This window comes from Scyliorhinus canicula, chromosome 3 (assembly GCF_902713615.1).
Source record: "Scyliorhinus canicula chromosome 3, sScyCan1.1, whole genome shotgun sequence".
Taxonomy (NCBI): domain Eukaryota; kingdom Metazoa; phylum Chordata; class Chondrichthyes; order Carcharhiniformes; family Scyliorhinidae; genus Scyliorhinus; species Scyliorhinus canicula.
Genome location: NC_052148.1, coordinates 5,817,428 through 5,889,516, shown reverse-complemented (window position 1 = coordinate 5,889,516; position 72,089 = coordinate 5,817,428).

The following is a 72,089-nucleotide window of genomic DNA, read 5'->3' as shown; positions in this document are numbered from 1 at the left end:
TCCATGGTCGATTTTCCCTCTTTCTCCCATCCTTCCTTTTTGTTGGTATAAACCTTTACTGAGCAAATGAAAAATCGCTTGGCAGGTTCATCAATGGTTTCACCATCAAGTCTTTGCTCCCAGTTTACTTTAGTTCGCTCGTCTCTCATCCCATTGTACTCTGCTTTGTTTGAGCACAAAACAAGGGTGATCATGGCTCGGCACAACATTGAGGGCCGAAGGGCCTGTTCTGTGCTGTACTGTTCTATGTTCTATGTTAAAACACGAGTCTTTGATTTCACCTTCTCACCCTCCATCTGTATTTTAAATTCAACCATATTGTGATCGCTCCTTCCGAGATGATCCCCAACTCTCAGATCATTAGTCAATCCTGTCTCATTACACAGGACCAGATCTAGGACCACTTGTTCCCTTGTAGGTTCCATTACATACTGTTCTTGGAAACTATCACGGACACATTCTGTTATCTCCTCCACCAGGCTGCCTTGACTGACCTGGTTACACCAATCGACATGTAGATTAAAGTCCCCCATGATAACTACTGTACTTTTTCTACATGTATCAGTTATTTATTTGTTTGTTGCCTGCCCCACCATGTTGTTACTATTTGGTGGCCTAAAGACTGCTCCTATCAGTGACTTTTTTGCCTTATTATTCCTAATTTCCACCCAAATGGATTCAACCTTATTCTCCCTAGCACTGATGTCATCCCTTACTATTGCCTGGATGTTATCCTTAAATAACAGAGCTACACCACCCTTACCATCCACTCAGTCCTTCCGAATAGTTTGATATTTATCAAGGACTACTATAAAAGTCCCAAAGGCCTTGTTCACCCCCTCCAATTCCCCAACTCAGTTCCAATCCCCATCAAACACTTTCCCTATTTCCCTCCCTGCCTCCCTTTGTCTGAGCTGCTGTGCAAGCATCCTCCTGGCCTTTCCCCCGTGCTCGTACACCGCTCCCTTCACCTTCCTGAGCTGCTCCACTGCCCGACCTGCAGTTAACGAACTAGATTCCGCCTGCAGCCTCCGGCGTTCCCTCAATAGCCCTGACTCTGGAGCCTCCGCATACCTCCTATCCACTCGTAGGATCTCTGTTACCAGTCGGTCCATCTCTGCCCTGTCCGTCCTGTCCCTGTGAGCCCAGATCTAGATCAGCTCCCCTGTCCGCCTTCAGCGCTTCCCAGACCACCGCTGCTGAGACCTCCCCCGTATCATTTACCTGCAGGTAGTTCAGCATCCACTTCCTCAATCTCTCGCAGACCACTTCGTCCGCCAACAGCCCCACATCCAATCTCCACTGTGGGTGCTGCTTGCTATCCATACTGACCTGCAGGTCCACCCAGTACGGAGCATGGTCCAATATCGTAATTGCCGAATACCCCGTATCCACCACCCTCACCAACAGGGCCCTGCCCACAACAAAGAAATCTATCCGGGATACAGCTTGTGAACGTGGGGGAAGGAAGAAAATTCCCTGGCTCTCGGCTGCCTAAATCTCCACGGATCCACCCACCCCCGCCCCCATCTGTTCCATGAGCCCTTTCAGCTCCTTTGCCATTGCTGGCACCTTGCCCGTACTCGAACATGACCGGTCCACGCCTTGATCAACAAGCATGTTGAAATCCCCACCCATAATCAGCCTGTGCGATTATCCCAGGTTTAGGGTCCCACTGAACTATGGAAAGGTTGACAGGGTTTATTGCTGATGTTGCACGGTATGGAAATTCAACAAAACATTTCTACCCCACAAAAGCCAGGGTAAAAGTGATGTAAAAACAAAAAATGCTGAAAATGCTCAGCTGCTCTGGAAGATGAAGAAAAAAAAGTCAACAGGTTTTAAGCAGAAAGGCGGTGATTTAAAAAAAGTGGGAAGGTCTGTCACAGGGTGGAAGGCAGGAGAAATTAAATGACAAAAGAGTTGTCCATGTGGTGAATGGGACAAGATGTGTCCAGAGGAGGCGTGAATCTCAGAATAATGAGCAGCTGCTGTCTCAAAGCAGAAACTAGAGAAAAAAGAGTTAAAATCAAAACTTGCAAAGGGGAAGGACCAAAATGGGGCCTGGATAATGATGTAAAATTGTTGAACACGGTGGTGAGTCTAGGATGCTGCAAAGCACCTCCTCGGAAGTTGAGGAAGTGTTTGTCAAGCTCTATTGGAATAATGCTGCTGATCAAGGACAGAGAGATCAGCAAGACAGCAAGGCTAAATAAAGGAGATGCAAGTTGAAATGTTGGATACTGGAATAAAGTGGAGCGACTTCCATGTAGGGGGAATGGATTGCAGGTGGGGGAAAGGGATTGCAGTAAGTTACTGAAAGGCTCACTAAACTCAACAGTAGAAACAGTTCAAAAAAATCTATGTTTCACTGGAGAATGACGTTGAGGAATTTTGCGAGTCAATAGGGTAACATTCCATAAAATACAGGCTAGTTTACTGTGGTTGATTGTATTTCCCTTTTCACCTTCCTTACCTTGTAAAAAAATTTGAGAGTACCCAAATTCTGTTTTTTCCAATTGAGGGAGAATTTAGTGTGGCCAATCCTCCTAACGTGCACATCATTGGGTTGTGGGGGTTAAACCCACGCAGACAGGGGGAGAATGTTCAAACTTGACACGGACAGTGACCCAGTGCCGGGATTCGAACCCGGCTCCTCAAAGAACATGGACCATAGAACAGTGCAGTACAGAACAGGCCATTCGGCCTCAATGTTGTGCCGAGCATTGTCCGAAACCAAGATTAAGCTATCCCACTCCATGTCATTCTGGTCTGCTCCATGTTCCTGTGCAATAAACGCTTGAAAGTTCCTAAAGTGTCTGACTTCACTATCACAGCAGGCAGTACATTACACACCCTAACCGCTCTCTGAGTAAAGAACCTACCTCGGACATCCCTCCCATATCTCCCATCCTGAATCGTATAACTATGCCCCTTTGTAACAGCTGCATCCACCCAAGGAAATAGTCTCTGAACGTCCACTGTATCTAACCCCCTCATCATTTTCTCAGTCACTATTATGTCGCCTCTCATCCACCTCCGCTCCAAAGAGAAAAGCCCTAGCTCCCTCAACCTTTACTCATAAGACCTATTCTGCAATTCAGGCAGCATCCTGGTAAATCTCCTTTGCACCCTTTCCAATGCTTCCACATCCTTCCTGTAATGAGGTGACCAGAACTGCACACAATGCTCCAAATGTGATCTCAGCGGGGTGATGTATAGTTGCAGCATAACCCCGCGGCTCTTAAACTCAAGCCCCCTGTTAATAAACGCTAACACACTATAAGCCTTCTTCACGCTGTATCCACTTGAGTGGCAACCTTCTGAGATCTGTGGACATGAACCCCAAGATCTCTCTGTTCCTCCACATTCCTCAGAACCCTGCCGTTGACCCTGTAATCCGCATTCAATTTTTTTCTACCAAAATGAATCACCTCGCACTTATCAGGGTTAAACTCCATCTGCCATTTTTCGGCCCAGCTCTGCATCCTATCAATGTCTCTTTGCAGCCTACAACAGGCCTGCACCTCATCCATGGCTCCACCAATCTTTGTGTCATCAGCAAATTTACTGACCCAGAATCTTTGTGTCATCAGCAAATTTACTGACCCACCCATCAGCCCCCTCCTCCAAGTCATTGATAAAAGTCACAAATGAAATGAAATGAAATGAAAATCGCTTATTGTCACATGTAGGCTTCAAATAAAGTTACTGTGAAAAGCCCCTAGTCGCCGCAATCCGGCACCTGTTCGGGGAGGCTGGTACAGCAAATAGCAGAGGACCCAGCTGATCCCTGTGTTACACCGCTGGTAACTGGTCTCCAGTCTGAAAATTTTCCATCCATCACCACCTTCTGTCTTCTCAGTGCCGCAGTCCCAGTGCTAGCCACTGTGCCACATGCCGCCCCTTTCACCTTCAGCAAAACGGGATGGGGCAATATTGGTTCAAATTTTCTAAAAACAAACATCACTAGTTTAACTGAAATGATTATCAATCAGCTGATGTCATCCAGTAAAGATACTTGAGACTGTTAAAATACGTTAGATAAATACAAATATGATTGTTATTTCCCTTTGTATAGACAAGTTACGCCCAGGTAGTGGGGAAATGGGGTGAGGCCAATCATTTTTCTATGAGGAATAGATAAGGGGCTGGGGAAGCGGGTCCATAAATAAAAGAGGAGGCAAGTTGAGGGAGGCACAAATTAATCAGGGGTTGGGTTATCACTGCTGCCTCACAGCGCCAGAGAACTGGGTTCAATTCCTGCCTCGGTAGGTTGTCCGTGTGGCGCTTGTACGTTCTCTCCGTATCTTTGTGGGTTTCCTCTGGGTCAACCGATTTCCTCCCACAGTCCAAAGATGTGCACATTAGGTGGATTGGTCATGCTAAATAGTCCCAGATGTGCCGGTTAGGTGGGGTTTCAGGGATTGGGCAGGGGAGTGGGCCTAGTTCGGTTGCTGTTTCAGAGGGTTGGTGCAGACACACAAGGCCAAATAGCCTCCTTCTGCACTGTCGGAATTCTATGGTTTTATAGTTTTATCTGGCTGAAGGTGCTGTATGGCCCAGGAATATTGGACACAAGCAGGCTAGCCAATGAAGCCAATAGATACACTTTGCTACAGCAGAAGCAGAGACTCCAGGATGGTATGTTGCCTCCCTGGTGCAAGGGTCAAGGATGTCTCGGAGCGGCTGCAGGACATTCTGGGGGGGGAGGGTCAACAGCCAGCTGTCGTGGTGCACATAGGCACCAACGATATAGGTAAAAAATGGGATGAGGTCCTACAAGCTGTATTCAGGGAGTTAGGAGTTAAGCGAAAAAGTAGGACCTCAAAGGTAGTAATCTCAGGATTGCTACCAGTGCCACGAGCTAGTCAGAGCAGGAATGTCAGGATAGATAGGATGAATGCGTGGCTCAAGAGATGGTGCAAGAGGGAGGGATTCAAATGACTGGGGCATTGGGACCGGTTTTGGGGGAGGTGGGACCAGTACAAACCGGACGGTCTGCACCTGGGTAGGACTGGAACTGATGTCTGGGGGGTGTTTGCTGGAGCTGTTGGAGAGGGTTTAAACTAATGTGGCAGGTGGATGGGAACCGATGCAGGAAGTTGGAAGGTAGTAAAACAGGGACAGAAGCAAAAGGAAGTAAGGGGGAAAGTGCAAGGCAGAGAAGACATCGTCAAAAATCAAAAAGGGCGACAGTACAAGGTACAGTGAGTGAGGGGAGCTCAGTGAATAGGTCAGTAATACAAAAAGGAGTAAAACTGGAGATGTTAAGATTCAAAACAGAGATTAAAAAACCCAACATAAGTGTACTTTACCTGAATGCTCGTAGTATTCGGAATAAAGTAAATGAGTTGATGGCGCAAATTATCGTGAATGACTATGATTTAGTGGCCATTACTGAAACATGGTTAAAGGATGGTCACGACTGGGAGTTAAATATCCGAGGGTATCAAACTATTCGGAAGGACAGAGTGGAGGGTAAGGGAGGTGGTGTAGCTCTGTTATGTAAGTATGACATCCGGGCAATAGTTAGGGATGATATCGGTGCTATGGAGGTTAAGGTTGAATCCATTTGGGTGGAAATCAGGAATAGTGAGGTGAAAAAGTCACTGATAGGAGTAGTCTATCGGCCACCAAATAGTAACGTTATGGTGGGTCAGGCAATAAACAAAGAAATAACTAATGCATGTAGAAATGGTACAGCAGTTATCATGGGGGATTTTAATTTACATGTCGATTGGTTTAACCTTGAGGAGGAGTTTATAGAATGTATCCGTGACAGTTTCCTAGAACAGTATGTAATGGAACCTACGAGGGAAAAAGCGGTCCTAGATCTTGTCCTGTGTAATGAGACAGGATTGATTCATGATCTCATAGTTAGGGATCCTCTCGGAAGGAGCGATCACAATATGGTGGAATTTAAAATACAGATGGAGCGTGAGAAGGTAAAATCAAATACTAGTGTTTTGTGTTTAAACAAAGGAGATTACAATGGGATGAGAGAAGAACGAGCTAAGGTAGACTGGGAGCAAAGACTTTATGGTGGAACGGTTGAGGAACAGTGGAGAACCTTCCAAGCAATTTTTCACAGTGCTCAGCAAAGGTTTTTCCCAACAAAAAGTAAGGACGGTAGAAAGAGGGAAAATCGGCCGTGGATATCTAAGGAAATAATGGAGAGTATCACATTGAAGGAAAAAGCATACAAAGTGGCAAAGATTGATGGGAGACTAGAAGACTGGGAAATCTTTAGGGGGCAACAGAAAGCTACAAAAAAGCTATAAAGAAGAGTAAGGTAGAGTATGAGAGTAAACTTACTCAGAATATAAAGACAGACAGCAAAAGTTTTTACAAGTATATAAAGCAAAAAAGCGTGGCTAAGGTAAATATTGGTCCTTTAGAGGATGAGAAGGGAGTTTTAATAATGGGAAATGAGGAAATGGCTGAGGAACTGAACAGGTTTTTTGGGTCGGTCTTCACAGTGGAAGACACAAATAACATGCCAGTGACTGATAGAAATGAGTCTATGACAGGTGAGGACCTTGAGAGGATTGTTATCACTAAGGAGGGAGTGATGGGCAAGCTAATGGGGCTAAAGGTAGACAAGTCTCCTGGCCCTGATGGAATGCATCCCAGAGTGCCAAAAGAGATTGCTAGGCAAATTGCAGATGCACTAGTGAAGATTTACCAAAATTCACTAGACTCTGGGGTGGTCCTGGTGGATTGGAAGTTAGCAAACGTGACACCACTGTTTAAAAAAGGAGGTAGGCAGAGAGCAGGAAATTATAGGCCAGTGAGTTTAACGTCGGTAGTGGGGAAGATGCTGGAAACTATCGTCAAGGAAGAAATAGCGAGGCATCTGGATAGAAATTGTCCCATTGGGCAGACGCAGCATAGGTTCATAAAGGGCAGATCGTGCCTAACTAATTTAGTGGAATTTTTTGAGGACATTACCAGTGCAGTAGATAACGGGGAGCCGATGGATGTGGTATATCTGCATTTCCAGAAAGCTTTGGACAAGGTGCCACACAAAAGGTTGCTGCATAAGATAAAGATGTATGGCATTAAGGGTAAAGTAGTAGCATGGATAGAGGATTGGTTATTATTGGTTATTGTTATTGGTTATTGGTTATTGTTCTTATGTTCTTATGTTCAAAGAGTGGGGATTAATGGGTGCTTCTCTGGTTGGTAATCAGTAGCTAGTGGTGTCCCTCAGGGATCCGTGTTGGTCCCACAATTGTTCACAATTTACATAGATGACTTGGAGTTGGGGACCAAGGGCAATGTGTCCAAGTTTGCAGATGACACTACGATGAGCGGTAAAGCGAAAAGTGCAGAGGATACTGGAAGTCTGTAGAGGGATTTGGATAGGTTAAGTGAATGGGTTAGGGTCTGGCAGATGGAATACAATGTTGACAAATGTGAGGTTATCCATTTTGGTAGGAATAACAGCAAAAGGGATTATTATTTAAACAATAAAACATTAAAGCATGCTGCTGTGCAATGAGACCTGGGTGTGCTAGTGCATGGGTCACAGAAAGTTGGTTTACAGGTGCAACAGGTGATCAAGAAGGCAAATGGAATTTTGTCCTTCATTGCTAGAGGGATGGAGTTTAAGACTAGGGAGGTTATGTTGCAATTGTAGAAGGTGTTAGTGAGGCCACACCTGGAGTATTGTGTTCAGTTTTGGTCTCCTTACTTGAGAAAGGACGTACTGGCGCTGGAGGGTGTGCAGTGGAGATTCACCAGGTTAATCCCAGAGCTGATGGGGTTGGATTATGAGGAGAGGTTGAATAGACTGGGACTGTACTCGTTGGAATTCAGAAGGATGAGAGGGGATCTTATAGAAACATTTAAAATTATGAAGGGAATAGATAGGATCAATGCGGACAGGTTGTTTCCACTGGTGGGTGAAAGCAGAACTAGGTGGCATAGCCTCAAAATAAGGGGAAGTAGATTTGGGACTGAGTTTAGGAGGAACTTCTTCACCCAAAGGGTTGTGAATCTATGGAATGCCTTGCCCAGTGAAGCAGTTGAGGCTCCTTCGTTAAATGTTTTTAAGGTAAACATAGATGGTTTTTTGAAAAGTAAAGGGATTAAGGGTTGTGGTTTTTCGGGCCGGCAAGTGGAGCTGAGGCCACAAAAGGTCAGCCATGATCTCATTGAATGGCGGAGCAGGCTCGAGGGGCCAGATAGCCTACTCCTGCTCCTAGTTGGGCTGGTTTAGTAAGGGCTGGTTTAGCTCACTGGGCTAAATCGCTGGCTTTTAAAGCAGACCAAGGCAGGCCAGCAGCACGGTTCGATTCCCGTACCAGCCTCCCTGGACAGACCGCCGGAATGTGGCGACTAGGGGCTTTTCACAGTAACTTCATTGAAGCCTATTCGTGACAATAAGCGATTTTCATTTTTTCATTTCATAGTTCTTATGTTCTTATGTTGAACGGTGGAACAGGCTCAGGAGACCCAGCAGCCTCTATAGACAGTGACAATCACGGCCTTCCCTCTTGACACAGATCGGCCACTGGAACACCTCTGGATCTGATATGTCCAATATTCCCGTAAGCTCAGGAGTAGGAGGAGGGGATGTGAGAAGGGAGGAGCTCACGCTGGTCAACAAGAGGGTTTGCAATGTTAGTGGCAGAGGGGAAGGCTAGCCAGGATATAACCATGCAGGGAGGACATTGTGGGAGAGCTTCCCTGTTTGACCAGAGGTTCTGTAGCCCACCTATCGATGCCACATCAGCAGCTTCCCTGCCCATAGACCAGCAGAGTGCCCACACCACCCGCACAGTAAAGTTTAATTCTAATCAGCTGGGGAGAGACAGAGAGAGAGAGAGAGAGGTCAGAAATTCACACTTTCAGTTCAGGCAGAATCCATCTCGAATCCCCACCGGGAATCTGTTGGAGAAAATCACAGATACCCTCTGGAGCTCAGAGAGATTTTAGGGGTGAAACTTTAATATCACACATTTACACTCACGCTGTCGCTTTACGTCTGTGTGTGTGTGTTTAAATTGTACATTTTTACTTCACAGACATCAGGCTTCTTTCCAGATCGTTCCTCCCTCTGGGTCACAGCCTCCCAGGCTGGCAATGTTCCATCATATTCCTCTAATATATGGTCAATATGGAATCAAAGCAATATAAGATAGACAGTACTTACTGGTTACAATCAGTTGGCTTCCAGTTCCAAAGATTTTCCCCCAAATCCCACAGAGATAGACAGCGGAGTCACGGAGCGTCACAGGAGTGATTGTCAGAATGTAGCTGTTACCGGCAACATCTCTGGAAGGCTGAAAGCGACGAGACAGACCTCTAGCACGGTAAATTTGGCCAGTTACATAGTGACGCAATATATAACCCGTTTTTCCTGGGATGCTCCAATGGACATCGTATTTATCCACAGTGTATTTTGGATGATTGCTCCGCATGTCACAAATCATCTTCACTGTTCCACCCTCAGGCACTATCACAACTTGAGGGGATTGGTTAAGAAATGTTCCTAGCAGACGGACTGTGAACAGAAAATAAATGAAGATCAGAACAGATAAGAAAATACAAAATAGAAGCTGAGAGCAGTTTATAAAGTCTCCTGTGTATTGATGCCTGGATATTGTCTATTATCCTCATTAATTTGTTCAAATTAACCCCAAGCAAAGTGCTGCAGATTTTGACAATCAGGATTTCAGTAAATGCTGGGAATGAACGCTCAGGAGACCCAGCAGTCTCTGGAGAGAGAGAGACAGTGACAATCAGATCACCATGGCCGTGTAGAATGGTGGAACAGGCTCATGAGACCCAGCAGCCTCTGCAGACAGAGAGACAGTGACAATCAGATCACCATGGCCGTGTAGAATGGTGGAACAGGCTCAGAAGATCCAGCAGCCTCTGCAGACAGAGAGACAGTGACAATCAGGTCACCATGGCCGTGTAGAATGGTGGAACAGGCTTCAGGGGCCCAGGCACCTCCTGCTGCTCTGAATTCATTCACTGGCAAACTTTTCAAACTGACAACGCAGCATCAGAACTTAGCGACTCTTTCACATTCCACTGTACTGACCAACAGTCCCTCAGGATGAAGTTAACCCCCCCGAAACACACACTGCAATAAAGAGAATGCAGTTTCCAGGGTAAGGTCAGTACTTGTCAGGGAGGAAGTTAATGAAATCCCAGAACAGTAGTTTCAGATATAGTCAGGACAAATGCACACAGGGTGTGAGAATGATCTCAGTGCTGTCATTAAGCCAGTATCCAGTGATGTTTCCATTTTAAACAGTATTCTGGCTTCACCTGGTCATGCATTCCAATTTCTCAACATCACCTTTATCGGAATCAGTCCTGGACTCGCCCCTTACCATCTCCACCCTGTGTGTTTTGGTCTGGATTATATCTGAAAATATTCTTCTGGGATTTGTTTACCTTCCTTCCCGACAAACACAGGGGCTGGTTTAGCTCATTGAGCTAAATCGTTGGCTTTGAAAGCAGACCGAGCAGGCCAGCAGCACGGTTTGATTTCCATACCAGACTCCCTGGACAGGTGCCGTAATGTGGTGACTAGGGGCTTTTCACAGTAACTTCATTGAAGCCTACTCGTGACAATGAGCGATTTTCATTTTCATTTTCTTCTCCCTGGAGATTGGATTCCCTCCATTTTCACATCCGCTACTTTTCATTTCATCAAATAAATTCAATTCATCCCCCAGGTGTGAGCTGTGACAGTAATTCTCCTAACTGGGTATTCAAAGTTGGGGAATGAGTCGGGGCCGGGGTGTGGGGGGGGGGGGGGGGGGGGGGGCACATTTAGGTCAGAGAACTCTGAAGGACATCGGCAATAAAAAACAGAAGCTTAAAGGTAGCAATCTCAGGATTGCTCCCAGTGCCACATGCTGGTGAGATCTGGGGTAGTCGAGGCCGCATGAATGCGCGGCTGGAGAGATGGTTCAGGAGGGAATTGCTGAGACATTGGGACTGATCCTGGGAAGATGGGATCTGTGCAAGCTGGATGTGTTGCACCCCAACAGGGACCCAATATCCACACGGGGGTATTTCGTAGTGCAATGGGGAAAGTCAGGAAAACAAAGGTAGTTTTAAGGAATTAATATTTATATTGGCAACATTATAAGCTAGATTTTTAAGTGGGTTTAATTTAATGTTTCTGTGTCTGGAAGGGTAAAACCTATAGTTAAATTCATGCTGGATAAAGGTGTTTGTGTAGGGATTGGTTTCAATTCCAACACTGTCTCGATTGTGTTTAGAGAGGGATACAGCGTGAAGAGTAAATAGAAGTAACAGGGGGTCACTTTCCAGAGGGAGGCTCTTCCCTTTGTTCTGCTGGAATAGTTGGTTTTAAGGCTAAAGTTCATATGTTCGTAAGTTCATAAGGTACCGGAGCAGAATTAGTCCATTTGACCCATAGCGTCTTCTCCACCATTCAATCTCATCCTGGCCACAACACCCCCATCCTGCCCTTTGGGAGTAATAGTTTCTCCTTAACTCAGTTTTAAATTTGCTACCTCTTATCCTCAGACTATGACCTCTCATTCTAGACTGCACCACAAGAGGAATCATCCGCTTCACGTCTATTTTATCCAAACCTTTTAGCATCTTATATACCTCAACTTGATCTCCCCTCATTCTTCTAAACTCGAGAGAGTATCGGCCAAAACTCTTCAATCTCTCTTCATACGATAAATCCATTATCTCTGGAATCAATCTAGTGAATCTCCTCTGAACTGCCTCCAATGTCACTTCATCATTTGGAAAATAAGGAGACCAAAACTGTGCACAATACTCCAGATGCGGTCTCACCAATGCCCTGTATAGCTGCAACAACACATCCTTACCTATATACTCTATTCCCGTCGCTATAAATGGCAACATTCCATTCACATTTCTAATATCTGCTGTACCCGCACGCTCGTTTTCTGTGACTCCTGCACAAGCTCCCCCATCCCTCTGCATCGGAGCTCCCCGATCCCTCTGCATCGGAGCTCCCCGATCCCTCTGCATCGGAGCTCCCCATCCCTCTGCATCGGAGCTCTCCGATCCCTCTGCATCGGAGCTCCCCGATCCCTCTGCATCGGAGCTCCCCGATCCCTCTGCATCGGAGCTCCCCGATCCCTCTGCATCGGAGCTCCCCGATCCCTCTGCATCGGAGCTCCCCGATCCCTCTGCATCGGAGCTCCCGATCCCTCTGCATCGGAGCTCCCCGATCCCTCTGCATCGGAGCTCCCCCATCCCTCTGCATCGGAGCCCCCCGATCCCTCTGCATCGGAGCTCCCCGATCCCTCTGCATCGGAGCTCCCCGATCCCTCTGCATCGGAGCTCTCCCATCCCTCTGCATCGGAGCTCCCCGATCCCTCTGCATCGGAGCTCCCCGATCCCTCTGCATCGGAGCTCCCCGATCCCTCTGCATCGGAACTCCCCGATCCCTCTGCATCGGAGCTCCCCGATCCCTCTGCATCGGAGCTCCCCGATCCCTCTGCATCGGAGCTCCCCGATCGCTCTGCATCGGAGCTCCCCGATCCCTCTGCATCGGAGCTCCCCCATCCCTCTGCATCGGAGCCCCCCGATCCCTCTGCATCGGAGCTCCCCGATCCCTCTGCATCGGAGCTCCCCGATCCCTCTGCATCGGAGCTCCCCCATCCCTCTGCATCGGAGCTCCCCGATCCCTCTGCATCGGAGCTCCCCGATCCCTCTGCATCGGAGCTCCCCCATCCCTCTGCATCGGAGCTCCCCGAAGTCTCTCCCCATTTAGATAATAAGTTGCCTTCCCCTTTTTCTGACCAAAATGCATGACCTCACACTTATCCACATTAAACTCTATTTGCCAGAATTTGGCCCACTCTCCTAACCTATCCATATCCATTTGTAAGGTTCTCATTTCCTCATTGCAACTTACTATCCCACCTATTTTTGTTGTATGCAAATTTCGCTACAGAACCTTCCATCCCTGTATCCAAGCCGTTTATATAGATTGTAAATAGCTGGGGTGCAAGGACTGAACCCTGTGGCACCCCACTAGTTACAACTTGTCAACCAAAAAAGACCCATTGATCCCGACTCTCTGTCTCCTGTCTGTCAGCCAGTCTTCAATCGAGGCTAATAAATGACCCATGTGGTATAACCTTGTGAATTAACCTTCTGTACGGCACCTTATCAAACATTTTCTGGAAGTCCAAATACACAATATTTACAGGATACCCATTATCCACTTTGCTTGTTTCATCTTTGAAGAACTCGAGCAAATTAGTCAAACATGATTTGTCCTTCATATAACCAAGCTGACTCTGATGGGTAGCATTTTGACTTTCCAAATGTCCTGATATTACATACATAGATACATAGAAGATCGGAGCAGGAGGAGGCCTTTTGGCCCTTCGAGCCTGCTCTGCCATTCATCACGATCATGGCTGATCATCCAACTCAATAGCCTAATCCTGCTTTCTCCCCATAGCCTTTGATCCCGTTCTCCCCAAGTGCTATATCCAGCTGCCTCTTCAATATATTCAATGTTTTAGCATCAACCACTTCCTGTGATAATGAATTCTACAGGCTCACCACTCTTTGTGTGAAGAAATATCTCCCCCCATCTGTCCGAAATGGTTCATCCTGAATTCTCAGATTGTGACCCCTGGTTTTGGAAACACCCATCATTGGGAACATCATCCCTACATCGGACCATAAGACCACAAGACACAGGAGCAGATTTAGGCCACTCAGCTCATTGAGTCTGCTACGCCATTCAATCATAGCTGACATTTTCTCATCCCCATTCTCCTGCCTTCTCCCGTCATCCCTGATCCCCTTATTAATCAAGAATCTATTAATCTCTGTCTTAAAGACACTCAGTGATTTGGCCTCCACAGCCTTCTGCGGCAAAGAGTTCCACAGATTCACCACCCTCTGGCTGAAGGAATTCCTCCTCATCTCAGTTTTCGGCCCTTTAGTCTGAGATTGTGTCCCCTGGTTCTAGTTTCTCCGACAAATGGAAACATCCTCTCCATGTCCACTCTATCCAGGCCTCGCAGTATCCTGTAAATTGCAATAAGATCCCCCTTCATCCTTCTGAACTCCAACAAGTACAGACCCAGAGTCCTCAACCATTCCTCATGCTACAAGGTCTTCATTCCATGGATCATTCTTGTGAACCTCCTCTGGACACTTTCCAAGGCCAGCACATCCTTCCTTAGATCCTGGGCACAAAACTGCTCACAATACTCCAAGAGGGGTCTGACCAGAGCCTTATACAGCCTCAGAAGTACATCCCTCGTCTTGTATTCTAGCCCTCTTGACATGAAGACTAACATTGCATTTGCCTTCTTGACTGCCGACTGAATCTGCTTGTTCACTTTAAGAGAATCGTGAACAAGGACACCAAAGTCCCTTTGTGCTTCTGCTTTCCGAAGCAGTTCCCCATTTAGAAAATAGTCTATGTCTCCATTCCTCCTTCCAAAGTGCATAACCTCACACTTTTCCACTTTGTATTATTCCATCTGCCACTTCATTGCCCACTCCCCGAGCTTGTGCAAATTATTCTGCAGCCCCCTTGCTTCCTCAATACTACCTCCTCAGGTGAATGAAGAGGTATGTTCCAGAAACAGATATATAGACAAATTCAAAGATGCCAGACACTGCTTAGAATGTGAGCATTAGCAGATAACTGAATCTTTACAGATACAGGAGATGGGGTAACCCCAGGTTAAAGAGGTGTGAATTGTGTCAAGCCAGGACAGTTGGTAGGATTTTGCAAGCCCAGGCCAGATGGTGGGGGTGAATGTAATGCCACATGAATTCCAAGTCCCGGTTGAGACCGCACTCATGTGTGCGGAACTTGGCTATAAGTTTCTGCTCGGCGATTCTGCGTTGTCGCGCATCCTGAAGGCCGCCTTGGAGAACGCTTACCCGGAGATCAGAGGTCAATACCATTGACTGCTGAAGTGTTCCCCAACTGGAAGAGAACATTCCTGTCTGGTGATTGTTGCACGATGCCCGTTCATTCGTTGTCGCAGCGTCTGCATGGTCTCGCCAATGTACCACGCTTCGGGACATCCTTTCCTGCAGCGTATGAGATAGGCAACGTTGGCCAAGTTGCACGAGTATGTATCGCGTACCTGGTGGGTGGTGTTCTCCTGTATAATGGTGGTATCCATGTTGATGATCTGGCACGTCTTGCAGAGATTGCCATGGATGGGTTGTGTGATGTCGTGGTTCCATGTCAATGATCTGGAACATCTTGCAGAGATTGGCGAGACCATGCAGACACTGCAACAACTAATGAACGGACATCGCGTGACCATCTCCCTCATTCTTCCCTCACCTTCCTCAATCTTCCCCGATTCCCTCATTCTTCACTCACGCACCGGGCTAAAGAGCTGATTTTTAAAGCAGACCAAGGCAGTATGGGGCACAGCAGCACAGTTCAATTCCCGTACTAGCCTCCCCGCACAGGCACCGGAATGTGGCGACTAGGAGCTTTTCACAGGAAGTTCATTTGAAGCTTACTTGTGACAATAAGCGATTTTCATTCATTTCAACTCCCTTACTCTTCCCTGTGTCAATCATTCTTCCCTGATCGAAGGCCATCTAGGCTACATACATAACCCCATACTATATTCCCTGTACACACACGACTGCATGGCAAAATTTGACTCCAGCTCCATCTACAATGATAATAACCAAATCAGGCACGTTAGCACAGTGGTTTGCACTGTTGCTTCACAGCGCCAGAGTCCCAGGTTTGATTCCCAGCTTGGGTCACTGTTTGTGTGGAATCTGCACATTCTCCTTGTGTCTGCGTGGGTTTCCTCCGGGTGCTCCCATTCCCTCCTACAAGTCCTGGAAGCTCTGAGTTAACTTGGACAGTCTGAATTCTCTCTCCATGTACCCGAACAGACGTCACAATGTGGTGACTTGGGGCTTTTCATAGTAACTTCATTGCAGTGTTAATGGAAGCGTACTTTTGACATTAAAGATTATTATTAAATCCAATCCAATCATCTCCCTCCATTCTTCCCTCATATCCCTCAGTATTCCCTTGTACCCTCACTCTTCCTTCATATCCCTTACTCTTCCGCTAATCTCCCTCACGCTTCCACCAATCTCTCTCAATCTTCCGCCAATCTCCCTCACTCTTCCGCTAATCTCCCTCACGCTTCCACCAATCTCCTTCAATCTTCCGCCAATCTCCCTCACTCTTCCCTCATATTCCTCACGCTTCCACCAGTCTCCCTCACTCTTCCCTCATATCCCTCACGCTTCCACCAGTCTCCCTCAATCTTCCGCCAATCTCCCTCACTCTTCCGCTAATCTCCCTCACGCTTCCACCAATCTCCTTCAATCTTCCGCCAATCTCCCTCACTCTTCCCTCATATTCCTCACGCTTCTACCAGTCTCCCTCAGTCTTCCCTCATATCCCTCACTCTTCCACCAATCTCCCTCACTCTTCCCTCATATACCTCACGCTTCCACCAGTCTCCCTCAATCTTCCACCAATCTCCCTCACTCTTCCCTCATATCCCTCACGCTTCCACCAGTCTCCCTCAATCTTCCCCAATCTTCTTCAATCTGAAGAAGGCAGTTGTCTGGTGAAGACCAGGATTTTGAACCTCGGCGAACAGCGACCTGGGTGCAAATTGCCCGAGAGGCCAGAAAAGAGAAACTCACGGCAATACCTCACAATGCGATTGCCCCCCCCCCCTCCTCCCCCCATTGATGTAAGTCGGTTCCTTCACAGGAAGGTCGGGGACCATATTTAATTACATTTACATATCATTAGGGGGCTTCCCCATTATAAAGTTCCTCCTCTTTGGGATTTCCCCACACACATCAATGAGGTTTACAAGAATCTGGAACCACGTGAACAAGAGAAGGATGACCTGCTGGGGGAACACAGATAAGTACAGTCCCCAAGGGGTGAGGGACATTCCCAGGCAGTTCTCCTGGCATTGCTCTGTGGCACTGTACCCAGAACTACTCCCATCTGGGGCCACACCAAGGGGCAGTGTTAAAGGATGTTTCAGGGGACAGTTTAGGGGACAGTGTGAGGGGTCGTGCCAGGGGCAGTGCCAGGGAACAATGCCAAGGGACAGTGCCAATGGGCAGTGCCAGTGGCAGTGCCATGTGTCAGTATCGGAGGTAGCTGTTTTTCTACCTGTGTGGCAGGTAACATGTGCTGTTCAAATCTTGGTTAGTGATGAGGTGTTCTGAATCTCAAAGAAGACTCAAACTCTCGAGTAATAATAAAAGGTTTATTGAGTAACTATAACAACAATTTATTTACTTTAACTTTGATATTAATGATAAGGTTAACAAGATCTAACTATGGTAACTATACATAACTCCACTCGCCATCTGAACTATTCTGCCATTGCTCTGGTCCCAGTGCACCCAAGAGGGAGAGAAAGACCCAATGTGGCTGCCTTTTATACCCCTATCGGTCCTGTGCTCCAGTGATCATGTGGCGCGACTGATTACACGTTAACCCCTTGTGTACATGCACATATAGAGATCACTACATCCCCCTTTTTTTGTGTTCTGTATTTTGTGAAGAAAATTGAACAAACACAATGGATGCAGTTTGCAAATGCATTACATAAAATCAATGAGTTAGTCCATCAAATGTGAATACATTTAATCTCTAAGGTTTTTTTCGCTTGCGTGAAATATGTAGACAAATTATGTTATGCACAAGTTGTGATGATCTTGATTGTTATACGAAGCCAATTAATATTTATGAGTCCATCTTAATTAAAAAATTTGTGAGTCCAAACTTTATGAATTTGTTCGGTTGAATTGCTTTTGTCTTCTTTTGTTGAAGTGGTGATGTTGACGTCATTATTTCTTTGTGAACGTCATCGGTATTCATGTGTTTAAGTGACCATCAAGTCATCATGAGGCGTTCAAATGGTCAAATCACTTTGTTGTCTGATTTAGACTTTCTTTTTTTTCTATACTTGTGGTAGTGATTCTGTGTTACACCATTGTCTGACCTGGACTTTTTTCTGTGCTTGTGGTATTGATTCTGTATGTCATCTTTGTCGTCTAACCTGGAATTTTTCCTGTGCTGCAGTATTGATCTCGTGTGTCATCTGCCTTGAAAACTGGTGTGCTTGCCCGTTCTGAAGCCGATGTGAATTAGTGAGATTCTTTGTCATGTCTTGGCATGTTTGTAGTCTTGTCATGTTTTACAGTGTGCTGTGGCATTGTCCTTCATGTGCAGAGTTGTACCATGTTGTACAGGTCGTTGTTTCATTGTTGTTGTTTCTGTCATTTCTGTGTTTGTTGTTTTCGTTGTTGTTCTTGTTGTTGTCATTCTTGTTGTTGTTTTTGTCGTGCTTGTTGTTTCTGTTCTTGTTGTTTTCACTGTTGTGCTTGTTTTTCTTGTCTTGATTGTAGTTTCTGTTTTTGTTGTATTCGTCGCAGTTCTTGTTGTTTTTCTTGTCGTGCTTGTTGTTTCTGTTATGTTTCTTGTTGCCTTTGTTGTTCTTGGTGCTCTACTTGTCATTTTTGTTGTTGCTGTTCTTGTTCTTGTTTCTGCTGTGTGTCTTGCGGTGTTCGTTGTTCCTGTTGTGCTCAATGAGTGTTCCGTGTGGATGAAAATGAAAATGAAATGGAAATCGCTTATTGTCACGAGCAGGGTTCAATGAAGTTACTGTGAAAAGCCCCTAGTTGCCACATTCCGGCGCCTGTCCGGTGAGGCTGGTACGGGAATCAAACCGTGCTGCTGGCCTGCCTTGGTCTGCTTTAAAAGCCAGCGATTTAGCTGAGTGAGCTAAACCAGCCCCTAGTCATTTTCACAGTTATTGGTGTCAGTGTCCGTTGTGGTATCTGTTATATTGAGCGTTTCTTCTTGAGAATTGTAAGAATGATCTGATGTTGCATTGATGTTGGTGACATCAGTCATTTGTGGTTGATTTGATTCCTCTTCTTTGCTTCCTTGGTGCTCCTCTTCTAGAGTCATTTCTGGTTCACTTGAATCATCTGTGATCTCTTTGTGCTCCTCTTGAGAGGTAAGACAGCCGGGACATTCAAAACAGCGCGAGAGGAGAGACAGCCAGGACATTGAAAGGAGCGCGAGAGGTAAGACAGCCAGGACATTGAAAACAGCGCGAGAGGAGAGACGGTCGGGACATTGAAAAGAGCGCGAGAGGTAAGACAGCCGGGACATTCAAAACAGCGCGAGAGGAGAGACAGCCAGGACATTGAAAGGAGCGCGAGAGGTAAGACAGCCGGGACATTGAAAACAGCGCGGGAGGAGAGACAGCCAGGACATTGAAAAGAGCGCGAGAGGTAAGACAGCCGGGACATTGAAAACAGCGCGAGAGGTAAGACAGCCGGGACATTGAAAAGAGCGGGAGGGGACACATTGAGAGCGGCGGGGTGCCAGTGGGAGCAAAGATAATATAAGGCGGGAACCGGAAGTACAACCCGCGGACTTCTGGGAAGGATTTTCTCCTAGCCAATAAATTGTGGTGGAGAGGATACCCGAGACACTACACGTGTAGTGTCTCCCACCCGCCCTCCTCCTCTAACCTAATAATAAGACCCATTGGGGTGAGCAGGTAAGTGCTATATTATATTATTATTTTTTAAATTTGTTTTATATTTGTTTACCAGAACTTGGTTGAAATTAAGTGGGATGGCAGGGAAGGTAGTGCAATGTTCCTCCTGCAGGATGTTTGAGGTGAGGGATGCTGTTAGTGTCCCTGCTGATTTTACCTGCAGAAAGTGCAGCCAGCTCCAGCTCCTACAAGACCGAGTTATGGTACTGGAGCTGGAGTTGGATGAACTTCGGATCATTCGGGAGGCAGAGGTGGTCATAGATAGGAGCTTCAGGGAAGTAGTTACACCAAAGACTGGAGATAGATGGGTAACTGTAAGAGGGACTTGGAAGAAGCAGTCAGTGCAGGGACCCCCTGCGGTCGTTCCCCTGAGTAACAAGTATACCGTTTTGGATACTTGTGGGGGGGACGACTTACCAGGGGTAAGCCATGGGGTGCGGGACTCTAGCACGGAGTCTGTCCCTGTTGCTCAGAAGGGAAGGGGGGAGAGGAGCAGAGCTTTAGTAATTGGGGACTCAATAGTCAGGGGCACAGATAGGAGATTTTGCGGGAGCGAGAGAGACTCACATTTGGTATGTTGCCTCCCAGGTGCAAGGGTAAGTGATGTCTCGGATCGTGATTTTCGGGTCCTTAAGGGGGAGGGGGAGCAGCCCCAAGTCGTAGTCCACATTGGCACTAACGACATAGGTAGGAAAGGGGACAAGGATGTCAGGCAGGCCTTTAGGGAGCTAGGATGGAAGCTCAGAGCGAGAACAAACAGAGTTGTTATCTCTGGGTTGTTGCCCGTGCCACGTGATAGTGAGACGAGGAATAGGGAGAGAGAGCAATTAAACACGTGGCTACAGGGATGGTGCAGGCGGGAGGGATTCAGATTTCTGGATAACTGGGGCTCTTTCTGGGGAAGGTGGGACCTCTATAGACAGGATGGTCTACATCTGAACCTAAGGGGCACCAATATCCTGGGGGGGAGATTTGTTAGTACTCTTTGGGGGGGTTTAAACTAATTCAGCAGGGGCATGGGAACCTGGATTGTAGTTTTGGGGTGCGAGAAATTGAGAGTAGAGAGGTCAGGAGCACAGATTTGACTTCGCAGGAAGGCGGCAGTGTTCAGGTAGGTGGTTTGAAGTGTGTCTATTTCAATGCCAGGAGTATACGAAATAAGGTAGGGGAACTGGCAGCATGGGTTGGTACCTGGGACTTCGATGTTGTGGCCATTTCAGAGACATGGATAGAGCAGGGACAGGAATGGTTGTTGCAGGTTCCGGGGTTTAGGTGCTTTAGTAAAGTCAGAGAAGGGGGCAAAAGAGGGGGAGGTGTGGCGCTGCTAGTCAAGGACAGTATTACGGTGGCAGAAAGGGTGCAAGATGGGGACTCTTCTTCCGAGGTAGTATGGGCTGAGGTTAGAAACAGGAAAGGAGAGGTCACCCTGCTGGGAGTTTTCTATAGGCCACCTAATAGTTCTAGAGATGTAGAGGAAAGGATGGCGAAGATGATTCTGGAAAAGAGCGAAAGTAACAGGGTAGTTGTTATGGGAGACTTTAACTTTCCTAATATTGACTGGAAAAGATATAGTTCGAGTACATTGGATGGGTCGTTCTTTGTACAATGTGTGCAGGAGGGTTTTCTGACACAATATGTTGACAGGCCAACAAGAGGTGAGGCCACTTTGGATTTGGTTTTGGGTAATGAACCAGGCCAGGTGTTAGATCTGGAGGTAAGTGAACACTTTGGAGACAGTGACCACAATTCGGTGACCTTTACATTAGTGATGGAAAGGGATAAGTATACCCCGCAGGGCAAGAGTTATAGCTGGGGGAAGGGCAATTATGATGCCATTAGACATGACTTAGGATGTGTAGGTTGGAGAAGTAGGCTGCAAGGGTTGGGCACACTGGATATGTGGAGCTTGTTCAAGGAACAGCTATTGCGTGTTCTTGATCAGTACGTACCAGTCAGACAGGGAGGAAAGGGTAGAGCGAGGGAACCGTGGTTTACCAAAGAAGTGGAATCTCTTGTTAAGAGGAAAAAGGAGGCCTATGTGAAGATGAGGCGTGAAGTTTCAGTTGGGGCGCTTGATAGTTACAGGGAAGCGAGGAAGGATCTAAAGAGAGAGCTAAGACGAGCAAGGAGGGGACATGAGAAGTCTTTGGCAGGTAGGATCAAGGAAAACCCAAAAGCTTTCTATAGGTATGTCAGGAATAAAAGAATGACTAGGGTAAGAGTAGGGCCAGTCAAGGACAGTGGTGGGAAGTTGTGTGTGGAGGCTGAGGAGATAAGCGAGATACTAAATGAATATTTTTTGTCAGTATTCACTCAGGAAAAAGATAATATTGTGGAGGAGAATGCTGAGACCCAGGCTATTAGAATAGATGGCATTGAGGTGAGTAGGGAAGAAGTGTTGGCAATTCTGGACAAGGTGAAAATAGACAAGTCCCCGGGGCCTGATGGGATTTATCCTAGGATTCTCTGGGAAGCCAGGGAAGAGATTGCTGAGCCTTTGGCTTTGATTTTTAGGTCATCATTGGCTACAGGAATAGTGCCAGAGGACTGGAGGATAGCAAATGTGGTCCCTTTGTTCAAGAAGGGGAGTAGAGATAACCCCGGTAACTATAGGCCGGTGAGCCTAACATCTGTGGTGGGTAAAGTCTTGGAGAGGATTATAAAAGATACGATTTATAATCATCTAGATAGGAATAATATGATTAGGGATAGTCAGCATGGTTTTGTGAAGGGTAGGTCATGCCTCACAAACCTTATCGAGTTCTTTGAGAAGGTGACTGAACAGGTGGACGAGGGTAAAGCAGTGATGTGGTGTATATGGATTTCAGTAAAGCGTTTGATAAGGTTCCCCACGGTCGGCTATTGCAGAAAATACGGAGGCTGGGGATTGAGGGTGATTTAGAGATGTGGATCAGAAATTGGCTAGTTGAAAGAAGACAGAGAGTGGTGGTTGATGGGAAATGTTCAGAATGGAGTTCAGTTACGAGTGGCGTACCACAAGGATCTGTTCTGGGGCCGTTGCTGTTTGTCATTTTTATAAATGACCTAGAGGAGGGAGCAGAAGGATGGGTAAGTAAATTTGCAGACGACACTAAAGTCGGTGGAGTTGTAGACAGTGCGGAAGGATGTTGCAGGTTACAGAAGGACATAGATAAGCTGCAGAGCTGGGCTGAGAGGTGGCAAATGGAGTTTAATGTGGAGAAGTGTGAGGTGATTCACTTTGGAAAGAATAACAGGAATGCGGAATATAAGGCTAATGGTAAAATTCTTCGTAGTGTGGATGAGCAGAGGGATCTAGGTGTCCATGTACATAGATCCCTGAAAGTTGCCACCCAGGTTGATAGGGTTGTGAAGAAGGCCTATGGTGTGATGGCCTTTATTGGTAGAGGGATTGAGTTCCGGAGCCATGAGGTCATGTTGCAGTTGTACAAAACTCTAGTACGGCCACATTTGGAGTATTGCGTACAGTTCTGGTCGCCCCATTATAGGAAGGACGTAGAAGCTTTGGAACGGGTGCAGAGGAGATTTACCAGGATGTTGCCTGGTATGGAGGGAAAATCTTATGAGGAAAGGCTGATGGACTTGAGGTTGTTTTCGTTAGAGAGAAGAAGGTTAAGAGGTGACCTAATAGAGGCATACAAAATGATCAGAGGGTTAGATAGGGTGGACAGCGAGAGCCTTCTCCCGCGGATGGAGGTGGCTATCACGAGGGGACATAGCCTTAAATTGAAGGGTAATAGATATAGGACAGAGGTCAGAGGTGGGTTTTTTACGCAAGAGTGGTGAGGCCGTGGAATGCCCTACCTGCAACAGTAGTGAACTCGCCAACATTGAGGGCATTTAAAAGTTTATTGGATAAGCATATGGATGATAAGGGCATAGTGTAGGTTAGATGGCCTTTAGTTTTTTTTCCATGTCGGTGCAACATTGAGGGCTGAAGGGCCTGTACTGCGCTGTATCGTTCTATGTTCTATGTTCTATGTTCTTCTGGTGTTATTTCTGATTCATTTGAATCACCTTTTGTTTCTTGGTGCACCCCTTATGGAGTCAAAATCTTCACAATATCATTCTCTTGTGGGTGTTGGTGCTCCTCTTCTGGAGTCAAAATCTTCAAGATTTCTATTGATGTGGTCTCTCTGGACTCTTGGGTAGCCCTCCTCTGATTGTTGAGTGCTTCTGTGCAGACAAGCTGAGATCTTACATGGAACATACGGTGCAGAAGGTCAGTCTCACTGTGATCCTGCACATCCTGTATGGAAATTGTGATTTCTTTGTCACTTGTTTCACATACAGTGGGTAGACATTCAGTGTCTTCTTGTTGGCTAAATAAGCTGAGTAGACTTTCAGTCTTCTTCTGGTGGCTCAAATAAGCTGGGTAGACTGTCTTCTTGTTGGTTAAATGAGCTGGGTTCTGGTGGCTCAAATAAGCTGGGTAGACTGTCATAGTCTTTTTGTTGTTCACGTGAGCTTGGTAGAATTTCATAGTCTGCTGCGCAGATAAGGTGGATAGACCTTCATAGACTTGTTCATGCATGGCATTCGCTATGGAGTGTTTGCTTGCTTCCATTTTTGAGTCTGCCACAGAGCTGTCTGTAGAGGCTTGCCTCGCTCTTTGTGGAGGCTTGTGTCGCTCTCTCTGTATGGTCTTTCATCGCTCTCTCTGTGGAGTCTTTCATCACTTTCTCTGTGGAGTCTTTCATCGCTCTTTCTGTGGAGTCTCTCATCGCTCTCTCTGTGGAGTCTTTCATTGCTCTCTCTGTGGAATCTGTCATCACTCTCTCTGTGGATTCATGCAGTGTTCTCGCTGTAGAGTTGGTCTGTTCTCTCTCAATGGAGTCGTTCTGTGCTCTGTGTGGCGTCATCTTCTTGGGTATTTGACAGATTGCTGTCATCCAATGGATCAACGATCTGCCACGGTATCATGGTATTGGAATCATCTACCATGAGTAGAGTCATGTTGAGCTTTGCAACCGTGTTGCTGATGTAATGATCAGCAGATCTGAATAACTCAGCCATGTCTAAGTAGTACAGTAGTCCCCCGTTATACCGCGCTCCGCAATACCGCGGTTCGCGATATACGGCGGATGGGGCTTATGGACCCCAACTGTCAGCTTCCCTCTCCGGATTAAAGTGAGCCGGCCGCCGAAATTGACTCTGCCGGCTGGAATTGACACTGCCGGCTGCTCCTCTCTCACTGAGATTCAGTGAGAGAGGAGCAGCTCACACAGCCTTGCCTTTGAAACTGACATGCAGCGCAGGGTGCAAGCGCGTGCGGCACATGGGGTGCAGACAGCAAGACCTTGTAAGTTCCTGGTAAGTTTCTGTGGGTTGTTTTAATTAGATCCACGATGGGAGTTTTTAATTTATTTAAAAATCTATGCATGCGCTTCCCATTGTGAGTCTACGGGGGTCTGAGCTCTCCCCCCGCCCCCCGTAGACTCACAATGGGAAGCGCATGCATAGATTTTTAAATTAATTTAAAACTCCCATCGTGGATCTAATTAAAACAACCCACAGAAACTTACTAGGAACTTACAAGGTCTTGCTGTCTGCACCCCATCTGCCGCATGCGCACCCTGCGCTGCATGTCAGTTTCAAAGGCAAGGCTGTGTGAGCTGCCCCCCGTAGACTCACAATGGGAAGCGCATGCATAGATTTTTAAATAAATTTAAAACCCCCATCATGGATATCTGCGGCTCGGATGCAACGCAGGTGGCTGTCTTGGACCCCAACACCCGCGTTATAAAGGGGGACTACTGTATTGTGCGTATTGTTCGATAGACAAATCATCTCTTTTTGTTTTGGAGTTGTTATCATTCCCTTCATGTTCAATGAACAAATCATCTTCTTGGGTTTTGGATTTGTAATTCTGCACTTCATTTTGGGTGGTGCAGACTGTTGTTCCAGGTAGTTGTGAAAGTTATTTTTAACTGCTGGTGATAGTTTGGGCATTGTTCTGTCTTCTGAAGTAAGCAAATTGGGTTTTGCAGTTTGAAATTAATTTTTGTTCATTTCCATGCATTTCCCTTTTAAATGGATGTGGTCCGGGTCCTCTGACGTCATGACACTCGTGACGTCATGTGTAGGAATCGATTGCGCATGAGCAATCCGAGTTTCCTTTACTGTGCGCTCTTTTCGCAACTGCGTATGTGCAGAACACTGTTTCGCTGGTTTGCATCTTTTAGGGTAGTGCGCATGTGCGTACTGGCTGGAACACTCTCGCTCAAGGTGGCTGCCAATAAAGTGCTGTTGCATCGAGTGAGATCCTGCCTCTGCCTTGTGGTGAGTGTTCGTGCCGTTTTTACCAATTTTGTTTTCTAGATACTGATTCTGTGTTTGTATAGACTCACAGTATTGATTTTGTTTTTGTTCATAAGCAAGGCATTTTTGTATAGAAGTTTCTAGAGCTAGATACATATCTTGTGAAAGTTCTTCCTTCAAATTTTTGTCAGATCGTCCAGAAATTATTTGATCCATTATCATGTTTCTCTGAAATCAGCGTAATCACAGCCTTGTGGTATTAACTTGAGATTTGTAATAAAATCAGTGATGGGCTCTCCGTTTCTCTGGCACTAATGACAAGACTTAAATCTTTCCAGCATCTCACCAGACTGACTCTTACAGTATTCATCAAATGTTTTGAGTATTACTTCTAATTTTTTGCTGTCTTCACATTGTAAGTAATTAATGCAATTATAGATTTCTCTAGCTTCATGCCCTCCTATTGAGAATAGTCGTGCTATTTTCATTGCATTAGAGACAATGCGGAAACCATTAGCTGCAATAAATATTTTGAATATCTGTTCAAATCTTGTCCAGTCGTAATTTAAATTACCGGTTGTTTCAAGCTGCCCTAGAGGTCCAATGAGACCCACAGTTAGTCGTCGAGGATCCATTTGCTGCAAAGACTTCCACGGTCAAATTTCTAGTTTCTCTTTTTCTTCTCTTTTTGTCTAACCTAATCTAACTAGTTCTGTTAAAGCCAATTGACAGTTACCATGTTTTGTTACCTGTGTGGTAGGTGACTGATAGAACTATGTCAGGTGGGGACCTTAAGAGGATTGTTATCACTAAGGAGGTAGTAATGGGCAAGCTAATGGGGCTAAAGGTAGACAAGTCTCCTGGCCCTGATGGAATGCATCCCAGAGTGCTAAAAGAGATGGCTAGGGAAATAGCAAATGCACTAGTGATGATTTACCAAAACTCATTAGACTCTGGGATGGTCCCAGCGGATTGGAAATTAACAAACGTGACACCACTGTTTAAAAAAGGAGGTAGGCAGAGAGCGGGTAATTATAGGCCAGTGAGCTTAACTTCGGTAGTAGCGAAGATGATGGAATCTATCATCAAGGAAGAAATAGCGAGGCATCTGCATAGAAATTGTCCCATTGGGCAGACACAGCATGGGTTCATAAAAGGCAGGTCGTGCCTAACTAATTTAGTGGAATTTTTTGAGGACATTACCAGTGCAGTAGATAATGGGGAGCCAATGGATGTGGTATATCTGGATTTCCAGAAAGCTTTTGACAAGGTGCCTCATAAAAGGTTGCTGCATAAGATAAAGATGCATGGCATTAAGGGTAAAGTAATAGCATGGATAGAGAACAGAGAACATAGAACATAGAACAGTACAGCACAGAACAGGCCCTTCGGCCCTCGATGTTGTGCCGAGCAATGATCACCCTACTTAAACCCACGTAACCCGTATACCTGTAACCCAACAATCCCCCCATTAACCTTACACTACGGGCAATTTAGCATGGCCAATCCACCTAACCCGCACATCTTTGGACTGTGGGAGGAAACCGGAGCACCCGGAGGAAACCCACGCACACACGGGGAGGACGTGCAGACTCCACACAGACAGTGACCCAGCCGGGAATCGAACCTGGGACCACTGGAGCTGTGAAGCATTTACGCTAACCACCATGCTACCGTGAGACCCAATGTCCAAATTCGTAACAGCGTGTCTTTCGGGATTATGGGAGGGAAAACAGAGCACCTGAAGGAAACCCACTCAGAAACAGGGAAAACGTGACAGTGACCCATCCAGGAATCGAACCTGGAACCCTGGTGCTGTGAAGCCATGGTGCTAATCATTGTGCTACTTTGCTGCCCCTTAGAGGATTGGTTAATTAATAGAAAGCAAAGAGTGGGATTAATGGGGCGTTTCTCTGGTTGGCAATCAGTAGCTAGTGGTGTCCCTCAGGGATCCGTGTTGGGCTCACAATTGTTCACAATTTACACAGATGATTTGGAGTTGAGGACCAAGGGCAATGTGTCCAAGTTTGCAGATGACACTAAGATGAGTGGTAAAGCAAAAAGTGCAGAATGAGACCGGAAGTCTGTAGAGGGATTTGGATAGGTTAAGTGAATGGGTTAGGGTCTGGCAGATGGAATACAATGTTGACAAATGTGAGGTTATCCATTTTGGTAGAAATAATAGCAAAAGGGATTATTATTTAAATGATAAAATATTAAAGCATGCTGCTGTGCAGAGAGACCTGGGTGTGCTAGTGCATGAGTCACAGAAAGTTGGTTTACAGGTGCAACAGGTGATTAAGAAGGCAAATTGAGTTTTGTCCTTTATTTCTAGAGGGACAGAGTTTAAGGCTAGGGAGGTTATGCTGCAATTGGGTAAGGTATTTGTGAGGCCACACCTGGAGTATTGTGTTCAGTTTTGGTCTCCTTACTTGAGAAAGGACGTACTGGCGCTGGAGGGTGTGCCGAGGAGATTCACCAGGTTAATCCCAGATCTGAAGGGATTGGATTATGAGGAGAGGTTGAGTAGACTGGGACTGTACTCGTTGGAATTTAGAAGGGTGAGGGGGGGATCTTACAGAAACATATAAAATTATGAAGGGAATAGATTAGATTGATGCGGGCAGGTTGTTTCCACTGGCGGGTGAAAGCAGAACTAGGGGGCATAGCCTCAAAATAAGGGGAAGTAGATTTAGGACTAAGTTTAGGAGGAATTCTTCACCCAAAGGGTTGTGAATCTCTGGAATTCCTTGCCCAGTGAAGCAGTTGAAGCGCCTTCATTAAATGTTTTTAAGGTAAAGCTAGATACTTTTTGAAGAATAAAGGGATTAAGGATTATGGTGTTCGGGCCGGCAAGTGGAGCTGAGTCCACAAAAGACCAGCCATGATCTCATTGAATGGTGGAGCAGGCTCGAGGGCCAATTGGCCTACTCCTGCTCCTAGTTCTTATGTTCTTATGTAAAAACAAAATCAGTGAGTTAAATTCGGAGCTGAAAGTTTCCTGTGTAAATTTAAAGGGACAGTCCAGGCAGTAGATTTTCTGTGTCAAAGAGAGGAAACATCTTCTGAGACTGATCTAGTTGTGTTAGTTTGTTAATGATTTCTATCCTGGGGGTTACTCTGTGCTGATCTCAGCAGTACAGATGTGTTGATATCATTGCGAAATGCGATATTGTTCTCACACTGTGGGCCAGCTCTCTCAAACACACTGACCTCTCCCAGTTAGTGTCTAAATGAATTCCTGGGATGTGGGTGTTGCTGGCTAGGACAGCTTTTATTACCCATCCCCACTAGTAACTGAACTCCGGCTGAACATTTCCTATCAACTTTGTCTTCTTCCAGCTAGCCAATTTCTGATCCAAACTGCTGAATCACCCTGAATCCCATGCCTCTCTATTTTCTGCGACAGCCGACCGTGGGGAACCTGATCAAACGCTTTACTGAAATCCATGTGCACCAATCAACTGCTTTCCGCTTGACCACCTGTTTGGTCACCTTCTCAAAGAACTCAATAAGGTTTGTGAGGCACGACCTACCCTTCACAAAACCGTGTTGACTATCTCTAATCAAATTATTCCTTACCCGATGATGATAAATCCTATCTCTTATGAACATTTCCAAGACATTGCCCAGAACAGAAGTAATGCTCACTGGTCTAGAGTTACCGGAGTTGTCTCTATTCCCCTTCTTGAGCAAGGGGACATTTGCTGTCCTCCAACCTACTGGCACTATTCCTGTAGGCAAAGATAACATAAAGATCAAAGCCAAAGGCTCAGCAATATCTTCCTTGATTCACAGAGAATCCTAGCATAAATCCCATCAAGCTGAGGGGACTTATCTATTTTCACACTTTCCAGAATTGCTACCACATCCTCCTTATGAACCTCAAGTCCTTTAAGTCTAGTAGCCTGTACCTCATTATTCTCCTCAACAACATCGTCTTTTTCCTGTGTGAATACTGATGGAAAAATATTCATTCAGCATCTCTCCTATCTCCTCGGACTCCACGCACAACATCCCTTGACATGCCCACCTCTTACCCTAGTCATTCTTTTATTCCTGACATACCTATAGAAAGCTTTAGGGTTATCCTTGATCCTTCCTGCCAAAGATTTCTCATGTCCCCTCCTGGCTCTTCTTAGCTGTCTCTTTAGATCCTTCCTAGCTAACTTGTAACTCTCGAGCGCCCTAACTGAACCTTCACGTCTCATCTTGACATAAGCCTTTTGCTTCCTCTTGACAAGTGATTCAACTACTTTAGTAAACCACGATTCGCCGCTTGACCACTTCCTCCCTGCCTGAGAGGGCACATAAGTACATAAGAATATAGGAACATCAGAAACATAAGAACTGGAAGCAGGTGTAGGCCACACGGCCCCTCGAGCCTGCTCCACCATTCAATGAGATCATTGGCTGATCTTTTGTGGACTCCACTCCACTTTCCGGCCTAAACGCCGTAACCCTGAATCCCTTTATTCTTCAAAAAGCTTTCTCCAAAAAACATTTAATGAAGGAGCCTCAACTGCTTCACTGGGCACAACCCTTTGGGTGAAGAAGTTCCCCCTAAACTCAGTCCTCAATCTATTTCGCCTTATTTTGAGGCTGTGCCCCCGTGTTCTGCTTTCACCCGCCAGTGGAAATAACCTGCCAGCATCGATCCTATCTATTCCCTTCATAATTTTATATGTTTCTAGAAGATCTCGCCCTCATCCTTCTAAATTCCAACGAGTACAGACCCAGACTACGCAACTTCTCCTCGTAATCCAACCCCTTCAGCTCTGGGATTAACATAGTGACTCTCCTTTGCACAACCTCCAGTCCGTCATTTCTCAGGTACGGGAACCAAAACTGAACACAATACTCGAGGTGTGGCCTCACTGAAACCTGATACAATTGCAGCATAACCTCCCTAGTCTTCAACTCCATCTCTCGAGCAATGAACAACAAAATTCCATTCTCTTTCTTAATCACCTGTTGTAACTGCAAACCAATAGTTTGCGACTCATGCACTAGCACACCCATGTCTCTGCACAGCAGCATTCTTTAATATTTTGTCATTTAATTAATAATCCTGTTTGCTGTTATTCCTACCAAAGTGGATAACCTCACATTTGTCAACATGGTATTCCATCTGCCAGACCCTAGTCCATTTACTTAATCCATCCGAATCCCTCTGCAGGCTTCCGGTATCCTCTGCACTTTTCGCTTTACCACTCACCTTAGTGTTGTCTGCAAATATGGACACATTGCCCTTGGTCCCCAACTCCAAATCATTGAAGCATATTGTGAACAATTGCGGTCCCAGCACTGGTCCCTGAGAGACACAGCCAACTACTGATTGCCAACCAGAGAAGCACCCATTAATCCCCAATCTTTGCTTTTTATTAATTAACCAATCCTCTATCCATGCTACTACTTTACCCTTAATGCCATGCATCTTTATCCTGTGCAGCAGCCTTTTGTGTGGCATCTTGCCAAAGGTTTTCTGGAAATCCAGATATACCACATCCATTGGCTCCCCATTATCTCCTGCTCTGGTAAGGTCCTCAAAAAATTCCACTCAATTAGTAAGGCACGACCTTGCCCTTTATGAACCCATGCTGCGTCTGCCCAATAAGACAATTTCCATGCCGACGTCTCGCTATTTCTTCTTTGATGATAGATTCCAGCATCTTCCCTACTACCGAAGTTAAGCTAACTGGCCTATAATTACCCGCTCTCTGCTTACCTCCTTTTTTAAACAGTGATGTCACGTTTGCTAATTTCCAATCCGACGGGACCATCCCAGAGTCTAGTGAATTTTGGTAAATTATCACTAGTGCATTTGCAATTTCCCGAGCCATCACTTTTAGCACTCTGGGATGCATTCCATGAGGGCCAGGAGACTTGTCTACCTTCAGCCCTATGAGCTTGCCCACCACTATCTCCTTCATGATAACAATCATCTCAAGGTCCTCACCTGCCATAGCCTCATTTCTATCAGTCACTGGCATGTTGTGTCTTCCACTGTGAAGACAGACCCAAATAACCTGTTCAGTTCCTCAGCCATTTCCTCAACTCCCATTATTAAATCACCCTTCTCATCCTCTACAGGACAGATATGTACCTGAAAAGCCCCTAGTTGCCACATTCCTGCACCTGTTCACTCTCATAATCTGTCTTACTCTTCTTTATAGCTTTTTTAGTAGCTTTCTGTTGCCCCTTAAAGATTTCCCAATCCTCTAGTCTCCCACTAATCTTTGCCACTTTGGATGCTTCTTCCTTCAATTTGATACTCCTGACTTCCTGAGATATCCATGGTCGATTTTCCCTCTTTCTACTGTCCTTCCTTTTTGTTTGTATAAACTGTGAAAAATCGCTTGGAAGGTTCTCCACTGTTCCTCAGCTGTTCCACCACAAAGTCTTTGCTCCCAGTCTACCTTAGCTCGCTCTTCTCTCATCCCATTGTAATCTGCTTTGTTTGACAACAAAACAATAATGTATCATTTCACCTTTTCACCCTCCATCTATATTTTAAATTGCACCACATTGTGATCGCTCCTTCCGAGTGGTTCCCTAACTATGAGATCAGTAGTCCATCCTGTCTCATGATCCAGGACCAGATCTAGGACTGCTTGTTCCCTTGTAGGTTCTATTACATACTGTTCTAGGAAACCATCAAGGATAGATTCTATAAACTCCTCCTCCAGGCTGCCTTGACCGACCTGGTTAAACTAATCGACATGTAGATTAAAATCCCCCATGATAACGACTGTACCATTTCTACATGCATCAGTTATTTCTTTGTTTATTGCCTGCCCGACATTATTGTTACTATTTGGTGGCCTCTCGACTACTCCTATCAGTGCCTTTTTCATCTTACTATTCCTAATTTCCACCCAAATGGATTCAACCTTGTCCTCCATTGCACCGATGTCATCCCTTCCCATTGCCCGGATGTCATCCTTAAATAACAGAACTACACCGCTTTTACCATCCACTCAGTCCTTCCGATTAGTTTGATATTCATCAAGGACTACTATAAAAGTCCCAAAGGTCTTGCTCACCCCCCCAAGTCCCCAATTAAGTTCCCATCCCCATCAGCCACTTTCCCTATTTCCATCGCTGCCTCCCTTTGTCTGAGCTGCTGTGCAATCAATCTACTGGCCTTTTCCCCATGTACACCGCTTCCTTCACCTTCCTGAGTTCCTCCACTGCCTTTCCTGTAGTTAACAAACTAAATTCTGCCTGCAGCCTCTGGCGTTCCCTCAACAGCCCTGGCTCTGGAGCCTTCACATACTTCCTATCCACTCGTAGGCTCTCTCTTACCAGTCGGTCCGTCTCTGCCCTGTCCGTCCTGTCCCTGTGAGCCCAGATCGAGTTCAGCTCCCCTCTCACCACCGCCTTCAGTACTTCCCAGATCACCACTGCTGAGACCTCCCCCGTATCGTTTACCTGCAGGTAGTTCAGCAGGCACTTCCTCTAACTCTCGCAGACCACTTCGTCCGCCAGCAGCCCCACATCCAATTTCTATTGTGGGCGCTGCTTACTGTCCATACTGACCTGCAGGTCCACTCAGTGCGGAGCTTGGGCCAATATCGTAATTGCCGAATACCCCGTATCCACCACCCTCGCCAACAGGGCCCTGCCCACAACAAAGAAATCTATCCGGGATACACCTTGTGAACGTGGGAGAAGGAAGAAAATTCCCTGGCTCTCGGCTGCCTAAATCTCCACGGATCCAGCCCACCCCCTCCCACCTGCTCCATGAACCATTTTGGCTCCTTTGCCATTGCTGGCACCTTGTCTGTTCTCGAACATGATCTGTCCAGGCCTTGATCAACAAGCATGTTGAAATCCCCACCCATAATCAGCCTGTGCGATCATCCCAGGTTGAGGGTCCCACTGAACTTTGGGAAAGGTTGACAGGGTTTATTGCTGCTGTTGTACGGTATGAAAATACAACAAAACATTTTTCCCTCACAAAAGCCAGGGTAAATGTGATGTAAAAACAAAAAATGCTGAAAATGCCCAGCTGGTCTGGCAACACCTGAAGAGGGAGAAAAAAAAGTCATCAGGTTTTAAGCAGATGGGAGGTGATTAAACAAAGTGGGAAGGTCTGTCACAGGGTGGAGGGCAGGAGAAATTAAATGACAAAAGAGTTGTCAATGTGGGGAATGGGACAACATGTGGCCAGAGGAGGCGTGAATCACAGAATAATGAGCAGCTGCTGTCTCAAAGCAGAAACAAGAGAAAAAAGGGTTAAAATCAAAACTTGCAAAGGGAAAGGAACCAAAATGGGGCCTGGATAATGATGTAAAATTGTTGAACACGGTGTTGAGTCCAGGATGCTATAAAGCACCTCATGGAAAGTTGAGGTGGTGTTTGTCAAACTCTATTGGAATAATGCTGCTGATCAAGGACAGAGAGATCAGCAAGACAGCAAGGCTAAATAAAGGAGATGCAATCTGAAATGTTGGATACTGACATAAAGCAGAGCGGCTTCACATGTAGGGGTAATGGGTTAGGAGTGGGGGCATGGGATTGAAGAAAGTTACTGCAAAGGGTCACTAAACTCAACAGTAGAAACAGATCCAAAAAATATGTGTTTCACTGGAGAATGAAGTTTGAGGAATATTGCGAGTCAATAAGGCAATATTCCATAAAATACGGGAAGGTTTACTGCGGTTGATTATCTTTTCCAAGTCACCTTACTTACTTTGTAAAAAATTTTTAGTGCACCCAGTTACTGTTTTTTTCCAATTCAGGGGGAGTTTAGCGTGGCCAATCCACCTAACGTGCACATCATTGGGTTGTGGGGGTGAAACCAACGCAGACATGGGGAGAATGTTCAAACTCCACACGCACAGCAACCCAGGGCTGGGATTCGAACCCGGCTCCTCATGGAACATGGAACACAGAACAGTGCAGCAGAGAACAGGGGCTTCGGCCCTCGATGTTGTGCCGAGCATTGTCCGAACGCAAGATTAAGCGATCCCACTCCATGTCATTCTGGTGTACTCCATGTTCCATCCAATAACTACTTGAAAGTTCCTAAAGTGTCTGACTCCACTATCACAGCAGGCAGTCCATTCCACACCCTATCCGCTCTCTGAGTAAAGAACCTACCTCGGACATCCCTCCTATATCTCCCACCCTGAATCTTATCGTTATGCCCCCTTATTACAGCTACATCCACCCAAGGTAATAGTCTCTAACCCCCTCATCATTTTCTCAACCTCTTATGTCACCTCTCATCCTCCTCCGCTACAAAGAGAAAAGCTGTAACTCCCTCAACCTTTCCTCATAAGACCTATCCTGCAATCCAGGCAGCATCCTGGTAAATCTCCTTTGCACCCTTTCCAATGCTTCCACATCCTTCCTGTAATGAGGTGACCAGAACTGCACACAATGCTCCACATGTGGTCTCAGCAGGGTGAGGAATAGTTGCAGCATAACCCCGCGGCTCTTAAACTCAAGCCCCCTGTTATTAAACGCTCAGACACTATAAGCCTTCTTCACAGCCCTATCCACATGAGTGGCTACCTTCAGAGATATGTGGACATGAATCCCAAGATCTCTGTTCCTCCACATTCCTCAGTGGGCAGCACGGTAGCATGGTGGTTAGCATAAATGCTTCACAGCTCCAGGGTACCAAGTTCGATTCCCGGCTGGGTAATTGTCTGTGCGGAGTCTGCACGTTCCCCGGGTGCTCCGGTTTCCTCCCACAGTCCAAAGATGTGTGGGTTAGGTGGATTGGCACGGCTAAATTGCCCTTAGTGTCCTAAAAAAATTAGGTGGGGGGGGGTTGTTGGGTTACGGGTATAGGGTGGATACAGGGTTTGAGTAGGGTGATCATTGCTCGGCACATCGAGGGCCGAAGTTCTGTGCTGTACTGTTCTATGTCTATGTTCAGAACCCTGCTGTTGACCCTGAAATGAAATGAAATGAAATGAAAATCGCTTATTGTCACGAGAAGGCTTCAATGAAGTTACTGTGAAAAGCCCCTAGTTTCCACATTCCGGCGCCTGTCCGGGGAGGCTGGTTCGGGAATCGAAACGTGCTGCTGGCCTGCTTGGTCTGCTTTAAAAGCCAGGGATTTAGCCGAGTGAGCTAAACCAGCCCCTAGTGAGCTAAACCAGCCCCTTTTCCACCAAAATGAATCACCTCGCACTTATCAGGGTTAAACTCCATCTGCCATTTTCCGGTCCAGCTCTGCATCGTATCAATGTCATTGATAAAAATCACAAATAGCAGAGGACCCAGCACTGATCCCTGTGGTACACCGCTGGTAACTGGTCTCCAGTCTGAAAATTTTCCATCCATCACCACCCTCTGTCTTCTCAGTGCCGCAGTCCCAGTGCTAGCCACTGTGCCACATGCTGCCCCATTCACCATCAGCAAAACGGGATGGGGCAATATTGTTTCAAATTCTCTAAAAACCAACATCACTAGTTTAACTGAAATGATTATCAATCTGCTGATGTCATCCAGTAAGGATACTTGAGACTGTTAAAATATGTTAGGTAAATACAAATATGATTGTTATTTACCTTTGTATAGACAAGTTACGCCCAGGTAGTGGGGAAATGGGGTGAGGCCAATTAATTTTCTATGAGGAATAGATAAGGGGTTGGGGAAGTGGGTCCATCAATAAAAGAGGAGGCAAGTTGAAGGAGGCATAGATTAATCAGGGGTTGGGTTATCACTGCTGCCTCACAGCGCCAGAGAACTGGGTTCAATTCCTGCCTCGGTAGATTGTCTGTGTGGCGCTTGTACGTTCTCTCCGTGTCTTTATGGGTTTCCTCTGGGTCCTCCGATTTCCTCCCACAGTCCAAAGATGTGCACATTAGGTGGATTGGTCATGCTAAATAGTCCCAGATGTGCCGGTTAGGGGGGGTTTCAGGGATTGGGCAGGGGAGTGGGCCTATTTCGGTTGCTCTTTCAGAGGGTCGGTGCAGACACACAAGGCCAAATAGCCACCTTCTACACTGTCGGAATTCTATGGTTTTGTAGTTTTATCCAGCTGAAGGTGCTGTATGACCCAGGAATATTGGGCACAAGCAGGCTAGCCAATGAAGCCAATAGATACACTTTGCTACAGCAGAAGCAGAGAATCCAGGGGAACATACTAATCCCACACCCCATCCTGAAGGACATTGTGATCTGCTGCACATCACAATATGCAGCATGTGCTTTCCATGTCACTTTGTCCTTTTTTCAATATTTGAAGATAATTGGTAAGGGGGTAGAAAAGACTAATGGAGATGTTTATATACTAAAGACTTACATGTTCGCTTGGAGGCTGAGACGTCATCACTTTCCTTCTTGTCTGGGTAGATGGCAGTAAGGGAAACATCATATTTGGTGTCAGGATCCAGGTTATCTAAAACCTGGCTTGTCTCTTTGCCATTTATAATCATCTGGAAGAATAGGCATAAAGCGAAGGTCAAGATACGTTCAGTGCATGAAACCAATTTGTTTTCTGCAAACTGATTCCCTTAATTAAATGCGGATGTTTGAATTTGATATCACTCTGGGAGCTGCAAGGACCTTAAAATCCTTTACCAACCCTTGGCTGCAGCCACCTTTCCCAGTGGCATTCCCTCGTGGTCATGTGGAGTATTTCTGCAGAAAATTAAATTGAAGGAATAAACTAATTTGGACGGTTTTGTTCATTACGCAAATGCTCTTCTTTGAGTGGGCAACTGAGCCCAACATCTCAATACTAAAGAGCATATGATCCGTGCGGAAAGCAGTTTTCTGATCACCTTCTAGTACAGTAATGCCATTCAGAAAGAATGTGCTCATGTTTCTGCAGGTTACGGTTCAAAGAGCTCATCCCACCCAATTGAGTTTTGGCCAATCTCCAAATTTTCCAGTCCTGCCCGTGACTGCGTGTCCCTGTTGGGAATGGAAAATACCTGCCGTTTTCAGTGTGATCATGCCGCCTCGACCAACAGAGAATGCAACTCATTAGCAAGTGTGGAAAGGATTACAAGGATACAATGAAACATCGTGCTGGAAAGGAGGAACATTTTCATCCATATACAGATCTGGCTGACAGCGGTTTTGCTTCACACTCGCATGCTGCAAGGCAAATTTAAAAATCAGCTGGAGCTACACAGAAGCAGAAAGTATGGATTTCATCACCTCTTTTTTGTCCCCTCCTGCAGATGGAACCCAGCTGATTCTGTACTGGTCCGCCGCCTCCGATCCATGATCCAAGTCCATCCGGAAACTTTTCCTCGAGATGTCCGAGAAGCGTAGGTTTGATGGTGCTGGGATAGTCGCTGTGTGAGAAGAATGAGACCTTAAATGTACACATGTAGCAGAAAGGTAACAGAATCTGACAGAGTAGAAATGATGAGGAAATGGAGCCCATCTGAGCAAAGATTTGAGATACTGATAATGATCGCCAACAACTTGCATTTCTAATAGTGCCTTTAATGCAGTAATATGTCCTGACCTACTTCAGAACATGGAACATAGAAGAGTACAGGCCCTTCGGCCATTCATGTAGCGCCGACCTGTGAAACCACTATCAAGCCCATCTACACTATTCCCTTATCATACGTATGTTTATCCAATGACCATTTAAATGCCCTTCATATTGGCAAGTCCACTCCTGTTGCAATCAGGGCATTCTGCTCCTTTACTATTCTCTGAGCAAAGAAGCTACCTCTGACATCTGTCCTATATCTATCTCCCCTCAATTTAAACTATGTCTCCATGTGCTAATCATTACCATCCGAGGAAAAAGGCTCTCACTGTCCACCATATCTAATCCTCAGATTATCTTGTTTGCCTAAATTATGTCAGCTCTTAACCTTCTTCTCCCTAACGACAACAGCCTCAAGTCCCTCAGCCTTCCCTCATAAGATCTTCCCTCCAGACCAGGCAACATCCTGGTAAATCTCCTCTGCACCCTTTCCAATGCTTCCACATCCTTCCGATAATGTGGCGATCAGAACTGCACGCACTACTCCAAATGCAGACGCACCAGAGTTTTGTACAGCTGCAACATGACCTCCTGGCTCTGAAACTCAATCCCTCTACCAATAAAAGCCAACATACCAAATTCTCAATCGCCCTATCTACTGGAGTGGCAACTTTCAGGTATCTATGTACATGGACACCGAGATCTCTCTGCCCATCCACACTACCAAGAATCTTACCATTAGCCCTGTACTCTGTCTTCCTGTTATTCCTTCCAAAATGAATCACGTCACATTTTTCTGCATTAATTCCATTTGCCACCTGTCAGCCCAGCTCTGCAGCTTATCTATGTCCCTCTGTAACTTGCAACATCCTTCCGCACTGTCCACAACTACAAATTTAATGCCATCTGCAGATTTACTCACCCATCCTTCTACGCCCTCCTCCAGGCCATTTATAAAATGACAAACAGCAGTAGCCCCAAAATAGTTCTTTGTGGTACACCACTAGTAACTGAACTCCGGCTGAACATTTCCTATCAATTTTGTCTTCTTCCAGCGAGCCAATTTCTGATCCACACTGCTAAATTATCCTGAATCCCATGACTCCGTATCTTCTGAAATAGCCTACCATGGGTAAGCTCGTCAAACGCTTTACTGAAATCCATGGACACCAATGAACTGCTTTACCCTCGACCACCTGTTTGGACACCTTCTCAAAGAACTCAATAAGGTTTGTGAGGCATGACCTACCCTTCACAAAACCGTGCTGACGATCTCGAATCAAATTATTCCTTTCCAGATGATTATAAATCTGTTTTGAACCTTTACTACCAGAAGTAAGTAAGGTTGACTTCTCTATAGTTACCGGGGTTATCTCTATTCCCCTTCTAGAACAAGGGGACAACATTTGCTGTCCTCCAACCAACTGGCACTATTCCTGTAGGTAAAGATAACATAAAGATCAAAGCTAAAGGCTCAGTTATCTCTTCCCTTAATTCACAGAGAATCCTGGGATAAATCCCATCAAGCTCAGGGAACGTATCTGTTTTCACACTGGCCAGAATTGCTAACACCTCCTCCTGATGAACCTCAAGCCCTTTAAGTCTAGGAGCCTGTACCACATTATTCTCTTCAACATCATCGTCTTTTTCCTGTGTGAATACTGATGAAAAATTTTCATTCAGCACCTCTCCTATCTCCTCGGACTCCACGCACAACTTCCCTTGACAGGCCCACCTCTTAACCGAGTCATTCTTTTATTCCTGACATACCTATAGAAAGCTTTAGGGTTATCCTTGATCCTACCTGACAAAGACTTCTCTTGTCCCCTCCTGGCTCTTCTTAGCTCTCTCTTTAGATCCTTCCCAGCTAACTTGTAACTCTCGAGCGCCCTAACTGAACCTTCACATCTCATCTTTACATAAGCCTCCTTCTGCCTCGTGACAAGTGATTCAACTACTTTAGTAAACCACGGTTCCCTCGCTTGACCACTTCGTCCCTGCCTGACAGGCACATAAGAGCATAAGAACATAAGAACTAGGAGCAGGAGTAGGCCACATGGCCCCTCGAGCCTGCTCCACCATTCAAGGAGATCATGGCTGATCTTTTGTGGACTCAGCTCCAGGGGCAGCACGGTCGCATGGTGGTTAGCATAATTGCTTCACAGCTCCAGGGTCCCAGGTTCGATTCCTGGCTAGGTCACTGTCTGTGCAGAGTCTGCACGTTCTCCCCTTGCCTGGGTGGGTTTCCTCCGGGTGCTCCGATTTCCTCCCACAGTCCAAAGATGTGCGGGTTAGGTGGATTGGCCAGGCGAGATTGCCCATAGTGTCCTAAAAAATAAGGTTAAGGGGGGGCTGTTGGGTTGTTGGGTTACGGGTATAGGATGGATACGTGGGCTTGATTAGGGTGATCATTGCTCGGCACAACATCACGGGCGGAAGGGCCTATTCTGTGCTGTACTGTTCAATGTTTCCCGCCCGAACATCATTACCCTGAATCCCTTTATTCTTCAAAAATCTATCAATCTTTCTCTTAAAATCATTTAATGAAGGAGCCTCAACTGCTTCACTGGGCAAGGAATTCCATAGATGCACAGCCCTTTGGGTGAAGAAGTTCCACCTAAACTCAGTCCTCAATCTATTTCCCCTTTTTTTGAATCTGTGCCCAGCTAGTTCTGCTTCCACCCGCCAGTGGAAATAACCTGACGTCATCGATCCTATCTATTCCCTTCATAATTATATATGTTTCTAGAAGATCCCACCCTCATCCTTCCAAATTCCAATGAGTACAGTCCCAGACTGCGCAACTTCTCCTCGTAATACTACCCCTTCATCTCTGGGATTAAGCTAGTGAATCTCCTTTGCACAACCTCCAGTCCGTCCTTTCTCAGGTACGGGAACCAAAACTGAACACAATACTCCAGGCATGGCCTCACTGAAACCTTATACAATTACAGCATAACCTCCCTAGTCTTGAACTCCACCTCTCGAGCAATGAATGACAAAATTCCATTCTCTTTCTTAATCAGCTGTTGTAACTGTAAACCAACATTTTGCGACTCATGCACGAGCCCACCCAGGTCTCTCGGCACAGCAGCATGTTTTAATATTTTATCATTTAATTAATAATCCTGTTTGCTGTTATTCCTAACAAAGTGGACAACCTCACATTTGTCAACAATGTATTCTATCTGCCAGACCCTAGTCCATTCACTTAACCGATCCAAATACCTCTGCAGACTTCCGGAATCCTCTGCACCTTTTGCTTTACCACTCATCTTAGTGTCGTAGCAAACTTGGACATATTGCCCTTCGTCCCCCAACTCCAAATCATTGAAGCAAATTGTGAACAATTGCGGTTCCAGCACTGATCCCTGAGAGACACCACTAGCTACTGATTGCCAACCAGAGAAACACTCATTAATCCCCACTCTTTGCTTTCTATTAATTAACCAATCCTCTATCCATGCTACTACTTTACCCTTAATGCCTTGCAGCAACCTTTGGTGTGGCATCTTTATCCCTTGCAGCAACCTTTGGTGTGGCATCTTGCCAAAGGTTTTCTGGAAATCCAGATATACCACATCCATTGGCTCCCCGTTATCTACCGCTCTGGTAGGGTCCTCAAAGAATTCCACTAAATTAGTTAGGCACGACCTGCCCTTTATGAACCCATGCTGCGTCTGCCCAATGGGACAATTTCCATTCAGACGTCTCGCTATTTCTTCTTTGATGATAGATTCCAGCATCTTCCCTGCTATCGAAGTTAAGCTAACTGGCCTATAATTACCCACTCTCTGCCTACCTCCTTTTTTAAACAGTGGTGTCACATTTGCTAATTTCCAATCTGCCAGGACCATCCCAGAGTCTAACCTTTAGCCCCATTAGCTTGCCCATCACTATCTCCTTCGTGATAACAATCATTTCAAGGTCCTCACCTGTCATTGCCTCATTTCTGTCAGTCACTGGATGTTATGTGTGACTTTCACCGTGAAGACCGACCCAAAAAACCTGTTCAGTTACGCAGCCATTTCCTCATCTCCCATTAATAAATCTCCCTTCTCATCCTCTAAAGGTCCAATATTTACCTTAGCTACTCTTTTTTGTTTTAGAAATCTGTAGAAACGTTTACAACTTGTTTTTATATTCTGAGCACGTTTACTCTCATAATCTATCTTCCTCGTCTTTAGAGTTTTTTTAGTAGCTTTCTGTAGCCCCCTAAAGATTTCCCTGTCCTCTCGTCTCACACTAATCTTTGCCACTTTGTGTGCTTTTGCCTTTCAATTTGATTCTTTCCCTTATTTCCTTAAGTATCCATGGTCGATTTTCCCTCTTCTACCATCCTTCCTTTTTGTTGATATAAACATTTGCTGAGCACAGTGAAAAATCGCTGGCAGTTTCCTCCACTGTTCATCAATAGTTTCACCATAAAGTTTTTGCTCCCAGTCTACCTTAGCTAGCTCTTCTCTCATCCCATTGTAATGAACTCCAACTAGCTTTATTGGTTGGCCAATTGGAGTATGAGCTCACTCAATGATAGCTCATTGAGGGGGCCCATATAAGCACCTGTCTAGGCTTTGTGAGCCAGTCTTAAGTTGACTGGAGTACTAGCAGCACGGTTAGGAGCTGCTCCTGTAATCGCATTATTGTCAATAAATATTGGTGTGGTGACGGAACTCCTGCCTCCTGTGGATTACTACGTGGCGACGAGGTAAACTAAGAACTTTGTGGAGACCAGCTGCCGCACTCGGAGGGTAAGCCTTGCCATTTTTAAAATGCCGTTTTTTGGGCGGTTAGATGCATTCGACCCGACTGTTGAGGACTGGTCCCAGTATGTGGAGAGAATGTGTTACTTCTTCCGGGCCAATGTTATACTTACGGACGAAAGGAGACGGCTTATCCTGCTGTCGGCGTGCTGACCCTCAGATTTCGCCATTATACGTCGTCTAACGTACCCCAATGCGCCGGACACAAAAACTTTCCAAGAGTTATCGGAATTGGTGAAAGAGCACTACGACCCAAAACCACCCCTCATTTTGTGTAGGTACAGATTCTACACAGCGAAGCGGGAAGACAGGGAGTCAGTCACAAATTTCTTGACCCGCCTGAGAAGGCTGGCGGAAAAATGTGAGTTCGGCCCGACGCTAAACGAAATGCTTCGGGACCGGTTAGTGTGAGGCATAAACAAACTCACAATACAGAAACTCCTGTTGGCGGAAACGGAGCTAGACTGCAGGCAGGCGTTACAGCTCGCACTGTCCCTAGAAAAGTCAGCAAGTGGGGTGCAGGAACTACAGGGCACGCCAATGGAGGTAGATACCTGTGAGAGGGACTACCACAACGGCTCCTGCTACCAGATAGCTGCTCTCAGGAAATGCCTGAGGAATAGAGGGCCAAAGGAAAACCAGAACTGCCCCCAAGTCTGCTAGGAGTAATTGGAGACAGAGGGAAGTACCGGCTGAGGCTCCCCCAACAGAGAAGGACCGTTTCTGGCACCAGACAGAGTGGGGTAACAGCGACAGAAACCCTAAAGGAGGTGGCAAAAGAGGAATAGCAGGTGGGGACGCAGGGAAGTACACAACCTAGACGCCCCATCCTCCTCCGAAGGGGAACAATTATATAATATTGCAACAAAAAAAGCAGAACCCATTAAGATTATCCCACGGGTGAATAATGGAAATAGACACGGGTGCGGCCGTATCAGTAATGGGAGTGGCAGCATTTAGAAAAATCAAAGATGGACTCCAGCCACTAACCCGAACAAAACATCGACGAAACTTAAAACCTACACGGGGGGAACCCCTGGATGTTCTAGGCACGACTCATGGATTGGATTGGATTTGTTTATTGTCACGTGTACCGAGGTACGGTGAAAAGTATTTTCTGCAAGCAGCTCAACAGATCATTCAGTACATGGAAGAAAGGGAATTAAACACAATTCAAGAAAATACATAATAGAGCCCGTACAAGATATACAATGTAACGGCATAAGCATTGGCATCGGATGAAACATACAGGGTGTAGTGTTAATGAGGTCAGTCAATAAGAGGGTCATTTAGGAGCCTGGTGACAGCGGGGAAGAAGCTGTTTCTTAGTCTGTTCGTGCGTGTTCTCGGACTTCTGAATCTCCTGCCCGATGGAAGAAGTTGGAAAAATGAGTAAGCCGGGTGGGAGGGATCCTTGAATATGCTGCCCACTTTCCCCCGGCAGCGGGAGGTGTAGATGGAGTCCATGGATGGGAGGCAGGTTTGTGTGTTGGACTGAGCGGTATTCATGACCCTTTGAAGTTCCTTACGGTCTTGAGCCGAGCAGTTGCCATACCAGGCTGTGATGCAGCCCGATCGGATGCTTTCTATAGTGCATCTGTAGAAGTTGGTAAGGGTTAGTGCCGATTTTCTGTAGTTTCCTGAGGAAGTATAGGCGCTGTTGTGCTTTCTTGGTGATAGCGTTGACCAGGATAGATTTTTGGTGATGTGCACCCCGAGGAATTTAAAACTTCTAACTATCTCCACCTCGGCCCCGTTGATGCTGACAGGGGTGTGTACAGTACTTTGCTTCCTGAAGTCAATGACCAGCTCTTTAGTTTTGCTGGCATTGAGGGAGAGATTCTTGTCGTTACACCACTCCACTAGGTTCTCTATCTCCCTCCTGTATTCCGACTTGTCATTATTCGAGATCCGGCCCACTATGGTCGTATCGTCAGCAAACTTTTAGATGGAGTCAGAACTAATTTTTTCCACGCAGTCGTGTGTGTACAGGGAGTAGAGTAGGGGGCTAAGTACGCAGCCTTGCGGGGCACCGGTATTGAGGACTATTGTGGAGGAGGTGTTGGTGTTCATTCTTACTGATTGTGGTCTGTTGGTCAGAAAATCAAGGATCCAGTTGCAGAGTGGAGAGCCAAGTCCTAGGTTTTGGAGCTTTGATATGAGCTTGGCCGGGATTATGGTGTTGAAGGCGGAGCTGTAGTCAATAAATAGGAGTCTGATATAGGAGTCTTTGTTTTTGAAATACTCTAAGGATGAGTGGAGGGCCAGGGAAATGGCGTCTGATGTGGACCGGTTGCGATGGTATGCGAATTGAAGTGGGTCAAGGCGTTCTGGGAGTATGGAGGTGATGCGTTTCATGATCAGCCTCTCGAAGCACTTCATTACAATTGATGTCAGGGCCACCGGGCGGTAGTCATTCAGGCACGTTGCCTGGTTCTTCTTTGGTACCGGAATGATGTACCCGTGGAATATGAGAAACAATTGCTCAGATTACCGTTGACGATAGCCGAGGGCTCCGGACCGAGCTTAATTGGACGGAACTGGCTGAAAGACCTAAAATTAGACTGGATGAAAATTTCCCAGAGTGGAAGCGGGCAGTTGAGTGGAGTACTCCAAAAATACCCAGAGGTCTTCCAGGAAGGTTTGGGGGAAATCATAGGTGCCAAAGGATCTTTGCACGTGGACCCAGAAGCCCTTCTGAAACTTTGTAAGGCCAGGCCGGTACCTTTTGCATTGAGGAAGAAAGTAGATGATGAAATAGAAGGGTTACGGCGCGACGGCATTATCAGACCAGTACAGTTCTCGGAATGGGCAGCACCGGTGGTACCAATTTTGAAATCAGACGGCTCGATACGTCTCTGCGGAGATTTCAAACTGACGGTGAACAAATACGCACTGCTGGACAAATACCCAATCCCAAAAATAGACGACCTATATGCCAAATTGGCAGGTGGGCTTTTGTTCACGAAACTGGGCATGAACCATGCCTACCTGCAGTTAAAACTGGACAAGGGCTCCCAGAAGTTCGCTACGATCAACACCCTGTGGGCCTTTTTCGTTATACGAGGCTACCTTTCGGAGTGTCATCAGCCTGCGCTACATTCCAGCGTACGATGGAAAATATTCTGCAGGGACTACCGCAGTTGGCAATTTATTTGGATGGGTAGGACAAACAGGGAACACTTAAGGAACCTGGAGGAAGTGCTCAGTCGTTTCGCAAAGGCAGGCGTACGTCTAAAATGGGAAAAATGTGTATTTCTGGCCCCACAAGTGACGTACCTGGGATATAAAGTAGACGAGTCGGGTTTACACCCATTGGAAGACAGAGTAAGGGCAATAAAAGAAGCCCCAGCTCCCACCACGGTCCAGGAGTTACGATCATTTCTAGGATTGGTAACCTGTCATGGAAAATTTATTGAAAATAGGGCGTCCATCCTAGAACCCCTCCACCAGCTACTAAAAAACGGGCAAGAATGGAAATGGTCTGCCCGCCAAAACCAAGCATTTAGGGACATAAGGAACAGCTGTCATCCGAGAATGTCCTAGAGCATTATGACCCAAGGAAGGAGTTGGTGGTCACTTGTGATGCATCCCCCTACGGGGTAGGAGCCGTCTTAGCCCATAGAGGAAGAAATGAGGACGAACGGCCAATAGCCTCTGCTTCGAGGACCTTGGCGATGGCCGAGAGGAAGTACGCCCAAATCGAGAAGGAAGGACTGGCGGTGATGTTTGCTGTAAAAAAATTTCACCAATATCTGTACGGGCGGAAATTCGCCATAGTGACGGACCATAAGCCGTTATTAGGGTTATTAAAAGAAGAGAAGTCAATACCCCCGATTAAATCAGCTAGAATCCAACGCTGGGCGTTGCTACTGGCGGCATATAGATACGTTCTGGAGCACAGACCGGGAACGCGAGTAGCAAATGCAGATGCTTTGAGCAGACTTCCTCTCCCGTACACTCCGCCGCTAATACTGAAAGTAGAGGAGACAGTAATGACTCTAAATTTTTTGGACACCCTACCAGTAGACGCACAACATATTCGGTTGTGGACGCAAAAAGACCCAGTTTTAGCCAAGATGAAGCATTTACTGCTAACACGGGAACTGGAAAGACCAGTGGAGCCCCAGATGCACCCATACTGGAGCAGAAGGGACCAAATAACTGTAGAAGACGGTCTCCTATTATGGGGAGCCCGGGTAATAGTCCCAACTCAGGGCCATCGGGCAATCTTAAGCGAGTTACATCACGGACACCCAGGGGTGTCTAAAATGAAGATGCTAGCTTGAAGCTACGTTTGGTGGCCAGGGTTGGGCACAGACATAGCAACCTTGGTACGTCGTGCCAGGAGTGCCAACAGGGGCAAAAAGTGCCACCAGCGGCGCCATTGCGCCCGTGGGAATGGCCAGGCAGACCGTGGACCCGCCTGCATATTGACCACGACGGCCCATTCATGGGCTCAATGTTTTTGGTGATAGTGGACGCCCACTCCAAATGGTTGGACGTCCACCGGGTAAATGCGGCAAGCACAGCATCGACAATTGAAAAGCTCAGGGCCTCGTTTGCAACACATGGACTTCCGGAGGTATTGGTGTCGGACAACGGAACGGCATTCACAAGTGGGGAATTTGGAAAATTCCTGAAGGAAAACAGAGTCCGCCACAGCAAAACGGCCCCTTACCATCCAGCGACCAATGGCCTGGCAGAGAGAGCAGTCCAGACACTTAAAGCAGGACTCAAGAAGCAGCCAGCAGCGTCAATGGACACAAAGCTCTCCCGCTGGCTGTTTGATTACAGGACCACACCGCATTCCACAACGAGCATACCGCCAGCCGAACTCTTAATGGGAAGTCGGCTGCGTACAAGGCTGAGTCACCTTTTCCCAAATTTTAAGGGGAAAGTGGAACAGGAGGCCCAACGCAGGGGGCATGAGAATAGTCGGCAGCAGAGACATTTCCAGGTGGGTCAAGAAATATGGGAATGGGCCAATGTGGATCAAAGGCACGGTAGAGTCCCAAACAGGGCCCATATCCTATGAGGTTTCGATAGGAGCTAAGGTGCTGAAGAAACACCTAGACCAAATAAGGACAGCGGAACCACACCTGGAGGCAGGCGAAGCAGGACTGCCTCAAGCTGGGATAGCCCAGACGGAAAGGATACCCACACCCCAGCCCCGAGCAATTTCTCCAGACCCCGTCATCCGAGTCGGAGGTGGACACGTTCGACGAGGCCACCGCGACACCTCTCCCCAAGGAGGAGGAAGAACAACTTCCAAGGAAGTCATCAAGGAAAAGACGGGCACCTATAAGGTACACATCACCCACGTTGGGGAATGACCCGGCGGACGACACAGAGGTGACAGACCCAGACATGAGGAGCAGGAAGAAGCTCAGAGGAATGCCAGCTGGCAGGAATTCCTCGGACCTTAGGGGGGAGGCGTGCAATGAACTCCAACTAGCTTTATTGGGTGGCCAATTGGAGCATGAGCTCCCTCAATGATAGCTCATTGAGGGGGCCCATATAAGCACCTGTATAGGCTTTGTGAGCCAGTCTTAAGTTAACTTGACTACTAGCAGCACGGTTAGGAGCTGCTCCTGTAATCGCATTATTGTCAATAAATATTGGTATGGTGACGTAACTCCTGCCTCCCGTGGATTACTACACCATTGTAATCTGCTTTGTTTGAGCACAAAACAGTGGTCTTTGATTTCACATTCTCACCCTCCATCTGTATTTTAAATTCCACCATATTGTGATCGCTCCTTCCGAGAGGATTCCTAACTATGAGATCATTAGTCCATCCTCTCTCATTACACAGGACCAGATCTCGCACCACTTGTTCCCTTGTAGGTTCAATTACATACTATTCTTGGAAACTATTATCTCCTCCTCCAGGCTGCCTTGACCGACCTGGTTAAACCAATCGACATGTAGATTAAAGTGCCCCATGATAACTACTGTACCATTTCTACATGCATCAGTTATTTCTTTGTTTATTGCCTGCCCCACCATGTTGTTACTATTTGATCGCCTCTAGACTCCTCCTATCAGTTCCTTTTTCACCTACTATTCCTAATTTCCACCCAAATGGATTCAACCTTGTCCTCCGCAGAACCAATGTCATCCCTTACTATTGCCCGGATGTCAACCTTAAATAACAGAGCTACACCACCCTTACCATCCACTCAGACCTTCCGATTAGTTTGATATTCATCAAGGACTACTATAAAAGTCCAAAGTTCTTGCTCACCCCCTCCGAGTCCCCAACTAAGTTCCCATCCCCATCAACCACTTTCCCTATTTCCCTCGCTGCCTCCCTTTGTCTGAGCTGCTGAGCAATCAACCTACTGGCCTTTTCCCCATGTACACCGCTCCCTTCACCTTCCTGAGTTCCTCCACTGCCTTTCCTGTAGTTAACAAACTAAATTCTGCCTGCAGCCTCCGGCATTCCCTCAACAGCCCTGGCTCTGGAGCCTTCACATAATTCCTATCCACTCGTAGGCTCTCTCTTACCAGTCGGTCCGTCTCTCCCTATCCGTCCTGTCCCTGTGAGCCCGGATCAATATCAGCTCCCCTCTCACCACCGCCTTCAACGCTTTCCAGACCACCGCTGCTGAGACCTCCCCCGTATCGTTTACCTGCAGGCGTGCACTTCCTCAATCTCTTGCAGACCACTTCGTCTGCCAACAGCCCCACATCTAATCTCCACTGTGGGCGCTGCTTACTGTCCATACTGACCTGCAGGTCCACCCAATGCGGAGCTTTCGCCAAGATCATAATTGCCGAATAGCCCGTATCCACCACCCTCGCCAACAGGGCCCTGCCCACAACAAAGAAATCTATCCGGGAATACACTTTGTGAGCGTGGGAGAAGAAAGAAAATTCCCTAGATCTCGGCTGCCTAAATCTCCACGGATCCACCCCACCCCCTCCCACCTGCTCCATGAACCCTTTCAGCTCCTTTGCTATTGCTGGCACCTTGCCCGTTCTCGAACATGACCGGTCCAGGCCTTGATCAACAAGCATGTTGAAATCCCCACCCATAATCAGCCTGTGCGATCATCCCAGGTTGAGGGTCCCACTGAACTTTGGGAAAGGTTGACAGGGTTTATTGCTGCTGTTGTACGGTATGAAAATTCAACAAAACATTTTTTGCCCACAAAAGACAAGGTAAAAGTGATGTAAAAACAAAAAAATGCTGAAAATGCCCAGCTGGTCTGGAAGATAAAGAAAGAAAAGTCAACAGGTTTTGAGCAGATGGGAGGTGATTTAAAAAAGTGGGTAGGTCTGTCACAGGGTGGAGGGCAGGAGAAATTAAATGACAAAAGAGTTGTCAATGTGGGGAATGTGACAAGATGTGGCCAGAGGAGGCGTGAATCACAGAATAATGAGCAGCTGCTGTCTCAAAGCAGAAACAAGAGAAAAAAGGGTTAAAATCAAAACTTGCAAACGGAAAGGAACCAAAATGGGGCCTGGATAATGATGTAAAATTGTTGAACACGGTGTTGAGTTAAGGATGCTATAAAGCACCTCATCGATAGTTGAGGCGGTGTTTGTCAAGCTCTATTGGAATAATGCTGCTGATCAAGGACAAAGAGATCAGCAAGACAGCAAGGCTAAATAAAGGAGATGCAAACTGAAATGTTGGATACTGGAATAAAGTGGAGCGACTTCCATGTAGGGGTAATGGATTGGAGGTGGGGGAAAGGGATTGCAGTAAGTTACTGAAAGGCTCACTAAACTCAACAGTATAAACAGATGAAAAATAGATGGGCGCGATTCTCCCGAGTTACGAAAAATCGGGAAGCTGGCGTCAAAAACGGGAGCGTTTGGCGCCAGCCTCCGCCCCCCCCGACGGGAACCGATTCTGCTCCCCGGTCGGGGCTAGCATCGCGCGGCTGTGAACTCCGGCATCGCAGGCTTAACGAATTTCGCTAAGCCCGCGAGCCAAAGTTAGCGACGGCTGACGCTTATGATGACGTCAGCCGCGCATGCGCAGATTAGACTACTCCAACCCGCGCATGCGCGGATGACGTCATCGCGCTTGTGCGTGAAACCCGCACATGCGCGGGCCGGTATGCCCCTCAGCCGCCCCGCGAATGGATACAGCGGGGCGGCGGAGGGAGAAAGAGTGCGCGGGGTAAGTACCCGCTGCCCGCGATCGGTACGGCAGTGCCAATCGGTGCCATGGTTCCTGAGAACGGGACTTTACGGCCATTTTTATGAACGGTCAGAGCAGGTGTGTTTTACGCTTGTAAAAACGGCCGTAAAGGCCTTGGAAATCGGCCCATCGGCCAGGAGAGAATCACTGCTCGCCGTAAAAAACGGCGGGCAGCGATACGTGTCGGGAGGCGGGCATGGGGGGGGGGGGGGGGGGGGGGGGGGGGAAATAGCGGGAGGGCGTCGGACCAGTGTGTCCGTAAAAATTTACGCCGCCCGCTATTCTCCGATTTTTCGTAAGTCGGGAGAATCGCGCCCAATGTGTTTCACTGGAGAATGACGTTGAGGAATTTTGCGAGTCAATAGGGTAACATTCCATAAAATACAGGCTAGTTTACTGTGGTTGATTGTATTTTCCCTTTCACCTTCCTTACCTGGTAAAAAAATTTGAGTGTACCCAAATTCTGCTTTTTCCAATTGAGGGAGAATTTAATGTGGCCAATCCACATACCCTGCACGTCTTTGAATTGTGGGGGTGAAACCCACGCAGACATGGGGAGAATGTGCAAATTGACACGGACAGTGACCCAGGGCCGGGAATCGAACCCGGCTCCTCATGGAACATGGACCATAGAACAATGTAGTACAGAACAGGCCCTTCGGCCTCAATGTTGTGCCGATCATTGTCCGTAACCAAGATTAAGCGATCCCACTCCATGTCATTCTGGTCTGCTCCATGTTCCTATCCAATACCTACTTGAAAGTTCCTTAAGTGTCCGAATCCACTATCACAGCAGGCAGTCCATTCCACACCCTAACCGCTCTCTGAGTAAAGAACCTACCTCGGACATCCCTCCTATATCTCCCATCCTGAATCTTATAACTATGCCCCTTTGCAATAGCTACATTCACCCAAGGTAATAGTCTCTGAACGTCCACTGTATCTAACCCCCTCATCATTTTCTAAACTCCATTATATTGACTCTCATCCTCCTCGGCTCCAAGGAGAAAAGCCCTAGCTCTGCCAACCTTTCCGCATAAGACCTATTCTGCAATTCAGGCAGCATCCTGGTAAATATCCTTGGCACCTTTTCCAATGCTTCCACATCCTTCCTGTAATGAGGTGACCAGAACTGCACACAATGCTCCAAATGTGGTCTCAGCAGGGTGAGGAATAGTTGCAGCATAACCCCGCGGCTCTTAAACTCAAGCCCCCGTTAATAAACGCTAACACACTATAAGCCTTCTTCACGGCTCTATCCACTTCAGTGGCAACCTTCAGAGATCTGTGGACATGAACCCCAAGATCTCTCTGTTCCTCCACATTCCTCAGAACCCTGCCGTTGACCCTGTAATCCACATTCAATTTTTTTCTACCAAAATGAATCACCTCGCACTTATCAGGGTTAAACTCCATCTGCCATTTTTTGGCCCAGCTCTGCATCCTATCAATGTCGCTTTGCAGCCTACAACAGCCCTGCACCTGATCTATGACTCCACCAATCTTTGTGTCATCAGCAAATTTACTGACCCACCCTTCAGCCCCCTCCTCCAAGTCATTGATAAAAGTCACAAATAGCAGAGGACCCAGCACAGAACACTGTGTTACACCGCTGGTAACTGGTCTCCAGTCTGAAAATTTTCCATCCATCACCACCCTCTGTCTTCTCAGTGCCGCAGTCCCAGTGCTAGCCACTGTGCCGCATGCCACCCCTTTCAGCTTCAGCAAAACGGGATGGGCCAACATTGTTTCAAGTTCTCTAAAAACTAACATCACTAGTTTAACTGAAATGATTATCAATCTGCTGATGTCATCCAGTAAATATACTTGAGACTGTTAAAATATGTTAGGTAAATACAAATATGATTGTTACCTTTGGTATAGACAAGCTACGCCCAGGTAGTGGGGAAATGGGGTGAGGCCAATCATTTTTCTATGAGGAATAGATAAGGGGTTGGGGAAGCGGGTCCATGAATAAATGAGGAGGCAAGTTGAAGGAGGCATAGATTAATCAGGGGTTGGGTTATCACTGCTGCCTCACAGCGCCAGAGAACTGGGTTCAATTCCTGCCTCGGTAGATTGTCTGTGTGGCACTTTTCCGTTCTCTCCGTGTCTTTGTGGGTTTCCTCTGGGTCAACCGATTTCCTCCCACAATCCAAAGATGTGCACATTAGGTGGATTGGTCATGCTAAATATTCCCAGATGTGCCGGTTAGGGTAGGTTTCAGGGATTGGGCAGGGGAGTGGGCCTATTTCGGTTGCTCTTTCAGAGGGTCGGTGCAGACACACAAGGCTAAATAGCCTCCTTCAGCACTACTAATACATACTAATAACATACTAATCCCACACTCCATCCTGAAGGACATTGTGATCTGCTGCACATCACAATATGCAGCATGTGCTTTCCATGTCACTTTGTCCTCTTTTCAATATTGCTAAGGGGGTGTGTTGCTACTCGTGTCTTAATAAAGCTCGTAGTCTCAAGTGTGGAGAAGATGCTTTATTGTGAGTTCGTTCAGTTTCCAGAGCTCGACCTAGAACGACCTTCCAGTGCTAACTACCAGCTTTGCTTGCTGTGTGTGTGTGTCCTGCTTACCAGCCCGCCTGCTGTGAAGTGTGTGTCCTCACTTCCTGTCCTGATCTATTTATATGGCTCTCCCGTGCTCCCTCTAGTGGTTGCTCAGTTGTGTTGCATCTGGTTAACTTGTGATCACCACATCCCCCTTTTTCTCTTAACATATTTTCTGTACATCGTTAAAGAAAATTGTACATCCTGTCCCGGTGTATTTGTAGCTCTCCCGCTCGTGTTTGCTCTGTTGTTCTGTATCTAGTCAATTTACGATCACCACATCCCCCTTTTTCTCTTTACATAGTTTCTGTACATCATTAAAGAAAAATTATAGAAAACAGTTACTTATGATATGCGTATCTATACAGGTGATGGTGCTATTGCATATTTTACAAAGCCAATGTAGTTATATGTCCAATCTTAATAAAAACATTTATGAGTCCAAACTTGATGAATTTGTTCAGAGCTTTTTTTCTTTTTTGTTGTTGATGACGTGGTGATATTGATATTGCAAGTCCGCTGTGAATGTTGTTGGTGTTCCTTGTTATTTTAAGTACCCAATGCATCATCCCGAGGTGTTTGCATGGTCACCTCACTGATGTTGACTGGCATGGACTTTTTTCTGTGCTTGTGGTATTGATTTATTGTCTCATCCGCCTTGGATGCTGGTGTGCTTGCTCGTTCTGGAGCAGACGTGAGTTTGTGCGATTCGTTGTCATCCCATGACATGTTTGTAGTCTTGTCATCGTTTTGCAGTGTGCTGTGGCATTGTCCTTCATGTGCCGAGTAGTACCCTTGCGTACAAGTCGTTGTTTCATTGCTGTTGTTTCTGTCGTTCCTGTTTTTGTTGTTTTCGTTGCCGTACTTGTTGCTGTTTTTGTCGTTTCTGTCTTTGGTGTTGTCGCTATCTTTGTTCCTGACTTTGTTGTTTTCGTTGCCGTTCTTGTTGTTGTTTTTGTTTCTGTCGTTGTCGCTGTCTTGGTGCCTGACTTTGGTGTTTGTCTTGTCGCGCTTCATGTTGCTTTTGTTCTTGCTGTTGTCGTTCTCGTTTCTGCTGTGCTTCTTGCTATTGTTGTTGGTCTTGTCGCGCTTCATGTTGTTTCTGTTCTTGCTGTGTTTCTTTTGACTTTTGTTTTTCTTGTTATACTCTATTCGTGTCCCGAGTGGATAATTTGAGTCATTGAGCATTTCGTCTCGAGAGTGGTGCGAATGATCTGATGTTGCATCGGTGCAGGTGACCTCAATCATTTGTGGAGAATTGGATTCCTCATCTTTGCTTTTGTTGTGCTCCTCTTCCGGAGTCAAATTCTTCTCGATTTCGTTTGACGTGGTGTCTCTGGATTCTTGGCGCTCCTCTTCTGGAGTCAAAACCTCCATGATTACAATTGACGTGATGTCTGTGGACTTCTGGCGCTCCTCTTCTGGAGTCCAAATCTGCATGATTTCAGTTGACGTGGTGTCTCCGGACTCTTGGTGCTCCGCTTCTGGAGTTGAAATCTTCATGATTTCCGTTGATGTTATCTCACAGGACTCCAGGTGCTCCTCTTCTGAAGTCAAAATCTGCATGGTTTCTTCTGGCTTGGTCTCTCTGGACTCCAGGTGCTCCTCGTCTGGAGTCAGAATCTGAATGGTTTCTTTTGGCTTGGTCTCTCTGGACTCCAGGTGCTTCTCTTCTGGAGTCAGAATCTGCATGGTTTCTTTCGGCATCGTCGCTCTGGACTGTTGGGTGGCCCGACTCTGTGCTTCTGTACAGACAAGCTGAGAACTGTCAGTCTCGCTGTGATCCTGTACGTCGAGTGCGATCACCTTGTTACTGTTCTCGCATGCAGTGGGTAGAGGTGCATTGTCTTCTTCTTGTTCATGTGAGCTTGTTAGACTTTCATAGTCTGCTTGTGGTTGCTCAGATACTGCGGGTTGACCTTCATGGTCTTGTGCATGCATGGTGTCAGTGGTGAGATGTACGTTGTCTTCTTCTTGTTCCTGTGAGCTTGGTAGACTGTCATAGTCTGCTTGCGGTTGCTCAGATACTGCGGGTTTACCTGCATGGTCTTGTTCATGCATGGTGTTCGCCAGGGAGTGTTTGCTTGCATCCCTTTTGGAGTCTTTCATTACTCGCACTGTGGAGCCTGTCATCGCTTGCTCTGTGGAGTCTTCCTGTGCTCTCTGTGTGGCGTCGTCTTCGTCTTGGGTATTGCTGTCATCCAATGTATCGACGAGCTGCCATGGCCTCATGGTGTTGGATTCATCCACCATGAGTAGAGTCGTGTTGAGCTTTGCAACGGTGTCGCTGATGCTGTGATCAGCATGTCCAAATAACTCCTCCATGTCTAAGTAGTATTCTTTGATAGCCATTTCATCTTCGTTGGCTTCTTCTACCACGAGTTGATTCGTGTTGAACTTTGCGACCGTGTCGCTGATGCTGTGATAAGCATATCCGACTGACTCAGCTGTGTCTGAGTAGTATTCTTCGAAAAACAAATCATCTTTTGTTGTTTCGGAATTCTTTTTGTTCTCTTCACTTTGGGTGGTGCAGACTGCTTTTTTCAGGGTGTTGTGCAAGTTGTTTTTAACTGTTGGTGTAAGTTCAGGCGTTTTTTTGTGTTCTGAGGCAAGAAAATTTGTGTTTACCACTTTAAGTGTCTTATTTTCAATTTTCGGGCAGTTCCCTTTTAAGTGGGCGTGGTCGGGATGCTCAGACGTCATGACGTCACGCGCAGGAATGCATTGCGCATGCGCAAATCGGCCTTCCTCCTTCACTGTGCGGTTTTGTTTCCATTGCGCATGCGCGGCGTGCGCATGCGCATTACGATCCGCGACCAAAACTTTTTTTGCCTGCGCATGCGCGGCTTGCGCATGCGCATAACGATCGGCACCGCGATATTTTTTAAACTGCGCATGCGCGGCTTCCGGTTCCGGCGCATGCGCAGACGCCATTTGTAGTTCTTTGCTTACCGGAGACTGCAAAATGTGCTGCGACGCCATTTTTTGGCGTTTTTCGCGGATTTCAGGGATTTTTCTTGCCCACCAGGACTCTCTCTCCAAAACTCGTAAGTAATTTTCTCTTCCCGATTTGGACAGGGTTTCAGCGTTTTGGCTTTGAGAAATTCTTGTTATTTCTTCTTTTTGATCTGTACTTTTCATTCGCGATTTCTTGCTCTTTTCGTGATTTTTTAAGTTTTGCATCACTCAGTCTCTGTGCAGTTTGGACTCTGAGTATGTCTTGCTGTTCAAATTTCTCACAGTACTCCTCAAATTTGTTTAGTACCGTTTGTAAGCTGTTTCTGTCTTCACCTTTTGAGTATTTAAATCCATTATAAACTTTTGTAGCTTCATTTCCTTCGATGAGAATTGCTATTTTAATTTCGTCTGAGGCTGCTGCTGCATCATATGCTATGATAGCGAAATCGAACATTTGTTTAAACCTTTCCCAGACACTTCTTACTTTTCCAGGCGTGTCCAGGTGAAGTGGGTATCCAAGGCACATCCTCTCATCAGCAATGTCTTCCCAAGTCGAATGTCCAGTAGGAGATTTCCATGCCATTCTTGGTTGAGATTTCCATGCCATTTTTTTTGTTTTCTGTATCTGCAGCTGAGTTGTCCTGTCATAAGCGTCTGAAATCACTCCTGGGTACCATGTGTTGCTACTCGTGTCTTAATAAAGCTCGTAGTCTCAAGTGTGGAGAAGATGCTTTATTGTGAGTTCGTTCAGTTTCCAGAGCTCGACCTAGAACGACCTTCCAGTGCTAACTACCAGCTTTGCTTGCTGTGTGTGTGTCCTGCTTACCAGCCCGCCTGCTGTGAAGTGTGTGTCCTCACTTCCTGTCCTGATCTATTTATATGGCTCTCCCGTGCTCCCTCTAGTGGTTGCTCAGTTGTGTTGCATCTGGTTAACTTGTGATCACCACAGGGGGTAGGAAAGAGAAATGGAGATTTTTATATACTAAAGACTTACATGTACGCTGGGAGGCTGAGACGTCATCACTTTCCTTCTTGTCTGGGTAGATGGCAGTAAGGGAAACATCATATTTGGTGTCAGGATCCAGGTTATCTAAAACCTGGCTTGTCTCATTGCCATTTATAATCATCTGGAAGAATAGGCATAAAGCGAAGGTCAAGATACGTTCAGAGCATGAAACCAATTTGTTTTCTGCAAACTGATTCCCTTAATTAAATGGGGATGTTTGAATTTGATATCACTCAGGGAGCCGCAAGGACCTTAAAATCCTTTACCAACCCTTGGCTGCAGCCACCTTTCCCAATGGCATTCCCTCGTGGTCATGTGCAGTATTTCTGCAGAATATTAAATTGAAGGAATAAACTAATTTGGACTGTTTTGTTCATTACGCAAATGCTCTTCTTTGAGTGGGAACTGAGCCCAACATCTGAATACTAAAGAGCATAGGGTACGTGCGGAGAGCAGTTTTCTGATCACCTTCTAGTACAGTAATGCCATTCAGAAAGAATGTGCTGATGTTTCTGCAGGTTACGGTTCAAAGAGCTCATCCCACCCAATTGAGTTTTGGCCAATCTCCAAATTTTCCAGTCCTGCCCGTGACTTTGCCTGTCCCTGTTGGGAATGGAAAATACCTGCTGTTTTCAGTGTGATCATGCCCCCACGACCAACAGATAATGCAACTCATTAGCAAGTGTGGAAAGGATTACAAGGATACAATGAAACCTCGTTGCTGGAAAGGAGGAACATTTTCATACATATACAGATCTGGCTGACAGCGGTTTTGCTTCACACTCGCATGTTGCAAGGCAAATTTAAAAATCAGCTGGAGCTACACAAAAGCAGAAAGTATGGATTTCATCACCTCTTTTTTGTCCCCTCCTGCAGATGGAACCCAGCTGATTCTGTACTGGTCCGCCTCCTCCGATCCATGATTCCAGTCCATCCGGAAACTTTTCCTCGTGATGTCTGAGAAGCGTAGGTTTGATGGTGCTGGGACAGTCACTGTGTGAGAAGAATGAGACCTTAAATGTACACATGTAGCAGACAGGTAACAGAATCTTGGCAATGCAGAGGAGCAGTGACATCTTGGGGTCTATGTTCATCGATCTTTGAATGTTGCCACTCAAGTGGATAGAGCTGTGAAGAAGGCCTATGGTGTGCTGGTGTTCATTAGCAGAGGGATTGAATTTTAGAGCCGTGAGGTGATGGGGCAGCTGTACAAAACCTTGGTCAGTCCACAATTGAAGTACTGTGTGCAGTTCTGGTCACCTCATTTTAGGAAGGATGTGGAAGCTTTGGAATAGGTGCAAAGGCGATTTACCAGGATGTTGCCTGGAATGGACAGTAGGCCTTACGAGGAAAGGTTGAGGGTGCTGGGCCTTTTCTCATTAGAACGGAGAAGGACAAGGGGCGACTTGATAGAGGTTTATACGATGATCAGGGGAATAGATGGAGTAGACAGAAACATTTTCCCCGGGTGGAACAAACCATTGCAAGGGGACATAAATTTAAGGTAAATGATGAAAGATATAGGGGGGATGTCAGAGGTAGGTTCTTTACCCAGAGAGTAGTGGGGGCATGGAATAAACTGCCTGTGGAAGTAGTTGAGTCGGAAATGTTAGGGACCTTCAAGCGGCTATTGGAGAGGTACATGGATTAGGGTAGAATAAAGGAGTATAGATTAATTTCTTCTTGAGGGCCGCACGGTTGCATTGTGGATAGCACAATTGCTTCACAGCTCCAGGGTCCCAGGTTCGATTTCGGATTGGGTCACTGTCTGTGTGGAGTCTGCACACCCTCCCCGTTTGTGCATGGGTTTCCTGCGGGTACTCCGGTTTCCTCCCACAGTCCAAAGATGTGCAGGTTGGGTGGATTGGCCATCATAAATTGCCCTTAGTGTCCAAAATTCTATGATTAACCTGGGAAAAAAGTTTGGCACAACATCGTGGGCCGAAGGGCATGTTCTGTGCTGTATTTCTCTGTCTTATCTGACAGAGTAGAAATGATGAGGGTTGGTAGGCCGTCTGAGCAAAGATTTGACATCCTGGCACTGATCACAAACAACTTGCAGTAAAATGTCCTGAGTCACTTCAGAACATAGAACATAGAACAGTACAGGCACTTCAGCACTGAACCATGTTGTGCCAACCTGGGAAACCACTGTCAAGCCCATCTACACTATCCCATTATCATCCATGTGTTTATCCAATGACCATTTAAATGCCCTTAATATTGGCGAGTCCACGACTGTTGCAGGCAGGGCATTCCATGGCCTTACTACTCTCTGGGTAAAGAACCTGCCTCTGACATCTGTCCTGTATCTATCTCCCCTCAATTGAAAGCTATGTCCAGTCGTTCGAGAAATCATCACCCGAGGAAAAAGGCTCTCACGTCCACCGTATCTAATCCTCTGATCATCTTGTATGCCTAAATTAAGTCACATCTGAACCTTCTTCTCTCTAATGAGAACAGCCTCTAGTCCCTCAGCCTTCCCTCATTAGGTCTTCCCTCCATAACAGGCAACATCCTAATGAATCTCCTCTGCACCCTTACCAATGCTTCCATATTCTTCCTGTAATGCAGTGACCAGAATTGCACGCAACACTCCAAATGTGGCCGCACCAGAATTTTGTACAGCTGCAACTTGACCGCATGGTTCTGAAACTTAATTCCTCTGCGAATAAAAGCTAACACACTGTATGCCTTCTTAACAACCCTATCAACCTGGGTGGCAACTTTCAGGGATCTATGCACATGGACACCGAGATCTCTCTGCTCACCCACACTACCAAGAATCTCACCATTTGCCTAGTACTCGCTCTGTCTTCCTGTTATTTCTTCCAAAATGAATCACCTCACACTTTTCTGCATTAAACTCTATTTGCCATCTCTCAGCCCAGCTCTGCAACTTATCTCTGTCCCTCTGTAACTTGCAACATCCTTCCACACTGTCCACAACTCCACCGACTTTAGTGCCATCTGCAAATTTAGTCACCCATCCTTCTACGCCCTCCTCCAGGTCATTTATAAAAATGACAAAGTGCAGTGGCCCCAAAACAGATCCTTGCGGTACACCACTTGTAACTGAACTCCAGGCTGAATATTTCTCATCGACCTCCACCCTTTGTCTTCTTCCAGCGAGCCAATTTCTGATTCAAACTGCTAAATCACCCTGAATCCCATGCCTCTGTACTTTCTGCAATAGCCTACCGTGGGGAACCTTATCAAACGCTTTACTGAAATCCATATACACCACATCAACTGCTTTACTCTCGGCCACCTGTTTGGTCACCTTCTCAAAGCACTCAATAAGGTTTGTGAAGCACGACCTACCCTTCACAAAACCGTGTTGGCTATCACCAATCAAATGAAATGAAAACGAAAATGAAATGAAAATCGCTTATTGTCACGAGTACAAAGAAAATAGAACAGTACAGCACAGAACAGGCCCTTCGGCCCTCGATGTTGTGCCGAGCAATGATCACCCTACTTAAACCCACGTAACCCGTATACCCGTAACCCAACAATCCCCCCATTAACCTTACACTACGGGCAATTTAGCATGGCCAATCCACCTAACCCACACATCTTTTTGGACTGTGGGAGGAAACCGGAGCACCCGGAGGAAACCCACGCACACACGGGGAGGACGTGCAGACTCCACACAGACAGTGACCCAGCCGGGAATCGAACCTGGGACCCTGGAGCTGTGAAGCATTGATGCTAACCACCATGCTACCGTGAGGCCCCCTAGTGAGTAGGCTTCAGTGAAGTTACTGTGAGAAGCCCCTAGTCGCCACATTCCAGTGCCTGTTCAGATGATTTTAAATCCTATCTCTTATGATCTTTCTAAGACTTTGCCCACAACATAAGTAAGGCTCACTGGTCTTTAGTTACCGGGGTTGTCTCTGCTCCCATTCTTGAACAAGGATCCAACATTTGCTATCCTCCACTGAGCCACTATTCTGGACAATGATGACATAAAGATCAAAGCCAAAGGCTCAGCAATCTCTTCCCTAACTTCCCAGAGAATCCTGGGATAAATCCCATCCGACCCAGGGGACTTGTCTATTTTCACACTTTCCAGAATCGCTAACACCTCCTCATGAACCTCAAGCCGTTCTAGTCCAGTAGCCTGTATCTCAGTATTCTCCTCGACAACATTGTCTTTATCTGTGTGAATGCTGATGAAAAGTATTCATTTAGCACCTCTCCTATCTCCTCGGACTCCAGGCACAACTTCCCACTACTGTCTGTGACTGGCCGTACTCTTACCCTCGTCATTATTTTATTCCTGACATACCTATAGAAAGCTTTGGGGTTATCCTTGATCCTACCTGCCAAAGACTTCTCATGTCCCCTCCGAGCTCTTCTGAAGACTCTCTTTAGGTCCTTCCTGGCTAACTTGTAACTCTCGAATGCCCTAACTGAATCTTCACGTCTCATCTTTGCATAAGCCCCCTTCTTCCTCTTGACAAGTGATTCAACTACTTTAGTTAACCACGGTTCCCTCGCTTGACCACTTCCTCCCTGCCTGACAGTTACATACTTATCAAAGACCAGCAGTAGCTGTTCCTTGAACATGCTCCACATTTCAATTGTGCCCATCCCCTGCAGCTTCCCTCCCCACCCTATGCATCCTAAGTCCTGCCTCATCATAATTGCCTTTCCACCAGCGATATCGCTTGCCCTGCGGTATGTTGTTGAAAATGCAGAAAAATGCATCATTTGAAACATGGAAGTCTGGCAATATCTGGTCTGAGAGAAACCTGAGAGAATGCAGGGAAAGATCCCATGAAGGGTTAGCAGCAGCTGCAAAGGACAAGATTATAAAATGCAGATTTTTTCTTAGCAAATACACAGGATTCTTGTATTAATCTAAAAATGGGGAAGGAAACTGCAGGGGTTGGGTACAATCGAAATGTGGAGCTTTTTCAAGGAACAGCTACTGCGTGTCCTTGAAAAGTATGTACCTGTCAGGCAGGGAGGAAGTTGTTGAGCAAGGGAACCGTGGTTTACTAAGGAAGTTGAAGCACTTGTCAAGAGGAAGAAGAAGGCTTATGTTAGGATGAGACATGAAGGCTCAGTTAGGGCACTTGAGAGTTACAAGTTAGCCAGGAAGGACCTAAAGGGAGAGTTAAGAAGAGCGAGGAGAGGACACGAAAAGTCGTTGGCGGATAGGATCAAGGAAAACCCTAAGGCTTTCTATAGGTATATCAGGAACAAAAGAATGACTAGAGTAAGATTAGGGCCAATCAAGGATAGTAGTGGAAAGTTGTGTGTGGAATCAGAGGAGATAGGTGAAGCGTTAAATGGATATTTTTCATCAGTGTTTACACTGGAGAAAGACAATGTTGTCGAGGAGAACACTCAGGTTCAGTCGACCAGGCTAGATGGAATTGAGGTTCAAAAGGAGGAGGTGTTAGCAATTTTGGAAAATGTCAAAATAGATAAGTCCCCTGGGCCAGATGGGATTTATCCTAGAATTCTCTGGGAAGCCAGGGAGGAGATTGCAGAGCCTTTGTCCTTGATCTTTATGTCGTCTTTGTCGACAGGAATAGTGCCGGAAGACTGGAGGATAGCAAATGTTGTCCCCTTGTTCAAGAAGGGGAGTAGAGACAACCCTGGTAATTATAGACCTGTGAGCCTTACTTCGGTTGTGGGTAAAATGTTGGAAAAGGTTATAAGAGATAGGGTTTATAATCATCTTGAAAAGAACAAGTTGATTAGCGATAGTCAACACGGTTTTGTGAAGGATGTGTCATGCCTCACAAACCTTATTTAGTTTTTTGAGAAGGTGACCAAACAGGTGGATCAGGGTAAAGCTGTTGATGTGGTGTATATGGATTTCAGTAAGGCGTTTGATAAGGTTCCCCACGGTAGGCTCTTGCAGAAAATAAGGAAGTATGGAATTGAAGGTGATTTAGCGGTTTGGATCAGTAATTGGCTAGCTGAAAGAAGACAGAGGGTGGTGGTTGATGGCAAATGTTCATCCTGGAGTTCAGTTACTAGTGGTGTACCGCAAGGATCTGTTTTGGGGCCTCTGCTGTTTGTCATTTTTATAAATAACCTGGAAGAGGGTGTAGACGGATGGGTTAGTAAATTTGCAGATGACACGAAGGTCGGTGGAGTTGTGGATAGTGCTGAAGGATGTTATAGGATACAGAGGGACATAGATACGCTGCAGAGCTGGGCTGAGAGGTGGCAGATGGAGTTTAATGCGGAAAAGTGTGAGGTGGTTCACTTTGGAAGGAGTAACAGGAATGCAGAGTACTGGGCTAATGGCAAGATTCTTGGTAGTGTAGCTGAACAGAGAGATCTCGGCATCCAGGTACATAAATCCCTGAAAGTTGCCACCCAGGTTAATAGGGCTGTTAAGAAGGCATATGGTGTGCTAGCCTTTATAAGCAGGGGGATTGAGTTTCGGAACCACAAGGTCATGCTGCAGCTGTACATAACTCTGGTGTGGCCGCACCTGGAGTACTGCGTGCAGTTCTGGTCACCACATTATAGGAAGGATGTGGAAGCTTTGGAAAGGGTTCAGAGGAGATTTACTAGGATGTTGCCTGGTATGGAGGGAAGGTCTTACGAGGAAAGGCTCAGGGAATTGAGGTTGTTTTTGTTAGAGAGGAGAAGGCTGAGAGGTGACTTAATAGAGACATATAAGATAGTCAGAGGGTTAGATAGGGTGGACAGTGAGAGTCTTTTTCCTCGGATGGTGATGACCAACACGAGGGGACATAGCTTTAAATTGAGGGGTGATAGATATAGGACAGATGTCAGAGGCAGTTTCTTTACTCAGAGAGTAGTAGGGGTGTGGAACGCCCTGCCTGCAACAGTAGTAGATTCACCAACTTTAAGGGCATTTAAGTGGTCACTGGTTAGACATATGGATGAAAATGGAATAGTGTAGGTCAGATAGGCTTCAGATGGTTTCACAGGTCGGCGCAACATCGAGGGCCGAAGGGCCCGTACTGCGCTGTAGTGTTCTATGTTCTAATGGTTCACACCTGAATTGAATGTAACTATCTTAGGAAGCATCTGTAAAAGCATGGATGAAGGTTTCAATTGAATTAAGTGATGAATGTTTAAAACAGGCAGGTCTTTCCAGTCATAACCAAGTGGGATTTTTAGCACACAGCTGAAAGCAAAGGTTTCACACCTTCATTGAAATTAACTCTCTTGGGATACAGCTGGAAAGGAAAGGATTAGGTTCAGTTGAATTTGGTGTCAATTTTAAGTGTGAAATTTTGCTAACATTAAGTAAATTAAAAGAAAATTGGAGACTATCAGTCTACGAGAAACATAATTTAAAGTCAAAATCAAAGTCAAAGTTATAAGTTGGGACACAATTGGAAAATTAAACTATTGAAATGACAGGTATTAAAAGTTACTCCACTATTGAAACCAAAGCATATTTTGAATATCAGGAAGGAACTTTGAACATCACAAAGGACAATGTAATCAGATCTGAAAGGTGAGGTTGTGCCCAAAATGAATAATTAGTTGTATTAGAATGTTTACATCAAAGGTACTTTTTCAAATCAAAGTGAAATAAGTTAATTTACAATAAGGTCATAAAAACTGAATAATTGTCAGAAAGAGAATATAAACCCAGGGACCAGAAGCAGAAGGAGAGGAGAACTCAGAGAGAGGAGAGAAGAAAATTCAGCTCTTACAGCTCGTCATGGGAAAGATGAGGCAAGCAGCCGAGCTTAAACAGTTATACATCTAAGGAAGACTAGGATTTAAACAGGAGTCAGAGTCAGCTGAGAGATCGCTAGCAGAGCAGGCTCTTATAGCTCAGTACATGGGATCGACAAGACACAGCAACAGAGCTAACCAGCGAATACATCTCAAGAAGACCAGACTTTAAAGAAGATTGATTGTCAAGATGGGCCTGAAGGTCCCTTCAACCAACCAGCAGGATCCAGAAGCAAGATCTTTTTACCTTTCTGTAAAGAAAGTGTTTGCAGCTTTTAAAAGAAAAAGATAATAACAAAATAATTCAATTTAACCTAAAACATTGGGTATTCCTAAAGTCTCCTTTACTTACTTAGCAATGCAGGACCCAGGACATCGATGCTACTAAGTGGTAAGTAGATAAAATCTTCGGTGAAGGTATGGGTTATACCGGGGGATAACTTGAAAATATAGTTTGACCTGAACAGCATCGGAGTCAGGGAGTGAGAATCCCTGTTCACCATTTAGAATGTCGGCCCTTTTTGGTATAGGGGGAATTCTAAGAATAGTGTTGAGTTTTCAAAAACAGGTGTATACCTATCCCTTTCCATCCCATTCCAACGTAGCCGAATTCTGGCCACTATCACCAAACTTCTCACCAACCTCCAAATCTAACACCTGTCCTGGTTCATTACCCAGTACCAAATCCAATGTGGCCTTGCCTCTCGGTGGCCTATCTACATACTGTGTCAGGAAACCCTCCTGCACACATTGGACAAAAACATACCAATCGAATGTACTCAAACTATAGCGCTTCCAGTCAATATTTGGAAAGTTAAAGTTCCCCATAACAACCACTCTGTAACTTTCGCTCCTATCCAGAATCATCTTTGTGATCCTTTCCTCTACATCTCTGGAACTTTTCGGAGGCCTATAGAAAAATCCCTAACAGAGTGACCTCTCCTTTCCTGTTTCTAACCTCAGCCCATACTATCTCTTTTATTAAAAAATAATTTTTATTGAAAAATGTTGTATTTATACAACAACAACGAACCGTAATAAAATACCAACAATAACAATAATGATAGCAATCATAAACATTCGCCCATCCTCAATGAACAAAACATATTAACAACAACAACAATTAACACAATGTTAAGTTACATAAACATAGAAAAAAATAGAAACAATAATAAGGAACCCCCGATGCCGTCTCCACTGTCCCCAGATTCTTAGGGTCGCCGCCACCACCGGGCTCGTGGTAAACCTCTTGGGGGAGAGCGGCAACGGTGCCGTTGCCATGGCACCCAGGCTCGTACCTCTGCAAGATGCCATCTCCATTCTTTTCCACGCCGCCCCCTCCCCCTCCATCACCCATTTACGCACCATTGATATATTGGCCGCCCAATAGTACCCCAAAAGGTTGGGCAGCGCCAGCCCGCCTCTATCCCTCCCTTGCTCCAAGAAAACCCTCTTCACTCTCGGAGTCCCATGTGCCCACACAAAGCTCAAAATACTGCTAGTCACTCTCCTAAAGAAGGCCCTGGGGATGAAGATGGGCAGGCACTGAAAGAGGAACAAGAACCTCGGAAGCACCGTCATTTTGACGGACTGCACCCTCCCCACCAACGACAATGGCAGCATGTCCCACCTCTTGAACTCCTCCTCCATCTGATCCACAAGCCTGGTGAAATTATGCTTGTGAAGAGTCCCCCAGTCCCTGGCCACCTGCACCCCCAGGTACCTAAAGCTCTCCCCTGCCCTCCTAAGCGGGAGCCTACCAATTCCCTCCTCCTGGTCCCCAGGGTGCACCACAAACACCTCGCTCTTGCCTAGATTTAGTTTATAGCCTGAAAAGGTCCCAAACTCAGCTAGCAGCTCCATCACTCCCGGCATCCCTCCCACCGGGTCCGCCACATACAGTAACAGGTCATCGGCATACAACGACACCCTATGTTCCTCCCCACCTCGCACCAAACCCCTCCACCTCCCTGAATCCCTCAACGCCATCGCCAACGGCTCGATTGCCAATGCAAACAACAAGGGGGACAGGGGGCAACCCTGCCTGGTCCCTCGGTAAAGCCGGAAGTACTCCGACCTCCTCCCATTCGTGGCCACACACGCCATCGGGGCCTCATTTAGCAACCTTACCCATCTAATGAACCCGTCACCACATCCAAACCTCCCCAACACCTCCCATAGGTACCCCCACTCCACTCTATCGAAGGCCTTCTCTGCATCCAGCGCCACCACTATCTCTGCCTCCCCCTCAATCGCCGGCATCATGATGACATTCAACAACCTCCGCACATTCGTGTTCAGCTACCGTCCCTTCACAAAACCTGTCTGATCCTCGTGTACAACCCCTGGCACACAGTCCTCTATCCTGGTGGCCAGGATTTTTGCCAGCACCTTGGCATCTACGTTGAGGAGAGATATGGGCCTGTATGAACCACACTGCTGGGGGTCCTTGTCCCTCTTTAAGATTAACGAAATCAGTGCCCGCGACATCGTCGGGGGCAAAGTCCCCCCTTCCCACGCCTCATTAAGTGTCCGCACCAGCAAGGGGCCCACTAGGTCCACAAACGTTTTATAAAACTCCACCGTGAACCCATCCGGCCTCGGTGCCTTCCCTGACTGCATCTGCCCAATCCCCTTAACTAGATCCTCCAGCTCAATCGGCACCCCCAACCCCTCCACCTGCTCCTCCTGCACCTTCGGGAAAGATAGCCCGTCGAGAAACCTCTCCATTCCCCTCCTCTCCACCGTCGGCTCCGACCGGTACAGTTCCCCGTAAAAGTCCTTGAAGACCTCATTCACCTCTACCCCCTTCCGCACCACATTCCCACTCTTGTCTCTCACTCCAGCAATTTCCCTAGCCGCATCCCGCTTGCGGAGCTGATGAGCCAGCATCCTACTCGCCTTTTCACCATGTTCATACACTGCCCCTTGTGCCTTCCTCCACTGTGCCTCTGTCTTTCTAGTGGTCAGCAAATCAAATTTAGCCTGTAGGCTGCGCCTCTCCCCCAACAGCCCCTCCTCTGGTGCCTCCGCGTACCTCCTATCTACCTCCAGCATCTTCCCCACCAGTCTATCCCTCTCACTCCTCTCGCTCCTCTCCCTGTGTGCCTGGATGGATATCAGCTCCCCACGAATCACTGCCTTCAGGGCTTCCCAGACCATCCCTCCCTGGACCTCCCCCATATCATTCACCTCGAGGTACCCCTCAATACTTGCCCAGACCCTCCTACACACCTCCTCCTCCGCCAACAACCCCACATCCAACCGCCACAACGGGCGCTGGTCCCGCACCTCCCCCATCTCCAACTCCATCCAATGCGGAGCGTGGTCGGAGATTGCAATGGCCGAATATTCGGCCTCCTCCACTCTCGGAATCAGTCCCCTACTCACCACGAAGAAGTCTATCCGAGAATAAACCCTATGTACGTGGGAGAAGAAAGAGTACTCGCGTGCCCTCGGCCTCACAAACCTCCATGGGTCCACCCCACCCATCTGGTCCGTAAACCCTCTCAGTACCTTGGCCGCTGCCGGCCTCCTACCCGTCCTTGAACTGGGCCGATCCAGTGAAGGATCCAACACCGTATTGAAGTCCCCCCCCCGCCATAATCAGACCTCCCGTCACTAGATCCGGGACCCGTCCCAGCATACGCCTCATAAAGCCCGCATCGTCCCAATTTGGGGCATACACACTAGCCAGTACCACCTTTTCTCCTTGTAGCCTGCCCCTAACCATAACATACCTACCCCCCTTATCCGCCACCACCTCCGATGCCTCAAAGGAAACATTTTTCCCCACCAGAATCACCACTCCCCGGTTCTTCACATCCAACCCAGAGTGGAAAACCTGCCCCACCCATCCCTTCCTCAGGCGGACCTGGTCCGCCACCTTCAGGTGGGTCTCCTGAAGCATTGCCACATCTGCCTTTAGTCCCCTCAGATGAGAAAGTACCCTCGACCGCTTCACCGGCCCATTCAATCCTCTTGCATTCCAGGTGACCAACCGGATCAGAGGGTGTCCCGCCCCCTCCCCCGTCGAGTAGCCATAGCCCGTCGACTGCCCGCCCCAGGCCAGCACCCCCTGCCCGACTCAGTCCCCTAAGCGACAAGACCTCACCTCTGTCCCCCCTGGCCCCCACCAGCTCCTTCCTGACCCTGCCAGCAGCAACCCAGTATTCCCCTTTCCCCCCCCTCCCTTCCCCCCCAGGCTAGGAACCCTCCCAGCCGTGAACCGTCCTCCATTGTACTTCCGTGGGTCAGCAAACTTCTGCTGACCCCGGAAACTCCCGCCAATAGCCCGACCCCTCCCAAAGTGGGATCATCCCCCATCCTGTCCCTCCTCCAGGCACCGCTCCAGCGCAGGGAAGAAGCAGTTAAGGCCCCGCCTCCCCCGTCACCGTCTCCACCCCCCAGCCCCGCAGCGCTCTAGCACTGCCCAACCACACCCTTCTGACGCAGCTCCCAAATACCAGCCCCACTCCATACCCCCAACCGATATAGAATACAACAAACCCCCCCAACCCTCCCCGCAAGATACAAAACTCAAACAATGCCCCCCAACAAAAAACAGAACAAACACCCCAATAAATAATCATATCAAAATTACAAAAGTACAGAAAAAGAGAACACAGCAACAGCAGAAACCAGCAATAAAGCATGACAACCGACCCCACAACCCCCAACCCCTAGTTCGAGTCCAGTTTCTCCGTCCGCACGAAGGCCCACGCCTCCTCCGGGGAATCAAAATAATAATGCCGGTCCAAATAAGTTACCCACAGGCGCGCAGGCTGCAACATTCCAAACTTTATCTTCTTCTTGTAGAGCACCTCTTTCATCCGATTAAACTCGGACCGCCGCTTAGCCACCTCCGCACTCCAATCCTGGTAGATCCGTACTACCCCATTCTCCCAATTGCTGCTCTTCACCTTCTTGGCCCGGCGCAGCACACACTCCCGATCACTGAACCGGTGGAACCTCACCAGCACCGCACGCGAGGGTTCGTTCTCCTTAGGCCTCCTGGCCAGTACTCTGTGTGCTCCCTCCAGCTCCAAGGGCAGATGGAAAGATCCTGCCCCCACTAGCGAGTTCAGCATCGTAGCTACGTAGGTTGTCAGATCCGACCCCTCCAGCCCCTCCGCAAGGCCCAAGATCCTCAGATTTTTCTGCCTCATGCGGTGATCAAGCTCCTCGAAGCGGTCTTGCCACTTCTTGTGGAGTGCCTGTTGCCCCTCCACTTTACTCACGAGGACCACGGCCTCCTCCTCTCGTTCAGTGGCCTGCGCCTGCAACGCCTGGATGGCAGCACCCTGGGTCGTCTGAATCTCCGAGAGCTTTTTATTCATTTCCTGCAGAGAGCTCAGCACCTCAGCCTTGAAATCTACAAAACAGCGCAGGAGAGCAGCTTGCTGCTCCTGGGCCCAAAGCTTCCACTCCTCTGGTGCTCCACCGGCCGCCATCTTGGAATCCTTCCCCCGTTTTTTCTGGGGAGCTGCTGCCGTTTTTTCCCCCTTTCCACTCCGGGATCGAGTCATGAAATGCGGAGAAAGTCGATCAGCACACCTTCTTCCACCGGGAGACGTCGAAAAAATTCCGTTCTGGGCTCTAAAACTCCGTTTGAATCGGGAGTTCCCAAATGTGCGGCTTCCTACGTCATCGCCGCCACCGGAACCAGCCCATACTATCTCAGCAGACGAGTCCTCATCAAATGTCCTTTCTGCCACCGTAATACTGTCCTTGACTAACAATGCCACTCCCCCCCCCCCTCTTTTACCACCTTTCCTGAACTTACTGAAATATCTAAACCCCAGCACCTGCAACAACCATTCCTCGCCCTGCTCTATCCATGGGCGAAATTCTCCCCCCCCCCCCCCACGCCGGTTGGGAGGATAGCGGGAGGGCCGTCCCGATTTTTTTATGCCCTCCCGCTATTCTCCCCCCCACGCCACGATGGGCCGAGTGGCCAGGCCTTTATGGCCGTTTTACGACGGCGCCAACCACGGCCGTGCTCAGCGGGCCAAATGCCCGCGATCGGTGCCAACCGTTGGCACCGATCCCGGGCAGTGCGTCCATAACGCACTATTTCTCCTTCCATCGCCCCACGGGATCAATCCGCGGGGCGACCGAGGGAGAAGACAGCCCTGCGCATGCGCCATTATGACGCAAGTCGCCACGTCATCCAGGCGCGCGGCCTTAACGAACATTCGTTAAGGCCGCGACACCGGGACTCCTGGGACCCCGCTGCTAGCCCCGATGGGGGGGGGCAGAATCAGGTCCCGGGAGGGGGCGTAAAGGCTGCCGTGAATGGCGGCCCCTTTCACGGCAGCCTTCCCGGTCCTCCGCAGTTGCGGAGAATCGCGCCCCATGTCTCCGAAATGGCCACAACATCGAAGTCCCAGGTACCAACCCATGCTGCAAGTTCACCCACCTTATTCCGGATGCTCCTGGCGTTGAAGTAGACACACTTTAACCCACCTTCCTGCCTGCAGGTACACTCCTGCAATCTTGAAACTTTACTCATGACCTCACTCCTCTCAACCTCTTGTATACTGGAGCAATAATTCAGGTTCCCAACCCCCTGCTGAATTAGTTTAAACCTCCCAATCTCCCCCCAGGATATTGGTACCCCTCTGTTCCAGCTGTAGACCATCCTGTTTGTAAAGGTCCTACCTGTCGCTAGAATGAGCCCCAATTATCCATG